The sequence below is a fragment of the Phodopus roborovskii genome, unplaced genomic scaffold (genome assembly GCF_943737965.1).
Source record: "Phodopus roborovskii unplaced genomic scaffold, PHOROB, whole genome shotgun sequence".
NCBI lineage: Eukaryota > Metazoa > Chordata > Mammalia > Rodentia > Cricetidae > Phodopus > Phodopus roborovskii.
In genome coordinates, this window is record NW_026126558.1 from 4222061 (window position 1) to 4276582 (window position 54522).

Below are 54522 nucleotides of genomic sequence, written 5' to 3' on the forward strand. Positions count from 1 at the left end.
CATCGCAAGGCCTGTATAGCGTCTGCTCAGAGCCGTGCACAAAGGCTTGGTGCCCAGTGCTAGCCACACTGCTAGCCCTCAAGCTCTGGGCTCTTTCCCAGGGCTGGGTTGACAGCTAGGCCCTCAGTGAGCTGCACCACTGGAAGGAATTGCCTCACTCAGAATCAAGTCCCAGCTCCTTCCACTAAATTCAGCACTGGTCATGGAAAAAGCCAGACTCCCTGCCCTCCATAACTTGTGCTAGAAGTCCCAGCAGCAGTCAGTTGTCTGAAACTGTTGTCACTAACCATGCCCTCGAATTCCCAGTTCAGCTGTATGTCATAACACTCTTAGGGTCTTCCAAAGCCACCCCCACTGTTGGAGAAGCAAAAGTGAACGGCCATGGATAGGGGGATTCCTTAGAGACAAGAACTGAAGGGACAGGAGGCAGAAGGCTGGATTACATCTTTTCTTGGCTTAGCAGACACCACATATAGAGAAGGTTGCAGACAGGTTTGACCTGTTCAAGGCCCTGGAAGGTGGCACTAGCCCAGGCTCTCCACTAATGGGATGTGATTGCTGCCATATGAACTGTCTGAAATGCCAGGCATCTATGTGAAAAATATTTGCCTGATCACAGGAAGCCTGGGTGGAAGACATTGTGGTTAGAGGATGTGGTAAAGTTACCCAGGTTTAAACCACTGAATGGGAGCCCTTTAGTCTGGACCTTACCAATCAGACTATTCTATGGTCCACACATAGATAGAGAGGAGGTAGGTTGGTATGACCAGTTCTGTTTTCAGGTGGGGATACCAAGGCACAAAACAAGTAGGATATTTGCCCCCTGCATGCCATGAGCCAACATCAAAGCCAATTTAAGAGGTAAGTACTGAGACATACTCTGCTGTTGTGTCTCTGCCTCAAGCTTCCTCTTTAGCTTAGCTACCCTCTTTACCTTTTACCTTAGCTGTCAGGACTCCCCTCAGTCAGGAGTCCAGACCAGACTGTCCATGACAACTGACTGTTCCTGGGGTAACAGAGTTCCCAGGACTAGTGTGGACTTTGAACATTTTCTAGAAATATGTGATGAGATTTCTTTAACACTTCAAGAGCCCAAGATCCATTAAGATGTCCCTGCTCCTTCAGGAAAGTGTGGCCAAGAAAAATGAAGGGAAGGAGCTTTTCTTTCCAAGAATGGAGGTAGTGTTGGCTTCTATCTTCAGTGAGCAGAAATGTGAGCTCCTTTTTCCTCACATGCCCCACTGAAGACCTGTGAATAGTTCTTACATTGGGGTAACATGAGGTCAGTGGCTTTGGGACCGACCTCCTATGTGACACAGGAATGTGTACCAACACTATGAATGTCAACACCCAACAAATCAATATGGCCCAGATCCAAGTCTGCCCCAAGGGGGCATCTGATATCTCTAGGTATTTGGGATTGTCACACTCACTGGGTATGCTCTTGGCATCTTGAGGATGGAGATGAGGGGTGCTTAATGCTTTCCAGCACTCAGCCACACCCCCAAATGTCAGCATTAAGCACCCCTAGGGTCACTCCCACAGTCCTGTGATGGTGTTCTTCATACTCCCATATTGAGATTCCCTCAGATGATTTTATCCACTCTCTTTGCCTCTCTGCAATGAGAAGCTATAGGGCCTGGAGACAGCCTCATGAGGGGCACAAACCCAGGCCACCTGCGCTGAATCATGTCTGCATTCAAGGAGCAAGCCTTTCACTCACAGAGTTAAGGCTGACGTGTTGCCCCGGGAAAGTAAATTCACACAGACACTGCACTCTGGCCCTGACCTGAGAGGGCCAGAGAAGGCACAGGGCAGCATGAGGAAAGGAAAGGGCTCCGTGAAGTGGGCATTCTCCATCTCTTGCAGAGCTTGCCCATGTTTCAGCACTCATCCTGGTAGCATATTGCTTCCTGGCTAGCTCCTTCGGGCTACAGGGCAGCTAAGGGCATTTTTGAAATCACAGAGCACACAAAGGACTGAAGGTGCAGCCTGGACCACATACAGTGTGAGAGTGCCAAGGCCAGGCAGTTGTCCTCTAAAACGGAAACCCTGTCTCCAGAGAGGACAGAGAAGGAAACGCCTGGGCTGTGGGTACTGCTGCCCTGCTGTGAGGAAGGAGGGGTTGTGTGTAGTGTAGGTGCCAGTGGGTACTTGTCAAGGACATTCATTTCAATCGGACTGGCATTTACTGACCCACATAGACAGCAGGCTTCAGAGTTGAATTTCTTTCTCAGTGGCCCACCAAGAGAGGCCTCACCTTGATGTTTACATACAGCAGTGTCACCTCAGTGCCAGCTGCTGAGGACTCAGTGTGGTAAGACCTCACGATCCATCTGTCACTCGAAATTCCAGGGCCTCACCACTGTGAGGAGTTAAGTTCCTCCACTTTTCTGATTGCCTCAAACCCCCAAGGGTGCACTGCTCCCCTCTTTTCTTATCCATGCATCCTCATCCCTGAAAGGTGCCCTGTGCAGAAGGCAAGGGAGATGGCTGTGCAGGGCTGCCTGGGTTGTCCCTGGCATCAGCATATTGCTTCTGGGTTCCAGTGAGCAAAGGGAGACATTTAGCTCCCCCCACTTGTGCTGCTGTGGGAGCCGGGGAGCTGGATCTTCCTTGCTCAACTCCAGGGAACCTCCTTAAAGAGGTCACCTGAGTTGGGTATGATGCTCACCTCTGTAATCTCAGTACTCAGGAGGCTGAGGCAGGAGGATTGCTGTGAGTTCAAGGCCAGCCTGAGCTAATTCCAGGCCAGCCTGGACTATAGTGTGAGACCATGTCTCAAACAAACTAAAGAAAGAAGAAGGAGGGAGAATAAGAGAGGAGGAAAGTGCCCTCTTAGAGCGCTGGGGGCTCTGTGGCTGAGCACTTTCCTAGCATGTGCAAGACCAAGGCCATGGGTTGGATTCTCCAGCACCAGGAAAAAAAAAAAAAAAAAAGTCACCTGGAATTGTGGTCATGTGGTCATTTCCTCATCTCCCCAAAGCCAGCCAGCCACAGGTCCAGGTCTGTCCAAGTGACCCCAGATCCCCAGACAGGTGCTTGAAGACTATGGGGCTCCCCCAGCCAGCCTTCCTGCTTGTTCTTACTCCAGGGTTTCTGGGTGCTTCCACGAGAGAGCCAGACACCTGGACCATCACCAACCTCGACCATGGCCACATGTGGTTTCCTGGGTTCAGGAAGGCAGAGATTCATCCATATTCTTCATGTTGAAGAACTTGCCTCTCCCTCTGCTGGGGTGTTCCAGAGCTGTGGCTGTGGGACATCAGAACCTGCTGAGCAACTGAGTACATGGCAGCCAGGGTCCTGTGGGCTGCCCTGAGGACTCCAGACAGAGTTAGAAGCCAGTAAGTCAGAGACCACTTAGTAGGAGGAGAGTCTAAAGAGTCCAAAGCTACACCTGTAGAGTGAGGGGAGCTTCAGGGCCATGAGCACGAACTCTGAGGTAGGACTGGCGGGTCTGTGCAGCCCAGTGGTGGATACTTGGGGAAAGAGAGTCTGTGGACAAAGGCTGTGAGGAAGCACAGTTGGGGACGGTGTGCAGGCAGATCTGATTTCAAAAACAAAAACAGCCCAGCTGACAGGCAAGTCATTCCTCTACATAAATTGAAACACTTGATGGCGTGAATTCTTTCCAAAGGAGAGAGCAAGGTTACTGCCAGGCAGAGTGGCATACTGTGGGAGACACAGAGGGATGACACAGGGCCTGAAGACAGGATGACTCCATGTGAACATCACCAGCAAGGACAGTGTTCCTCAGAAGGAGACCTCCCTGCACACCAGGAATCCTGGCTCACGTGGAAAGAGAAGTTGTAGGGTGTTATCGTCTAGTTTTAGCCTTTCTCCAAGGTCTCATCTGTCCCATTATGACAGAACCATCCATGTTGCCATCAGGGCCACATCTCATGTTCACGATGCTTCCAACAGGGCACAGGGTGAAGCCATAGGGGCTTGCTTTGATTAAAGGTATTCCCAGGGTCTGCTGCTTCTGCGCTCAAGGCCAGGACTGTGTAGATACATTTCCATCTGTGGAAGTGGATTGTAGAAAAAGCTACCATGTCACTGTTTTGAATTCCAATGTTTCCATTTGTAACTAAGAACTGAATGAATAAAATTTAACTAATTGTTACACATTCCCTGTGTGTGTGTGTGTGTGTGTGTGTGTGTGTGTGTGTGTGTGTGTGTGTGGTGTGGAGGGGGGCATTGACAGCTCATGGTTAATAATAAAGGCCGTAGGGAAGCCCTTCTGAAGGGTTCTAGTAATTCATTAATGATTAATGTTCCTTTCATTAGTCCTGAATTAGTCTGCAGTGTATTGAAGACTCCAGATCCCAAAGGCTCATGGTCAGTTTCTTCCAGCAGAGGTGACAAGTTGCCAGCTGGAGACTCCAGAAGGAGCAGAATCTTAGCAAAGTGTTACACGCAGGTGTGGAGTGGCGTCACAGTACTGACTTATCTTGATACCAGTTTCAAAGTTAACCTTCCTCTCTCCCTCCAGAAAAAAAAATGTAAGGGAAAATGAGACTTTTCAAAAGATGTCAGAAAATACAAGCCTGAAACCAAAGGTTTCCTTCTGGATCACTGTCTTAGGGCACCCTGGAGACCATAAGCTCTGTGGCATAAAGATAAAAGGACATTCCTGCCATAGGCAGCCACAGTGTGGGCGTGTGGCTCACAGCTCATTCATTCTCCATTCCCCACGAAAAAAAAAAAAGCATCTTCAGATGCTACTGGCTGCTGAGACCCAGGACTTCCTGTTGGCCCTTGTCCTCCGTGAGGGCCTCCATCACAGCCAGCTAGGCAGCAGGAGCCACCAGGCTAGTTGCCTGACAGCTTTGGACGTCCTAGGTTTGTTGGCACATCCAGTCCTGTGTGCAGGGTGACCTGGAAAAGAAGACGGAACAAGCAGGGGTTGGCTCAAAGGCAGAGTGCTTGCACAGTGTGCACGGGCCCTGGGTCCCATCGCTAACACAGGGGAGAGGGAGGGGAGGAAGAGGCTGGAGGCAGAGGAAATGGACAGGGAACAAAGGACAGGAGAGGCTGTTCATACCACTAAACACTGTGGCAGCACTGTGACCGCATGCTGTGTCCTGTCTCCCCTGAAGAACTTATGCTACGAACTTTGTTACTCATTTGTCCACTTCACATCGCTAAGGCCGTGTCATCTTATGCATCTTCCCTTATAATAGGAACTATATTGATGACTAGCTGAGTTCCCTGTTTGGCAAGAGCCCTTGAGCCCCGTAGCAGAGGGGCTCTGGTTTTCACAGGTGACTCTCTGCATCTGCTGCCTCTGTGCTCCTCAAATCCCCTTTTCAAGTAACCAATGCCAGACTGTCGTGGACCCAGTTGTTGGGCAGTAGACACAAGGCAGGTCCCTTGATGGCTCCAGGGACAGAGGGAATATGCTAAAAGTGAAGGATGCCCCTGTCCTCTGATGTCTCATTTGACTGGTGTCAGGAGCTCCTGGGCCATCCCATTTCCCTGGGACACTGCTCCTCCCTGGAGCTCCATGGAGCCTGTTTGCTCCAAGTGATTGAATGGCACTTAGCACCTCCTCCATGGATTCTCAGAGAGGCCAGCAGGCACACTGCTTATCTGAAGAGTGGCCAGTTTCATCACAGTGAACCTTGTTCAGGAAGCAGACAAGTTGCAGGGACTGGGCAGGCAGGTGTGGCTCTGAGGATACCTGCACATTTCTGTTGAGGCTGAGAGCAGGCATGAAGACCCCATCCACGTGGCTGAAGGCTGTGGGACCCTGCTGGTGCCCATTGATGAAGAAGGTCAGTGTGTGCTTATTCAGGTCCAGGAGCACGCCCACAGTGGCCCCCTTGCATACACCGCCTTCCGTCCTGGGAAGATAAGCCAGGAAAACCTGTCACCACACCCAGCTCAGCTCATGATGTCACAGTAACTGAGGATACCCCAAAGGATGTTGGAAACACCCTCAACCAAAATCAGCTTCTAGGAGTGTGTGTATCAGACACAAGAGAAGACAGTTCTGAGGTACCAAAGCTGCTCGGCTGCTTCTTATCCATAGTGCCGGAGAGCTACACCCTCCAGAGAATGAAAGTTTGGCTGGGTTCCTCCTGAAAGCACAGGGCACCAAGCATGAGTGCAGAGGAGGAGTGACATGTCATCTTTCCATCTTTAGTCCTGTGGTACTACTGAACCAGATGGAGATGCAGATACCAAGACCCAGAGACATTGTTCACCTGCCCAGAACCTTCCCAGGGACTGGCAGCATGTGGTGGGAGATGCATGCTGAATTGGGAAGCAAGTCCCCCACCTGAGTCATCCTCCATGGGTGACCATGTTTTTTTGGAGCATTTGACAAATATTGACAATATTTCTGGGGTGGTAAAAATCGATCTTTAGGTGGGGAGGAATTTTAAGAAATGAACCTAGAAAACTTTGCATTAACGCCTCTGTGCCCTTCAGCAGACTTTTCCTTCATTAATTAAGGGTTCCCTTAGCGTCAACCTTTCTCAGCCCTGGGAGGAAACTGTGAGTCCTCAGTTAGGATTGAGCCCGGGGCAGAGGTGAGGAGTCTTTAGAAGAAAACTTTCCGGACACAAAGTCTTAAGAAGGACCTGGTGGGCTGACCTGGAGGAGGATACTCCTTAAGAGGGTGTCCTGGAGATGCCTTAGGGCTTAGTGGGGAAGGGTCCAACAGCTGGAAAGGGAACTAGACCTGGATAATCAATGCATTTCTGAAACTAAACACCAGGTGGCAGTAGTGTCAAGTCTGACCTGTCAGCTTTCTAAACAACCACCAGTAGGATCAAGGTCAGGTCTGGGAGCAGTGTGTTGAGCTTCTGGGAGGAAGGTCACCAGCATTTGCCCCACACCTGAGACACGTCTTCCTTCTGGTCCTCCACTGGGAAGCCCAGGGGCTAGCTAGCAAGGGCTACAGAACATTTGGGGACTATGCCTGTGCCCTGGAGATTGAGGGTTCCCACCACAGGAGACTTCATTGATGTCCTCTCTAAATCCTAACAGCACCTCTTATACTCCTCAGGTCTGAGCAAAGTCCAGCCAGCCTAAACTTGCCTCATAATGTACAAAAGTGATAGGGCTTTTGTGAAGATTAAGGCGATCGTGTAGCCCCCTTGCATCCTACAGTATCAAGCAGAGTCAGCACACAATGTGTGCTTGAAGTTATTTCTGCCACCATCACAGGGGGCCTAGGTTCTGAGTTTGCTCAAGCACACAGATGTGGAACTGGGGGTCAGGGTGATCTTGGCCCCTCTGAGGGCTAGAGATGGAGGGAGGTCAACCAGTAAATCCACAGCACTTGGTCAGCCAGCATTACCTGGTCATTCTGGATCACCTGGTCATTCTGCATTTTGGTTGTGAGCCTAGCCTTTAACGGCTGAGCCATCTCTCCAGCCCTTACCTGGTCATTCTAGATCACCTGGTAATCCTAGATCACCTGGCTGGCCTGTGACGCCTTCAGCATGTAGTCAGCCACCTGCATCATCTGGTCAGCTTACATCACCTGGTCAGCCTGTATCACTTGGTTAGCTGACATCACTTAGTCTGCAGTACCTGACCAGGCTGCTTTACTTGGTCAACCTGAAGCCTGGTCTCTTCCATAGCTCAGCTAAGAGTCTACAGGGATAGCTGCCGCCCTTCCCATAAGCCTCTGGAGAGAAGGATATTACCGGTGAAAAGATAGTGGTTGGGTAGGGACCTGAGGGTCCTCAGGCAAGTTCCTGGCCAAACTAGACCTGGCTTTCCTGGGGAAGAAGCCAGGTTACTTGCTGTGAAGAGAGCACTCAGAGCTTTTCCTAAGAGCAGCAAGGGGCCAAGAACACAGTACCTCGGGGACAGACCAACCCTGCCAGGAGCCCAGTGAGGTCAGCTCCTTGAGGATGAAGTTCCTTACTTTTTCCCAGAGCAGTGGCAGGGTCATTCCAGGCAAACCACCGGCCATGGCAATGACTTCTGCTCCCCCTGTGGGAATCAAGTCTCCCATTAGCTCTGTGCAATGACTCAGGCTTAGCATGATGGTTGTAAAGGAAATTGGAGCAGGACCAGTAAGAAAACCACAAATTAAGCTCCCAGTAGAAAGCCATTGTGAGGCCAGCTGGAGGATGGAGAACCACTGGGCCAGAGCTCTTCCTGTCATCGAGTACTTTCATTTGTGGTGTAGGCAAATGGTTTACTTCTCCCAGTCATTGTCCAAGCCCCCTGGAACTAGAGTACAAATTGCCTTAAAAAAAAAAAAAAAAAAAAAAAAAAAAAAAAAGCTCCTCTTCTAACACTTGGGAACAATCAAAGGAACACCTGTCTGCAAGACACTTATCCCCAACCCCTGAATCCTTGGAGGGCAGGGTGACTGCGCACCTGTTGGTGTGGGAGTTACAGTGCATAAACCAGCTGCGGTTGTTGTCCACATACATGGCCCAGGCCTTGTCGTCCTTGCCCAGCATCATGTCCTTGACTACGCTGGCCCTGGCCACCCCGAAGGCAGGGTCTGGGTGGTTGTCATACCGGTCCACATGCAGCTCCCAGTAGTGCACACCTTTGGAGAATGCAGCTGTGCCTAGCACCACCCGGTCATCATAGCTGCTGCAGGTGGCTGTTTGGTTGTCATTAGACAAGATGATGTCCCGGTGGCCAGAGTTGGGGTCAAAAGTGAACCAGGCCACTGGAAAGGAAGAAGTCAAATGAACAAGGTCAAACTTCTCTCCCTCTTCCCTGTCCCTCTCTCTCTTCCTCTCCCTCCTTCCCTTACCCCCACCTCCATCACCACCCCCACAAATTTTTCTGTATAGCCAAGGTGATTAACAGACTCACTTGCTGTTACCAGAGTTAATTCACTGTGGCCGGTGGTCCTTGAGGGATGCACACACACACTCTCACACACTCACAGAGCAAGCCACGAGGAACAAGCCTGTAAGCAGCACACCTCCGTGGTTTCTGCATGAGCTCCTGCCTCCAGGTTCCTGCCCTGACTTCACTCAGTGATGGACCATGACCTGAGAGTTCTAAGATGAAATGAACCCTTTTCCTGCACAAGTTGATTTTGGTCAGTCTTTATCACAGCAATAGAAACCTAACACACAGTTTCTCTCTCTGTGTCTCTCTCTCTTATGCTTTCTGCTTTGTGTTCCTCCAAGTTTCCATTCCATGGATCCAGCCTTACTAAAGAGTACGGACATGCAGGCCACCTGGCCCCACATCCAGGTGCATTTCCTGGAGCCCTGAGTCCCAGCATCTCCCCAAATGATGCAGGCTCTGTTAGAAATAACAGAGGAAGTGGTTATCCATGCCCACCTCGTGGGTAGGAAATTAAAACACAAAGAGGTGACATGATGTGGCCAAGGTCACAAATCTCAGCCCTCTTAGATGGTAGTACTGTTTTCTGCTCACCCCAACCCCCCACCATGCCCAGTATGTGGACAGTAAGGCCTTGCTCTGACATCTGACCGCACAGCTGAGGATTGCTCACCATCAGAGGTCTGTAGGACCACGGTCTTGCTGTAGGGACCGACACCAGATGAGTTGAAGGCTTTGACTCTGGCATTGTAGGTGCTGTTGAAGTGAAGCCCATCAATGGTGCACAGGGTCTCCTTGCCCACATACACTTCCTGCAAGAGCCAAGGACTTTCATTACACCTCAGCGCTGCCAGAAGTTCCCTGAGGTGCACATCAATACCAGAAGTGCTCTCACACTACAGAAGTACCAGATGAGAGAAGTTCCAGCCCAGGCTAATCACCTAGGTGGAGCCAGGCTTTGTCCCTTCCTGTTAAAATGCTGGCTCCTGTCTGGGATGCTGTAAGAGGAATGGGGTCCTGGAAGGATGGAGTTGCAGGTATGAAGATAAATAGGATGTTGCCTCCACTATCAGCCCTGCCAGAAGTCTGCGAAACCCTCCTGCCCCCAAGGTCAGCATCATTTGCTCCTTGACACCATCCCTGCTGGTCTCTTGTAGTGAGATATTCATTTTGTCTGCACCTGTGGCACTGACCATGCCCATTGAAGGTGGGGACAGGGGCAGATGTTACCTGGGGGAACTAGGTCTGGAGTAGGGGCCCTGGAGTTCTCTCTCGCTTGCAGTACAGGGACAGAAGAGCATCCAGAGGCATCCCTGGAACCAGGAACCTGCTGGTGTTCATCTGTCTCTGTTGTAAGTTATTTCTCCCTGAATAAACATATATTCAGCCTATTTGTTTTTTCATAGGAAGTGCTACCTCCCAAGAGCCCAAGCCAGTAGGCTCTCTTTGTCTTGGTGGCCAAAGTGCTTGTTTCAGGGTAACAACAGGGTTAAGAGTAGTCTCACAGGCCAGTCCTGTCTGGGCTTATGCATTAGGATTCTCAAACAACAGCAGGCCTAACCTGAACTGCCTCCAGACAAGCAGGCCTCAGCTGGCCTCTGTTGTGGAATATGAGTTAAAGATGTGTTATATTCTTTTATGCTGTGGAACATTTGTTTAATGATGCAATGATGTGTTGCATTCTTTTATGTTGCATTTGTTTAACTCTGTGAAGCTGCATTACTTTGCCTGTCTAAGACACCTGATTGGTCTAATAAAGAGCTGAATGGCCAGTAGCTAGGCAGGAGAAAGGATAGACAAGGCTGGAAGGCAGAGAGAATAAATAGGAGGAAAAATCTGGGGAGAGAGGATGGAGGAGCAAGAAAAGAAGAGGAAGACCTCAGGGGTCAGCCACCCAGCTACACAGCAATCCGTGGAGTAAGAAGTAAAGAAAGGTATATAGGATAAAGATGAAAGCCCAGAAGTAAAAGGTAGATGGGATAATTTAAATTAGAAAAAAAGCCAAGCTAAGGCTAGACATTTATAAGTAATAATATGTCTCTGTGCATTTTTGGGGGGAGCTGGATGGCGGCCCCCAAAAGAGCCAAAGAATAAAAAATAACAACAGGCCTCACTGCAAACTGCCCCCTGAACAGCAGCATCTGGCTCACCCGGAACTGGCCCCCATCACCATCGTCCAACTCCAGGATGTAGCCATCAGCGGGGCTGTGGGTGAAGGGTGGTGTCCTCCAGGCCAGGGTGACGCTGTTATTGCGGGTGCAGCACTTCTCCAGCTGCAGCAGGGGTACAGGTGGCACTGTGACAGGGATTGTTCTGGTCAGCACGTAGTATCCTCCTACAGGCCCCAGTCCACCCCCAAACCATCCAACCCTTGGGACCTGTGCCCTGAGGAACAAAATCCTCTTTCCCATCTTCCCACAAAGGTTCCTGGTGCTGGCTCCTGGGCCATGAGTCACACCCAAATGACCTCTGTACCATTCACACTGCACATGCTGTAGAGTCACCTAGGTGGGCTCAGATGGCAGACGACAGGGCAGGAAACCAAGTGAAGCCAGCCTGCAGCTTACACTTGAGCTGAGGATGGAGGTGCTGTGGCTTAGATCTTAATGCCACTCAGGGGCCCCTGTGTAAAAGGCTTGTTCCCCAGGATGGCACTGTTTGAGGTGGTAAAGCCTTTAAGAGGTGAAGACGAATGGGCACATTGACAGTGTGCCCATGAAGGAGATGGTGGGACCCTAGAACTTTTTCTTTCTCCTTTCTGCTTCCTGGACACAAGGCAAAGGGGCTTAGTTCTGCCATGGCATGCTTACCGCAGGCCCAAAGCCACAGGCCAGTCATAGATTACCACTGCCAAAACCTGTGCCCAGATAAAAATCTTTCCTCTTTTATATGCTGTTCATCTCAGATGTGACAGAAAGATTACTGACATGAATGAGGGACAAAATGCACAGATGGTTGGAATCTCAAAGGAAGCTTTGCAGGGTAAGGGGACCAGAACACGGCACAGACACAACTTCAGGGAGCTACGTAGCCAACCCATGGAGCAAGGGACTGAACTGAGCATGCTCTGAGCTCACTAAAGGCAAGCAGGGGAACCTGAATATGCCCCAGCTCTGTTCAGGCTCAGGAGGTTCTGGAAGGTGACACAGGCCATTCTGGCTTGATTTGGAAGGGAAAATGGAAAGACTTGTTCTATAAGTCTGCAAGTTTCATTTTGACTCAGAGTGAGCTTATCGTCTGTCCGGGGTTGGCCAGATGGTCCAGGAAGGGGAGTCTGTGTCAACAACAAGCATTTGGCTCAGCCCATCCCTCCCTCCACTAGGATGAAGGAGACCTTTGCCATCCTCCTATTCCTTCATCTCCAACACCTTAAAATTCAGCATCTACACCCAAGCTTTTTTCCCTGGAGCCCCCACTTTCCAGGACCATCTTCCCAGCCACAGCTCCCACACCCCACACCAGGAGCCTGCTCCTTGACACTGTGTCTCATTTCCACTCGGGGCAGGTAGACTTTCCAAACCTTACCCATGCACAGTCTGTAAGGGAGTGAGCCTCAGTGATATGGCTCCCATAAAACCATACTGCCTGTCTTCCCTTCTGGATGATCCGTGGGCATCTCAGAGAAGGTGGTGCATAGGACAGGAGCCTAGCTCTGGCCATCTTTCCTAAGTTCTGGGACTAGCCAAGCTGTGCAAGTTTCACTGACTCTTGGCTCTGGGTCCCCGCTGGCTCCCTGAAGCCAGTTCCTATCACCCTCCATGTGTCTGTTCTGCTCCCTCTCTTCTTGGGGTAGAAGCTGGTTCCTGCCTTGGGGCCTTGGCACTCACCACCCTCTGCTCCTGCAAAGCTCCACCCTGTTGCTCCTCCTTCCTGCCCTCTTCCCTTCTGGATTCATTCTTGGTTCATTCCTCCTCTTCTCCTCCCCTTCCGTCTTTCCTCTCATCTCCCTCCTCCTCATTCTCTTTTTCTTCTCATCTTTTCCCTCCTTCCTCCTCCTCTTTCCCTCAGTCTCCTCCCTCCTGTTCTCCTACTTCCCTACTTCCTCTCCTTCTTTTCCTTCTTCTTTCCTCTTCTCACTTCTCTTCTTCCTCTCCTTTTCTTCCTCCTCTCCCCTTCCTCCTCTCGTTAGGATTACAGGTGTACCACCATACATGGCCCCCCCTCCTCGCTCTTTCCTCCCACCTCTTCTCCCCTTTCCTATTCTACTCCTCCTTCTCTCTCTCATCTTCCTTCTCTCCCTCACCTAAGAATATACCCTGACACCTACACCACCCCTCTGCCCTTTCTCCCTAGCTACTGCTGCTAACATTGATGGGTTCCTGAACTGATGCTTCAGGAAGTGCAGCCTGGGTGGGAATCTGCAGGCTTGCTCCCATCTGCAACCTGCGTGGCAGCCCAGGACATGATGGCACTGCCCCTGTTCATTCTGCTTTCTGTCCTCGATCTTGGTCTAGGAAAGAGAGTTCAGGTTCAGCTGCAGCTCTCCCATACTGGCTGGGCCCTGGGATCCTCACCCTTTCCTCTGCCACCCTGCACGATAGGCCCCTTTCACCTTAGCTTGTGTGCCTCTTGGGGAGGCAGTATCACTAAATGGATCCGACCACGGCTCACCCCTACATTTCATCTGGACGAAATCCAGCTGGTGGATGGCTTGCAGCAGCGGCTCGCTGTCCAGAGTCAGGTCAAATTCCGCAGATACTTTGGGTTCCAGGGCACCTTTGACCCACTGCTCCTGAGACACCTGCACACGCTTGATCAGGGCATCTGAAATCTTAAAGGGAGCCCAGAAAGAAGGTTTGGGTTTGTAGAAGAAGCGCTGACAGCCTTTGTGAGGAAGAGCTCAGCTTTGTCTTATGTTTCATTGAAGGGAAGAGATGGGCTGAGACTGAACCTGTGAGCCATGGCCAAGCTTAAGTGAGCCCAACCACCTAGACAAGCTGTGCTGTTTCAGCCACAGTGCAACCACATAATCCTGTTAATTTTATTTTTTCCATGTTTGTGATCACGTTAATGTGAAGAATCACCCAGGAGCTTTAAAAATAAAAGTGACCCAAACTCTTTTATGAAGTCATGGTGCTTTTTTTTCCCCCAGAAAGGCAAATTCATGCTGGAGCAATAGCCCTGATAAGGCTGCACCATCTCTGCAGGAAAGTAGATTCTGCCCCTCACCTCTCTCTGTGCAGTCTGCCCCACTCATGTGGCATAGACTGTGTTTTCCCATTCCTGGGAGGAATACTGGCACATGGCATTTCATCCCTAGAAATGATGCTTTTTCAGCTTCTTGTTTACTGGCTGATGCAGCATCCGGGTTCTTGCTTGACAGTCCAGGTCTTCTGGTCTCACAGAGCAAAGGAGAAGCTATTCAAGTCCCAGCCAGGGAGGGAGAGAAGCTAGAGCGAGACCTGGTTCAGGAAGAGCAGGGAGCATTGGTGGAATGGAAGGAAGCTGCCTGTGGTGGTCCTCCAGGGGCTGCTCACCTGCAGGAACCCGGAGGGGTCATCCTCCTTGATCACCTCCAGGCAGTACTCCATCAGGCCTGTGGACTGGCGCAGCTTCAGCGTGCAGTGATTGATCTGGTCCCAAACCATCTGCAATGGAGAGAGAACTATGCAAAACCCACTTGTGAGGAAAAATAGTCAGTTAAACCACAGTGTATAAGTGGGTGCCTGGGCATCTGGGAAGGGTGCTGATGATCTGCCCCACCTCTCAGCCAGCACTCTATGCTACTCCTGAGTTTTGTAGTCATCACTGGGGGATCAATGGGCCCACTTACAGCACAGCAACGCTTTCTGAGTTCTGGGCAGCCAGCCACACAAAGGGAATAATGTACAACCCACTGTGATGTGGCCAGCTCTCTGTACCCCTTTCCTAGTACATACACATTGTTCCCTACCTACACACAACCTTCTCTCTTTAAAGTAGTGTTTTTTGAGTGGCGGGTGTGGTACTCAGGAAGTCTGATAATTTGTGGCCAACAAGGACTACATAGCAAGCCCCTATCTCAAAATAAAAAAAAAAAGGTGAAAGAAAAGAAAAAAACCAGATAAACTAAAATAGTGTTTTCTGAGATAGGGATATAGCTCAGTTCTTAGAGTGATTTGTGTAGCATGCCTGAAACCCTTGGATTAATCTGCCAGGAATGGTGGTACATGCCTAAAATACCAGAATTTGAGAGGTGTAGGCAGGAGGATCAGGAATTCAAGGCCATTCTCAGCTACATAGCAAATTTGAGGCCAGTCTGGGTTACACAAGACCCTCTCTAAAGAAAAACAAATGTTTGCTAATTCACTTAGATGCCTCTGGCACAGAGCTCCTTGGAACCACTTCAGTACATTCTCAGCTTCTGCCTGAGCCAGAACTTAGTGCTAGATAAGGGACATGACTCAATGTCCCTTAGCAGAACCTGGCCACAAACATCATTGCTGATTATGGATCCATGAGGTATAAGAGTCTGAAGAAAGAAACAGACCTGGAGACCTGAGTAGAGCCTGACTATTGATAGGAAATGTGCTAAAGGCCTCAGAATTTCATTAAAAATACCAAGTCAATAGCAAAGGTTTAAAAAAGACTTTCCCATCACTTGGCAACAAGCCAAGGAAATTATAAAGAAATGTTCTTTATACAACCAAACCCCACTACCTGCAGGAAGTAATGCAAAGGGTACTCAAAGCAATGAAATCTGGCAGATGAATGTGTTCCACTTTGTAGAATTTGGAAAGTTAAAATATGTACAACACATCATTGGTATCTATTCAGATTTTCAATGGGCAACTGCTTAGAGTTCGAAAAAGGCTGATCCAGTAATTACACATTTACTAGAAGTTTTGGCCATCATAGGCATACTGCTCCAATAAAGACAGACAATTCTCCAGCATATGTCTCTAAGAAAATGAAACAGTTTTTTGCTTATTATAATATAAAATTGTGTATATCACACAATCCTGGAGGGCAAGCGGTTATAGAAAGATCAAATTGAACTCTTAAGGATATGGTAAATACACAGAAAAGGATGGTAAGAATTCCAAAAATAGATTTTATAATGCTTTATTAACTTTGAATTTTCTAAATGATAAAGAGAAAGGAACAACAGCTTCAGAGGAACACTGGATAATAGAAACAATTATGGGATTAAACCAACCAGTATATTTCCAAGATGTCTTGACCTCTGAATGGAAACCAGGAAATGTGTTACATTGGGGAAGAGGTTTTGCTTTTGTTTCCATGGGTGAAGAAAATTATGGATACCATCAAAATCCATGAGGATTTGGTTTGAACAAGATATATCTTAATTAAAAGAGATGACTTATCAAGCAGTATGGCTGTTTAATCTAAACTAACATATAAAACTAACAAATGTTTCTTATTTGATCAGATATAACTTGATGGGTGATGTCATTCTGTAAATATGTTTCTTTTATTGGTTAATGAATAAAGCACTGTTGGCCAATAGGAAAGCAAGATGGGTGGGACTAGAAGAGGTAGAGGATTCTGGGAAATGTAGTAGAGTTGTGATGTGATCTCAGGAGGAGAGGACTCAAGTCTAGCGTTCTCAGTAAGATAAGACCATGTAGAAATACATATATTAGTAATTATGGGTTAATAATTTATACAGAGCTAGCCAATAAGAAGCTTTAGCCATTGGCCAACAACATTTATATTAATACAGTGTCTCTGTGTGTTATTTGGGGCTGATGCATCTATGGGACCAGGCTGCCGGGAAAATGATCATAACAAGAAGTGCTCATAACAATAACTTGCCAAGGAAAACTTCCCCAAAATTTAGGATTGGGGAAAGGATTTATTTTTTGTCTTTTTGGGAGAATAAAAGGTATCTGGCTAATGAATCCAGAGAATACTGGACAAATGAGACATCTGAAGAAAAAGGACAAATCATCTAGAAAATTGTCCCAAGAAAAACAGTAAATTGGCCTATTGGTATATCACATTTACAACAGGGTAAAATTTCATAAATCTTCCCAAATGTTTGTTTCTTGTTTCTATATAGAAATATAATACAAATGGTCTTTTTGTAGTCTCAATCCAATTAAAGATTAAAAGCTGACTTCGGAGTTGGAATGTGACTCTCTCCTTCTCTAAACCCAAGCATGCTTGTTAAAGTAAAATTCAATATCTCTTTTTTATGTCACAAGAGCCATCTGATATTGAACAGAGAAAAAACAAACAAATATTTAGGACTATTATATCATTACTAATTTCATAATTTCCTCATGATATTAATGGTCATATAGAGTACTAACCAATTCTAGAAAAAGGTTTTGTATCTACCTTCATGTACACGATTTCTGGTTTGAGTAACAGTTTTCTACAGTAAATCGTGACCATGACGAACAGTGACCTTTGAAGTCTCCAAAAGGAGGACGGGGCTCCACAATGACAATTTTACCAGGACTATGACAAAACCATTATGCTGAACAACAACAGCTAAAGATCAGTTTTGGAGTACAAACTGCTCATTACAATTTCAAGGTGACTTGCTGAGATGATCCAGCCTCACAGACTACTTCAGTCAGGATTTGAAACAAGCCCTGTACTTCTTCAGTCAAGATTTGAAACAAGCCTTGTACATGCCCATTACACAGAGACTGGACAACAAATGATACAGCTTGACATTAACCCAAATGTTCTTTTCAGGATCCCCTAAAGATATCATTATCTCCAGACAGTTGGAAATAACTTTAAGAACATGATGCTCACATTTCCAAGAGGTAGGGTGGATGGTTTTTGGTCACTCGTTGGGTTGTGGATATTTGTCATTGTTTCAGGGGATTGGTTACAAAATGTTGCTTATGATCAGGAAGAAAATTGTACAAAGGGGATTATATTCAAGGTTTTTGTTCTGAAAAAAAGAGGAATCCAGATATGATAGGAGAAAAAGGGGTAGATTATTGAATCTATCTGAAAAGAATAAAAAGAGGATATAGACATGATAAGATGAAAAAGTAGATTATTGAATCTACCCTTAAAAAACAACTACTGGTTTTAAATGTTTTACATTGGATTGGACTTCTGTATATTATATAGAAATGTTGTACATTGATACAAGTTTGAGATTAATTTTGCTAAAACATATGGTACATATATTTCTAATATTGTTTAAGGTATTGTACCTATACAGTTCATTTAATAATGTAATACAAATCTCTAGTCCTTGAAAGTTGTTATTATTATCAACTATATGGGATAATAAGGAAATGTAGTTTAGTAATTAGTCAACTATTACAATCAAACTTCTAGTCACATTAAGTATGTTACAAGGTCAAACAGATATTTTAGAAAGACAGGTTGTCTTCAAACACTTCAGAGATCTACAGAATATGGCATTTAACATGTTTTAATAACATTGTTTTTTTTAATGAAAAAGAGACACATCTGCTCTTGCCAGCATCAATCTATGTTGAAGAAGATGATGGGCATCAAAGAAACTCCATATTGGGCTTATTTTCTTTGTGGCAAAATAAGCCACTGGGCAAGAAAGTGCTCTTGTCTCAACTGCTGACAATATGCTGTCCAAATTGGACAAACAGGGCACCAAAAAGAGTAACTGCAAACCTTGCCAAGACAAGATGGTCCAGTCCTTCAGTCTATCCTGCTTTGCAGAAAATGTCTGTCAGATATTCTAGGTCAATAGGCTGAAGACAGATGCCCCAATGTTGCAGAGCAACCTTGGATAAATATCCAGGCAGCCAGCTGTTTCTGTCATCTCTCAAATTTTTTTGGAAGTTGTTTGCATGCAATTCTGTTTACTCAGTTAATATTATTTCCTTCTTGGGTCTCTGAGGGAGTTGAAGACTAAATAGTATAATTACAGTTTTCCTCCTTTGCCAGACTCAGTAAAGAAACTCACTAAAGATGTGTTAAGTGTAATAGGTTTGAAAGACATTAAAAGATAATTCATTAGTACAAATTAGAATAGAAAGTAAAGTAGGTACAAGACTTTGGATTCATCAAGAAAGAATAGATATAGAGTATTTTCTGTGAATTTGTCAAATACTAATGGGATAGACATTGTTGATATACTTATTGCCTATATGTATTGTATATAGTTATTATGTTTATTGTTTTTCTTATATTAGTTATAACCTATTAAATTTTAGGTAATAAGGGGGGGATATGTAGTGATGTCTTGCTTGTGCAAATAAAGCCTGTCTGAAGGTCAGAGGATGTAGCTTGCCACTAACTAACCATAGCGGTATGAAGGTCTGTACAGATAGACAAGAAGTGAGGTAGGTGGGTGGAAACAGGATATGAGCAGGGAGAAACAGGAACTTGCTCCTTTGAGGAGATACGAAGGAGGTAAGGTGTGGCAGTGGTTTGCTCCTTCTCTGATCTCTCAGCATTTTCCTCTGTGTCTGATTCCAGGATTTTTTACTTAGACCAGTTAAGAACTCCATTTACATTTTTTTTTACCCAGAGTCTGTTTAATTATTTGTATTTTTTAGTTTATATTTTCTTTATTATTATTATTATTAATTTATTTTTTTACATTCCAATCCCAGTTCCCCCTCCCTCCTCTCCTCCCACTTCCTCCATTGCCCCCTCTCACCTCCCATCTGCTCCTTAGAGAGGGTAAGGCCTCCCCTAGGAAGTCTACTAAGTCTGTCCCATCATCTCGTTGAAGCAGGCCAAGGTACCTCTCCATCTCTACATCCCCATGTCTAGGCTGGGCAAGGTATCTCTCCTCACAGAATGAAAGAACTCCATTTACATTTTAAGAACTCCATTGACAACTGTCCAACCCTGCTAGGCAAAATGAGAGTAGACTCCACCAACCCAATAGACACAGGGGTCCAGAGCCAGTGGGAGAGGGGAGACTGACTTAAAGACTGCAGGATGCTGCAGGCCACCTGGCTTTGGAGACTGCTTGAGAGTACCCCTGACTCCTGAGTGTACCTGGACCAGCCAGCTCAGAACCTCCCAGCCATATCTCACCCAGCTAAGGCCATCTTGCACTTAAGGCAGTGCCACCCTACGTTAGGTGCAGAAGATGTAGTAGGGACAGAGGAATGGGTCACTCAGTTCTTACCTTCAGTTTGTGCTCCCTCTCTTTCGTCACCTTGGTGAGCAGCTTGGCTTTCTGCCGAGTCAGTGCATCCACCAGGGCATCACATTGTGCCACCAGGCACGCTTCATAGTCCAATCCATTTTCCTGGGGAAGCAGAGAACTGTGATGAGGAGGTGCTGGCATCTATGGACCAGAGGTAACACCTCCTCCCAGAGCTCTTTGTGCTCTAAGTTGGAGGCAGCACGAATCATGAATGTGCATCAAGGAAGGGTTCCACAAACCATGACACAACTACATGATGAAACAGTCTATAGTCTGTTCATAGAACATTTTTAATGTCATGGAAAAGTGATTATGAAAGATGGTTAAAGGGATAACTCCTAGGTGAGGTGGGGCATGCCTGTCATCCCAGCACCTGAGAGGCCGAGGGAGGAGTTTCTTGACCTGAAGTTTAGTCCAGAGACCTTGTCTTTAGAAAGGAAGAGGGAGGGGAGGAATAAAACAAGACACAAGATTTTCCCATACATGATAAGTGTATGTGTATATGTGTTCATATATGTGTATATGTGTGTGTATGGTTGTATGTATATGTGTGTAGAGATATGTGCATGTGGCAAACGTGGTCACCTCGGATGAGGGATTTGGTGAGCTTTTTCTATCTTCCATACTCTCTAAAATCTCTGTAGCACACACTTTGCAGAAAAAGTAAAGCAAACAAGAGTGTGAGTCTGTCTGCCTCAGTTCCCGGGTCTCTAGGATCTGGGTAGATTCTGACTTCTGGCTATGAGCTCAGTTGTTCCCCCTTGATCATATTCTGAATCACAAGCCCCAGGACCACAGAGTATGGCTGAGTTTGAAGCCGGAAGTTAAAATGAGGCCATCAGGGTGGCCCCAGTCCAATCCAAACGGTGTCCTTATAAGAAGAAATCAGGACACAGGCACTCAGAGGGACAACCACACGAGGGCACGGGGAGGGCTGCCATCTGCAAGCCAGGCAGAGAGGCCTCAGGAAGAGCTAGGTGACCTTGTGCTTGCAGCCTCTGAGCTAAATCCACTTCTGTTGCTGCCTCTGCTCCATTGCTGACCTCTTATGGTGACATTTAGAGAAAACAAATACATCTTGTGCTCACGAAACATCAGAGTGTGTGACTTAAGATGCCCGGTGGGAATCAGGCAGGGTGGGCATCCCATGCTTACCATCTTAGTACTTTCGAGACTAAGGCCAGCTTGGGATTTGTAATGAGACCCTGTCTAGATGATGATGATGATGATGATGATGATGATATTATTATTATTATTATTATTATTATTATTATCATCATCATCAAGTAGGAGGAAAGGTAGGGGAGAAAGAGGAAGATAAAGAAGAATGGTTCAGGGCCCTTACTCCTTTCTCCGGCCAGGCATGAGAATGCTCCGGGTCTTCCTCTGTGCACATGGACCCTCTGCATGTGCACATGGGTGAACTCTCTCTTCTTTGCACATGGCTCATTGAAGCGAGACTCACTAATTTCTGTATGTTTTTCAGATTCAGTATGGGACATAGCATAGACACTCAGGTAACACATTTGTTTAGGGAATGAGGTGTTTATATTTTGGTGCACTGATGATCACACAGGCACTTCTCAGTATAAGAGCCGTTAGCCTGCATGTGAATAGGCTGAGAGAGGTGCTTTCAGCACCCAGAATTATACAACCAGACATGTTAACCCTTTAAAAATCATTGCTGCAATCACTTGTCCCCAGAGCAGCCCTCCTTTTGCTCTGTTTGGCAAACAGCCCACATTGTCCAGCACCACAGTCTGCTCACCTGGATCTGCTGCAGTATGTTCTTGAGCTGAACCAGAAACTCCTTCGCCTCTTTGGCTTTATCTGAAACCCCATTTAAGGCCTGAGACAGCTGGGCCTGGAAAAGACATTATATGATGGAGAAGACAGTTAGTGTTGAAGGCACGCAGTAGCATCCACCCTGCATTTGTAAGCGAGGCTAAACCGGTCCCACTGGTAAGTTGTCCTCACTTCAAAAGAGGCTACAGCTGACTCATGGACCATACAATACATGCCTGTTTTCCATTTGTTGTTGATGTTGTTTACATGAGGGGCTGAGAGGGAAACTCTGGACTTTGTGCATGCTAAGTAGGCACTCTATCACTGAGCTACATCCCTGAACAAACATGTGTCTATTTCCCAGCAGGGCTTGGTGAGTTCTAGTTTCATTTCTATTGCTGAGATAAAATAACCTAACAAAGAGCAATGTAGGAAGGGGAAAGCATGTATTTGGCTTGCAGTTCCGGGTTACAGTCCATTATTGTGGGGAGGTCAAGGCAGGAACATAGAGTACTACGTCCACAGTTAAGAACACAGGGAATAAATGCATGGATCTGTGCTTGCCTGCTTTCAGCTAGCTTCTTCCTCTTAAAGTTCGGGACTCCTTGCCTAGGAAATGGTGCTGCCCACAGTGGATTAAATCTTCCCACATTCTTTAGCTTAATTAAGACACCACCACTACCACCACACACGGAGAGATGCCTACAAGCCAGCCCAATGTAGGTGAGCCTCATCGAGACACTTTCTTCCCAGGCGATACTATCTGTGTCAGGTTGACACTTAAAACTACCTAGCACCTGAGTGTCCACAGTCTGCCAGCTAGCCCCAAAGATGCATTCAAGACTAGTGAGCTAATGGGTTGAAACTAATAGCCTGCTCCTGATGGCTGCAGTGGTGTTCTGGACAAATGGGCCTTTGCCTGGCCAGTCCCCTCTCTTCCTGCCAAAGACAGATCTGTCTTCCATCAATAGTAATGTAAATATTTCATACTCCAGTCAGGCTCCTCTACCTACCTACCTACATCTCCACACAGTTTCCTTTTCTGTCATCGAGAACAGGGTGAGCCCCCAAGCCAGGCCCAGATCTATGATTTAACCTGAACTATATTTTTAAGAGTAAAAATGTTGAGCATGGAACAAAACTGAACCAGAAAGGCCAGGACCTTCCCTTCCTCATACTCCTTTCCGTCCTGTGTCACCTCGGATGCCACCCTGCTTATCAAGTCCCAGTGAATCAACCCCAACCCTCCCATTCCTCAATTCTTTATAATCTTCTTTTGTAACTGTCCAATCTAGTAGTCTCACCATCCCTGATTCCCTCTGAGGACAGCACCACCTCAGATAGGGTTCCTAGGATTCACAGTTGAGCTCCTAGGCAGAACTGAAGAGTGTCTGCTAAGTAAGTACCACTGCTGGAACCAGCCAATGAATGTGATGCTAGATAGCCCCACGGTTCTCTGGTGAGGCCCTGAACAGAGCATCAGCATCCAGGAACTTCCTTAGAAATACAGCCTGCTCTTCCACCCGAGATGCTTGAGGGAAGCCCAGAATTCTGTGCCTAACACTCCAAGAGTTTTGGCTGCAGTCTGAGACCCATCAGCCTGTGCAGAGGTGGTCTCAAGAAACCTCTTACATATAAAGTGACACTTTGTACACCTCTAAAGACCCAGGGTAATTCATGGAAAGAGGAAGCACCTAGTCCCAAAAGCACCAAGCATACAAGCCAAGGGAATGTGTGGGCTGTGACCTCAGAAAATGCTGAAAGGTGCCTTCAAGATAGAAACCAAGCTGGGCATGGTGACCCATGCCTGTAATCCTAATACTCAGTAGGACGAAGCTAGAGGATGACAAGTTCAAGGCTAGCCTGGACCGTATGGTGACACTCTATCTCAGTAACAACATAAGTCCATTAAAAAAAAAAAAAAAACAAAAAAACAAACAAAACAAAAACTGACCAGAGCTCCAAGCTGAACAACTTTGGGCAAACATCCTAAACTGACTATCAATCAAGAAGATGAATGGATGTTCAGTTTTGTACCTGAAACCAGCTGCTTCTGGCCTGGAAACTATGCTTTTTGTCCTACTTATGGTCTTCATGAGCAGCTAGCTATCTCATGTCCAGCAGCACCTACGACTAGTCACCCACTGGGTCACTGGATGGGCTAAGTAGGCAGGGCAGCTGCAGATCAGGCTTTGAGGAGGGCCAATTCTGAGGTTTGAGTGAAGGTGGGTTTTTTTTGGGGAGGGGGCAACCATAGGAGCCAAGACCGAAGAAAGAGCTGAGTCTGGTCATGTACACCTGTAAAGCCAGCACTCAGGAAGCTGAGACAGGAGGATAGCTGTGAGTTCAATGCTAGCCTGAATTAGATAATGAGTTTCAGGCAGCCTGGGCTATAGAATGAGACAGTGTCGACCAGCCAACCAAGTAAACAAACAGATAGAGACAGTCAGCTTTGCATCCCTCTGTCTGATATGCCATGTGTTGCAACGGTCGGGAGGCACCTGAAATGTCCTTTTTCTGTCTTGTCTGTCTTGCTTGCTCCAACCTGGTTGAGGAAGACCCCGTTCGAAGCAGCCCTTGCCTTCACTAGACTATCCTCCTGCACTGACTTTTCCCCTGACTAAATTGTTTGGTCTTGAGAGATAGAAACCTTGCTTGCCTCATCTAATAAACATTTGTGGAACAAACCGTTTATTTTTGCTTGGACAACATGTCAGGGAAGTTTCTGAATTGTACAGAGATCAGCAGTGGAGAGCTGAGATCGTCTGGCTTTGTACCCAGCATGAGTATTAAGTTCTACTTTTGATTTTTGACACACAAGGGCCCTTATTTTTTACCATCAGGCTGCTGAAAACAGTACCAGGTAGAGATGCCCTGACATTATCTTAAACTAGTGGTTCTCAACCTTCCTAATGTTGCATCATGTTGTGCCGACCCAACCATAAAACCACTTTCACTGCTACTTCATAACTGTAATTTTGCTGCTGTTATGAATCCTAATGTAAATATCTGATATACAGGTTATCTGATATGTGACCCCCAAAGGAGTCTTGACCCACAGGTTGAGAACTACTGTTAAAACCATCAGCTTTAATCCCAGCACTAGGGAGGCAGAGTTCGAAGCCAGCCTGGTATATAGAGCTAGTTCTAGGACAGACAGGACTACACAAAGAAACCCTATCTCAAACAAATAAATAAAACAAAACAATACAAAAAACAAAACAAACAAACAAAACAATAACATTCATCTCCAAAGGTCTTTGCCTCACTTTACTGAAGCAGAAGAAACAGAATTCAAGCAAAATCCAACTATCTAGAAAAATACCCAGGATGCAGCTGCATGTGGCCATGCTTGGGTTTTATTTGGGTGCTAAAATTGTGAGCGCAAGTCCTCGTGCTTGCACAGTAAGTGCTTCACCCACTGAGTCGTCTCCCTAGTCACAGTCCTTGTCTTTTTGTTGTTCTTTCAGTTATTTGTCACAGTGACAAGAGTTCTGACCTATTCACATGGGGGACCCTCATAAAGACTGGACTTAACACTACTACCTTCCATGGAATTACTGGACCAGATACTTTCCAGATCCTCAGGGCACAGCCCCACGGAAACCATGGTCTCAGCCTCCAGTCCCATCAGCATGGAGGATGGATCTGTTTTAAGCCACCCGTTTGCAGAGATTTACCTGGTAACTCCAGCCGATGAACCCAGTAGGTGCAGTCTTTTCTTCTAGCACCAGTCCTTCACGAAGGTCCATCCAGTACCTTCAGGATGAGTCAGAACCACAGAAAACCAAGTGCTCTGCGAGTGTGGTGGCACCCTGCCAACTCTTCCTGATTAATACACACCCAGCCTTTCCTGAGACAGACAGAGGCTAAGAAGCTTGAAGACAGTTCCAAATGAACCAGTCCTTTTGGGTTGAACTTGTGTCCATTATGGTTCAGTGGCAGACCCTGAGGTCGGAACAGCTTTCTCTAGGCATTCACTGAATGTTGCATGGCCCAGAGCCAGCCAGGGGAACAGGACAATCAGGGTAAACCAGCAATGCTTCTAATTCTCTCAAGAGAGCAGTTATGACAGATGTCCAGTCTAAGCCCCACCACAAGAGGGTGCAGAAGCTAGGCTATGTTCTCCTGCACCACCTGGAGAGGAAGGCAGTCTCCACTGCTCTCAGCCTCTTGTAATAATCACGACAATGACAGCAACAGTGCCTTTCCTTATGTGAAATGTGACATACAGTGTGTTAAGTCATCCAAGTGCATAGTCTCTGGGCTGGGGAGATGGCTCTGGGCAGGGAAGAGTAAAGTTCGTGCTATGCAAGCCTGGGAACCTGAGTTTGGATGCCCAGCATCTTTGTAAAAGCCAAGTATCTGTAACTCCAGTTTGGGGGTGGGGGTGGTGAAAGGCAGACCCTTGACGTTCACTAGTCGGCCAGTCTAGCACAATCAACAGAGCTACAGACTCAGTGGTTTCAAAAGACAAAGTGGAGAGCCATTGAGGAAGACACTGAATGTAGACCTCTCACCTCCACAATCACCCCAGTACAAGTGCACTCAAATGCACAAGTACACACACCATCACAGTCATGTACACACACCAGAAAAAAAAGTGCACACAAGAAAAGTGCATTGTCCTGTTTAATACAAATGGCAAGTGACTGAATTCTACAATCATCATCTCTGCAACCAGCTTCCTCTGCCTGCCCGCATCTCCTTTGTCTGTGAGGCATTCCAGTAAGTTGGTCCAGCAAATTTATGCCCAGTGTATTCTCTGGGTAAGAAGAAGCATGCCATGTCTAGGAGAGTCACATCAGCATTTCCCAGCTGGCTCCTGTCATCTTTTGAGGTCAGCTGATTGCTTTTGACACAGAAAAAAGAAATGAGGCAGGCAGGCAGGGATAGAGGGAGGGAGAGATGGAGGGAGAGGGAGGGGGAAGCAGAGAGGAGATGAAGAAGGAGAGAGAGCAAATGAGGAAGGGGGAAAGGGAGAGAGAGAAAGGGGTGACAGAAAGACAGACAGGCAGGAAGGAAGGAAGGATGAGCCAGCAGTGAGCTTAGGGTACACTGAAATGTGCACCCAGAAAGACGCTTGACTGTTCTTCTTGTCTTTTCACACACAGTCGCCTAAAATGACCCTTTCTTTGTGAGTCTCTCTACTCCACGAGTCAATGAGCAGTTAATAGTGTCTCCTCTGAAATAATAATCTATGGTATTGACATTAGCATACATTCCAGGGTTACAGCTTATTCATTACTCAACAAAGGTTCTTTCGGCCTCCTGAGTGCCGCCTGCTCTGCTGGGTGTTGGGAGTACAAAGACACAATAAGGCACACTCCTTGCTCTCGGGATCCTTGAATCATGTGCTGTTATTTATGTGTGTGGTATATAAAGACGGCCCAGAAATGAAGAGATCATGTCAGGCTCTGTCAGCCGCATGGCATCATTGACAAGTGTGAATAACAAGAGTCTAATCGAGATGGAATTCTATTTTTAAGGCAGGATCTAGTATTAGGATAATATTAGACTAGGCCTTGAGACTATCCAACTGGTAGAAATGCAAAGAGAAAATGAGCACAAGTCACACTGCTGAACAAATCATACCCCACCAGCTCAGGTCACACCCTATCAGCTTAGGTCACACCCTACCAGCAACAAGAGCAAGCTTAGTTGGGGAAGTCTAGGGCACAAACCCTGCACCAGAATCTTGACCTTAGCCATGAAGCTAGACCACATGCCAAGCAGAGCCATACAAGGTCCTCATCACCAGTGAACCAAAACAAGCTCCTTTAGGAACAGGTAGGTTATCGGTTTTTAGTATCCTAAAATCAAGATGACCTCTCTATGATCAGGCTAGCTCAAATATTGATATCTCAAAACCAAATACCCTCTCTAGGATCAGATCTTGGAAACTATAATGGAATTGCTTCTGTGACAATAATGACTAGTAGAATTTATCTCAGTTCATCTCTGTGGTCAAATCACTCAAATGCATAAATAAATTTTCTTGCAGCTTAGACCCCATCTTTATCATCCACATTCCTCTGCTCCATTGAAACCTGAGTTACCTCCCCCATACCCCCCACTCCTCTCTTCTGTTTTACATTGAGAACTGTTCCATGCATGTTCAGTGGGCTGTGCACTGCTGCTCTTCTCTCTCTCTCTCTCTCTCTCTCTCTCTCTCTCTCTCTCTCTCTCTCTCTCTCTCTCTCTTTCTCTCTCTCCTTCCCTACCTCCCTTTTTTCCTTTCTTTCTCTGTCTCTTTCTTCATCCTCTTTCTTCTTGGTTTTCTGAGACAGAGTTTCTCTGTGTAGCTCTGGCTGTCCTGGAACTTGCTCTGTAGACCAGGCTGGCCTTGAACTCAGAGACCTGACTGCCTCTGCCTCCCAAGTACTTGTTTTAAAGGTGTGGGCCACCCTGGTTGGTATTACTGCTGTTGTTGGTTTCTTGTTGATAATGTGACTTGTCCACTTAATCAACCAGAGCTAACAGCCATTCAAAATCAACCTCTCCATCAACTTCTTAGATCCCTCTCTGCCATTTCCTCATGGAGACCTTTTTCTTGCTTTTCTGTCCCTACTTCCATTCCAGTAGTGTGGAAAGTAAATTGAGATGTTCATAAGGACCCTGGATTCCTGTTGTAAATGTCTCCTGCTAGCAGCAGTAGGTTTTGTGATGGTTGCTGGGACACTTCTAGGAAGCAGGGGACCCTTGATGTTGATTTTTCAGAGTACTCATTCCCTCTGGTTTCATGCTTATGGCTTCTTTGCTTGTTGGTTCATCTGTTTACTTCAAAGGGAGTTTAAGGCAGATGGTAAGAATCTATACACTTCAGGAGAACGTTATTCTTCAGGAGCAGAGTGAAGACCTCTCTATAGCTGAGGGAAAAGAGAAGACAGCCCCTCTCTTCCTGGGTAAGAAGCAGTGGGCTGTCCTGGGAGCACACCCTAAGAGGCTTCTTGCTGTGAGAAAGTGGGCAGAACAACTGAGATTCTGAGGCTAACCAAAAGGCTTGGCACACCCTGGGAAAGAGCTAGTGATCTTCGAGACATATCCAGACCATGACAAAAGACAAGGAAGAACAGAACAGTGAATCTGGGAAACACAAGGCAATACCTGACAATCTAATATGCCATTGGAATCCAAGAAGGATGAGAGAGAGGCATGGGAAAGGACCTATAAGAATGGAGATGAGTGATCTGAAGACATAGTAGACAACAGTTCTATAATAAAGGCTATCAAGCCACAAGTCCAAGATTAGGAGAGGATTCCCAGCAGGGACCAAGGCAAAAGCATAAGTCCCCCCCCCCTTTCTGTGCCCTTTCTGCTGATGCAATCCCCCATTTACAGCTCCATCTATTGCAAAAGCCTCTACTTAGACTTCCTGCCTCCCTATTGTTCTCAGAGATCAGAATGACCTTCTTGGAAATAAACATCCCAGTACTGGAGAAGTGGCTCAGCAGTTAAGAGCACTTACTGCTCTTTCAGAGGACCTCAGTTCTGTTCCCAGCACCCTTGTCTGGTGGCTCACAATTATCTATAACTCCTGATCTAGGGAACCTGACATAGTTAAAAATAAAATAAATCTTATAAATAAATAAATAAATGAACATCACTACCCTGCCTAAATCCCTCCAGTGGCTACCATGGAGCCCATTACTCTAGTCCTCCACCTGCCAGACCGTCACCCTTACATCTTTGGGTTCCCACCTGTCTCTCTCTCTCCTGCCATCTGTTCACACACACTTGCATACACCTCCCACAAACACTGCAGACATCTTCCCACCTCCAGGATGGTTCAGGAGTCCCATTGCCTTACAATGGGCAAAACTGGTCCTTTCTCCTCCATTCTCAAGTCCCACATCCTAGCTGAAATTCAGCATCCTCAGGGTTAGTCTTTTTGATTTCTTCACCAAGAAAGTCTACTGAGGTATTTGTACATTACTTTTATTCACACTTTAGTACATATCACTTATCCAAAATTGCTCAGCTTGTTTACTCGCTCAATTATCTGCTCATTTTGTTTTTGCTGTGATGGGTGGCTGATAGTATGTGTATGTGTGTGTGTGTGTGTGTGTGTGTGTGTGTGTGTGTGAGAGAGAGAGAGAGAGAGAGAGAGAGAGAGAGAGAGAGAGAGAGAGAGAGAATGTGTGTTCATTTGCATGCAAAGAACAAATTTAGGTGTCATCCCTCTGGCACCTTCTTTCAACTTTTTTTGTTTGAGACAAAGTCTCCTATTGACTCAGAACTTTGTTGAGACTAAGCTGGCTAACTAGTGAGCTAAGAAGCCCTGCCTATCTCAGCCTCCCATCTCACAGTTGGTATGAATACAAATGTGAGCCACTATACCAGCTTTTAATGTATTTAATGTATTTCTACAGATTTGGGTTCTTACCCTTGAAAAGTGAGCATGTTACTGACTGAGCCATCTCCCAGCCCGTGATCAGATTTTTGCCCTTTGAGAGAAGATAAGAATTCCTCCGGAGCCTTGGTCTTAGGATACTGATGGTCACGACTCTCTAGTGCGCAGATTGTAGTAGCATAGACTGTCCTGAGGCATAACTCAGTAAAGGATGTGATGGTGAAGAGCTATAGTCAGCTCTGCTTAAAACAGGCAGTGCCAGCAGCGGCTGATAGCTGTGCAGACACACAGCTCAGTGCGTAAGCAATCATCCAGATGGCTGTGGAGTGACAGCACGGCTTCATTCTCCCTCTAGGAAACCTTTCTGGCTAATCACATTTCATTAATCCCCTGGTTTTGTACACATCACCTAACAAACTAGAATCAAAGATTACTGGATTGGGTTCAGGCCATGTATTTCTCTAGCACAGCCTAGACCTAATTTTTCAAAGTATTAATATTATTAATGTATATTGTATCTAAATGTGTGTGTGTGAGTGTGCATGTGAGTGTGCCCAAGGAGGCCATTAGAAAGTGTCAGATGTCCTGGATCTGGAGTTACAGATGTTTGTAAGCCACTGGATGGAAATGCTACCATGGCCTGGCTGTAAGAGTATTTTTTTTTTTTCATACAAGAGGAGAGATGGCCACCACTGCAAAGACAGCAAATAAATCACAAGCCCAGGCTGATTTTTCAAACTTGTGCCAATCCTCCTGCCTCAGCCTCTTGAGCACTGAGATTACAGGAGACTGCCACTATACCCACCTGAACATTCTCTTACTTAAATCTTTGCTAACATCTTGATTATTCCCTTAGGTTTAAATAATAAGCACAAGGCCACATGCTGTGTGTAACCCCAGTACTCCTTTAACCTAGAGTGTAGAGCGTAGTGACAGGAAGGGGACAACCTATGAAAAAGCAGTAGTTTGGAGACCACCCCGTATTGCGGTAAATAAGGATCAGGATAAACAAATAGGCCGAATAGATGTTTATTCAGGGAGAAATAACTTACAACCTAGACAGATGAACACCAGGAAATTCAACCCGATCCTCTCCTGTCCGAGTCACGCCAGAAAGAGAGCGCCTTCCTGGCCCCCTCCGACCTCCTTCCTCAGGTCACCTCCGCCCATCGCTCCACCCCCCAATGGGCGTGGTCAGTGCTACAGAAGGACTACCTCACTACAATTCCCCTTTTAGTCTAAAGAAAAGATCTAGGCTTAATACAAAACTATATACAAAACAGTGAATAACAAGTGTGCTCTAAGAAAAGGAAAATCGAGAACAAAATGACCTACATATCTAGTCCTAGGGTGAGGGCATAACGGAGTTTACAATAGAGTTGTCCTAAGCTGGAAAACGTAAGTCTAGTACCTAATATATCTAACTAGGAAGAGAGAATAATAGTTGTGATAGTTTAATCTTTAACCTCATCAAGACCTGAGAAGGAAAATAACAATACTAGAGTAGACAGGAAATGTGGATGGACAACTTCCAAAAGGTGTAGCAAGGACAGAAACAGCAAGCCACCTGAACAGTCACCCTAGGTCTCACAGCGACGTTGGTACACCCAGATTTGGCTAAGGCCAAGAGAACTTGACAGACCATAACAACAGCAGGGAAATAGAATGGCTGTCTTACCCTGACTTGGCAAGGTCAAGCAGTCTTTTATATTTGTTTCCTGTAAGCACATAGGACTGCATGTCCAAATCAGTGGTCAAGGTGGGGGCAATTTTATGTCCAACAGGCCATTAGCTGAGGCGAGATTGAACTCCAGCAGGAGCAACAACAGTGTCCAACATATTTTCGGGAAAGTGCACGATGCTGTCAGGAGTAACAGTGTCTCATGTCAAAGGAGTACTAATATTAAAACATTTAAATGCCATGTTTTGCATGTCTATGAAGTGATTGAAGATTAAGCATCTATATCTGACTAATCTCATAGGTACAGGAAATGTGAGTGAAGATAATCTGTAATACTCGGGAACTTAGTTAAAAGACTGATTAAAACTTTCCTGAGTAAAGCAGGAACAAATACTTAAACAATATAACTATTTACATATACCTACATGTAAATCCCTAAAATAGAGGTAGAGTATAAGTGTCAAAACAAGAGGTAGAACTATAAAGGGCAGCAAGATAAATATCCCAAATTGTATCAATATACAAAATGTCTTGAATATAGGAAAAGTATACATACATAGAATATGGTAAAAAATAATGTGCATAAATATTATAAGTGGAAACATTTAACACAATATAACAAAATATAAACTTAATTTTACATAGCTTACCACATAGGAATACATAACAATGTAAGCTGTAAAATACTATCTCATTCATACTCAAATTCTCAAGGAAATAGGCTAATCTACTTATATCCCATCTAAACCATACCTTTACCCACCATTTCCTATTTCTGTCTAAAAGATAAACCCGAGTGTAAGCATTTCAGGGTGGGGAATCTGACTTCTTTGGAACAGCTACTCTTGTTGACCTTGAGCTGTGATCACTGGTGGCTGCTTTTGGAAGGACTGGGTGGGTGCAGTAGATGCCAGGTAGTGAAACTGAAACTAGTCAATGTGCCCTTTTCAGAAGAACACTTCCTGACCTGGCTATTGGTAGTACAGCCTGCAGCTCTGTACAGTTGCCTCTCCTGGGAACTTGTTGGGCATGCAGAGCTCCACACAAGCCAGGTCCACTCAGGATCTGTTTCAGAAACCCTAATAGGTCTGCATTTGGCACTCCAAAGTGCTGGGTCTGTGGTTGTCACACAGGTCATATGAGAAGTAGATATGTCCCTTAGAAATGGACTCCTGGGCTTCTGGGAGTTTTGATCCCATGTTGGGCTGGCTTTGGGTGCTGGGAAACAGCAGGGAGTTTAGGGCCTCCTGGCCTGCAGAGGGTATAATGTTGCTGCAAGGCTAAGGGAGGACACAGGGGAAGGACTAACAGCCAGTGACTTTTGCTGCTTTCCTGGGATAGAAAAGAAATTGGTACTTGGGTTTCTTTTCACTTATATCTCAGTTATCCTAGGAAGCAGAGAAGATGCCTCATCCACAGTGAGAAGGCGGTCAAATGCTGGGAGAAGTCATAAAGGTACAGCCACAATGGGAATGTCAGAAAATCCCAACAGTATAAAAGGCCAACTTGCCCTTCCCCACTTGGAATTCCCACCTGCCAAGTCTTCTACCTCACAAACTGTGGAAAGACAGCGTCTCATGTGTCCCTGGCTGACCTCAAACTCAGTATGTAGCTGAAGATGAGCTTGAACTCCTGATCCTCTTGCCTCCATTCTGAGTGCTGGAATGACAGGTACTGAACTTCTGGTTTGGGGGGAGCTGAGGCTTGAACCCAGGTTTTGTTTATGCTAAACAAATACTCTACCAACTGAGCTACACCTCTTTATTCTCATTTTCTCATCAGCTATGTCCAAACCTATGAATTGCAGGCTCTTCACTTTCAGATGAGGAAGCTTGAGGGGTTTAGCAAACTTGAGTAGCAAGGCATAAAATAAGTTTGTTAGCCCATCAAGAAGCTGGACAGAGGTGGCACACACCTTTAATCCTAGTACTGGGGAGGCAGAGGCAGGTGGATCTTTGAGTTTTAGGCCAGCCTGATCTACAAAGCAAGTTCCAGGACAGCCAGGATGGTAACATAGAGAAACCTTGTCCCAAAACAACAAACAAACAAAACCCTAAAAATGCTCTTTTACAAAATTGATCAGACTAGCTGCTGAGGACCCCCATTCCGTTGGAAGAGCCTTGGGGCCAGAGAGGATAGAATCCATTCTTTCCTCTCTGTGTGTGTGTGTGTGTGTGTGTGTGTGTGTGTGTGTGTGTTTTAGATCACACTGTCCCCTGCTCTGTGGGACCAGCTCACTGGGCCTCAGTGATGTGCTCTCTAAAGCTATTGTCTGTGACTATCCAAGAACTCTTGACCAGACCCTTACAACCTCAGCTCCAGAATCGACATCTACCTTTTTCTCCCGATTTGAGACAGGTCTCACATACCAGGAAGACCTTAAAGTTCTGATCTTTCTGCAGCCATCTCCTATATGCTGGGATTACAGGCTTGCATCGCTGTGCCCAATTATGTGGCACTCAGGATGCTTGTTTACCACACAACACACCTTGGGCTTTGTGTGTGGTGGACAAGCATTCTACCAACTGAGGTATAGATCCAGTGTGCCTGTCTTCTCTCCCCCCACCACCACTTTCTCTCTTTCTTGACAGGGTCTCTATGTAGCCCAGGCTGGCTTGAATTCTGGAAAGACCTGTACCACTGCCCCTGTCACATTTAATGTATTCAGGTAGGACTGACCACCTTCATTCTGTCCTCTCTGAAGCAGGAATTTCAGAAATGGCTAGGAAGCACTGCAGCCCATAACAACTTTCACCCCTTGCTAAAGTGGGATGGTGGTGCAGGATAAAGCTATGTTACCAGTAAACTGAAGGGCAATCCTCCCTATTATGACTCACATCAGAAGTCCTTTGAAAGGGTTAATCTACTCCCAGGAGAACTATATAAAAAGGTGTTTAGACAAGACCTATGGGTCTCCACACTGTTTTAAAAGGTGATAATCAGCAGATCTCAGTGTCATCTAATGTCTCCTTACTTGAGAACCACTAATCAGATAACAAGCTTCAGTCATGCCATAGAAAAATTAGCACAGCTGTGTGGAAGTTTTCTCCAGCCTCAGAGCCCACCTAGGCTGTGATGTGGACCCTGCCATGTTGAGACAAGGACAACAGGAAAGAGCCTAAGTCTTTAAGGTTCACTGGGAGACTTACACCTCCACAGAGGAGTCTGAAATGTGGGTTCTGCTTCATCTTTTAGAAGCAGCCTTCTCATAGCTCACCCAATGCCAAAGCTAGACATTGTGCTCAGCTATGGTCTCTCTTCATTCCCCCTCCAGCCCCAAGTAAGATTCTTGTTTTGCTTTGCTTTGCACTTGGAAGTGTGTGTGTTTTCATATGGGTGTGTACACATGTATATATGGATGAGTACAAAGATGTGTATGAGGTCAGAGGTCAACACTGGGTTTCTTAACTATGCTCCACATTATTTTTTGAGATAGAGTCTGGAATTAACTAATTTTACTAGGCTAACAGCCCTAGGATCCTCCCATCTCTACTTCCCTAGTGCAGAGGTTACAGGCTGCTACACACCTTTTTTTTTTTTTTAACCCAGATTCTGGGAATCTGAACTCAAGTCCTCAGGCTTTCACTGAGCTATGTCTCTAGCCCTTTGTTTGGTTTTGGAGTTTTGTGTGTGTTTGTGTATTGTGTATGCAGATATTTGGAGAGGTATCTATGCATATGTGTGTGCATGCAGGTGAAGGCCAGAGGACAACCTCAGGTATTCTCAGGAGCCTTACATCCTGTTTTTAACCCCAAGTTCTTTCACTGACCTAGAACTCTCTAAGTAGGCTAGGCTGTCTGGCCAAGGAGGCCCAATGATTTTCCTATCTCTACCTTCCCTTTTCCCCAGCATTCAGATTACAGGTATAGACCACTGTGCCTGGCATTTTACATGGGATGCTGGCTATCAAACACAGGTCTTCATAGTCACAAGGCAAGTAGTTTGTCCACTAAGCCATCTTTCACTGAGCCTTCTTCCCAGCTGCTCTTGCTCTTCCCCAGTGATATGCTCCACACCCTGTAGTTCCCCTTGAAGCTGGGGCAGGAGAAGAGGGCCTGCTTTCTTCTGCTCTAGTTGTGTCTCTTATGGAATTAGGGAAATGACCTAGTTCTCAGAGGCTGGAGCACTAGACACACGCTTCAAACTTGAGATCTGCACAGTCATATTCGCACATGTGACATTCCCAGGGTGCAGGGCAGAGACCCATGTGTTTCCCATTACTAAGCAGAATAATTAAGGTTGAGGAAGGAAACATTTATTAAACTGCTATTGCCACCAAGCCAGGGATGGCCATTGATTTTCCCCTGCACAACCTTGGATCCTGAAACCCTCACTTATTATCAAGTTCACTTTTCTACACAAGATACTCTCTTTCTCTCATGAATTCAAATTCTCACCCCAGTTCTCTGGTTTGCAATCTTTAACATTATAAATGTTTGGGTTAACAGAACCCAGATTAGCCTTGGTCCCTAGTCCATGAATCTGAATGGAAGATTTCAAACCTAAACTTCTTTTTTAAAATTGTGTATGTGTGTGTGTGCATGTCTCACACATGCATGTGGATATATGCATGTGAGTGCTGGTGACTGAGAAGGCCAGAAAAGGTGACTGGATTCCCTGGAGCTGAAATGACAGGAGATTGTGGACTGACTGCTGTGGTTTCCGGGAACCAAACTTTGATTCTCTGCAAGAACAATATGTTCTTAACCACTGAGACATCTTCAGGTCCTCTGCAAGAGCAGCAGTTGATCCTAACTGCTGACATCTCTCCTCACCAGATTTCTTAATTTATAAAATGATGTCTACACACCTAAGAGATGAAACAAGAAAGGCAGCCACACTGACTATGACTACCAAGCAAAATGCAACAGAATGCAGTATGAGGGACAGTCATCCTCAGTTATTAATGTATAAACAATAACTAAAAGAGATGAGGAGATGAGCTTAGAACCCCAGAACCTATATAGGCTGAGTGTAGCAACACATGTCTGTGATCCCAGTGCTAGGGAGGCAGAGATAGGAGGATCCCAGGGACTCACTGACCAGCGCATCGGTGAACTCCAGATTCAGTGAGAGACTTTGTCTTAGAATGCAAGGTGTAGATCGATGGAGGCAGACAGTGGACATCAATCTTTGCCCTCTACAAGAGCATACACAGGTGTGTACTCATGCACACATGCACACACAAACACATAAATACAATAAAATTAATAAAACAAAAAATGAAAAGAAGCATATGGAGGCTGGCAAGATGGGAAATGGCTCGAAGAGTAAAGGCACTTGCCGACAAGCTTGATGACCTAACTAAGCTGCTTCCAAGGAACCCAGATGGTGGAAGGAGAGAACTCTTAACCATTGTCCTCATACCAATAGAATCTAACCACAGCATGCACAAGTGCACACACACAAAGAATAACAAATGTAGCTGAGCAGTGGTGGCACATGGCTTTAATCCCAGCACTAGAGAAGCAGAGGCAGGAGAATCTCTGTGAGTTTGAGACCAGCCTGGTCTACAGAGTAAGTTCTAGGACAGCCAGGGCTACACACAGAGAAACACTGTCTTGAAAAAACAAAACAACAACAACAAAGTAAGTTTTAAAAAAATATACCAATTAAAGAAAACTGAAATAAATAAATAAAAAAAATACCCACAGTCACCAGTTGCTGCTTTTTCCAAGTCGATGAGGCTAAAAGAACAGGGTGCTGCTGCCTTGTGGCATTCTGCAAGTTTATGGGCTAAGCATAAGTACACTAAAATAACAAATGACACTTAATAGTTTGAGTACCATGCTGGAGGCTATGCACAGGGAGTTATATTTACCCCTTCCCACAAGAATCCAAACCAGATCTTATTCAAGAAGTTAAGCCCACACAGCTAGTAGCTCACAAGGCTGAGCTGTGGAACCAAGGTGTGGAACCCTAGAGCAGGACTTTGCTCCAGGAGTACATAGCAGGGGCTGGACCACGGAGAGACTTCTCATTTCTACCTCACGATCACTAGATGTGGTGGAAGCCGGATCGCCGGCCCTTTCAGTGTCAGGAGAAGCTGAGGTGGAAATGCACACTGGCCCTGCTGAGAATCCCTGCTCTAGGAGAAGGATCTGACCCCGCATCTATTAAACACATGTTCTTCTCCAAGGCAGATTTTCAAAAGGTTCTCTGCTTACTTTTTTCCTACATTTTTCCATTTTAAAAGAATATAGCTGTGTGTTATGGTTTCCATCTGTAATCCCAGCACTCAGGAGGACAAAAAGAGGATTTTTATGAGTTCAATGTCGGCCTGAACTACATAAGTAAAAGCAAACCTTAAAAACAAAACAAAACTCCTCAGCGGGGGGGGGGGGGGGGGGGGGGGGGTTGCGGTAGAGAATGGCCCATGCTTTTAGTTCCAGCCCTTGGGAGGCAGGGACAAGTGGATCTCTGAGAGTTCAAGTCCAGCATGATGCACAGGGTTCCAGGACAGCCAGAGCTGTTACACAGAGAAACCCTGTCTTGGAAAACAAAACAAAACAACCAAACAAACAAAAACCCAAATTTTTCTAAATATTAAATTATCATAACAATATATGCTTATTATAGCAGATGAAAGTATAAAAGTATCTATGTGTTTTACATAAATAAGCCACATCTCTCTCTATCTAGTGATTCTAATCTGCCAGCCTAAGAAGGCATTGAGGCCTGTCATATAGGCTGCTGCATGGAAGGTCAGGTGAGGGACTGACATACCCTGATCTTGCCTGGATGGCAAGTGAATGGTCCAGGCAAACTGTCATGGCTTTTTCTCTCACCCTGTATCAGAGAAGATAGCATGTTGCTGGGCATAAGTGACTAACAGTGGCACTCCCAGAAGCAAGTTCCCAGTGGGGGAAGGCTGTGTTTGGTCTCTTAGTAAGAATTTGGTCTGCCATTCCTCCACAGCTTCAATATTAGAGCCTCAGGCAAGAGCAGGACTCTAGGAAAAACCACACTCCCTTCTTGGAAGGACACACCCAAAATCTCTTGCAAGGCACAAGAGGCATTACCTCTCTACAAGCTGAAAGAAATTATGGGCACAGAACAAGCTGGAAACTAACTGAAGAAAGAGACATTTTTTTCTCTGGTAGCTGAAAAGGAAAAAGCATATCCACTCAGTAAGGTGAAGCTGACTGAGGGCGTGTGGCAGCAAGGCAAGGTAAATACTGGCTGCTCCAGAGTGTTTGAGTTGGATGCTGCCTCCCTGCCCAGGCAGTAGATTCAAGGAAAATGGATTCCTACAGCCAGATGGTGACCCTTTCACTTTAAAACTCATTTCTCCCTTAGAAGGAGTGTGCCTTACACTTTAAGAGTAAGAGCCTGCTTCTGTGCTTTGGCAACTCTTTGCCAAGAATAAGAAAGTCTCAGAGAGGAAACTTAACAAATCATTTCCATAACCTCCCATCCAACACTCAATGCAGGGTACCTAATCCACTGACCATTGGCCAGATAGTGACTGCTGGAATCCTTGGATGGATGGATGGATGGATGGATGGATGGATGGATGGATAATTGCATATGTGCATGCATGTATTTATGAACACATGGATAGATGGATCTGTGAACATGCTGATGGATAGACAGATGCATATGCGGATACATGCATATGTGGATAGAAGGATGGATGGAAGCATTCATGGATGAACAGATGAATGAATGGATAGATGGATGAATGCATAGGTGAATAGAGGGATGAATGGAAGCATGCATGAAGAGGCAAAATGCATGGGTAAATGGATGCATGCACATATGGATGGAAGGATGAATACGTGGGTGGATGGGTGAAGTGATTCCTGTTTGACCCTCAGGCCCACCGTCCCGCAATTTCCCAAGAAGAGGCCAGGAGACTCTTGACTTCCGCCCTGGCTGACATCCCTGCACAGCCAGTGCTTACCTTGTGCTGCTTCCACGTTGCTCCCAGTGGCTTCACCTCGTGTTTGCCATGCCTGCCTTCCTCCAGGCACAGGTAGCACACGGGGCTCCGACAGCTCACGCAGTACATGCTGTAGTTCTCCATTTCGTGCTCGGGGCACGTGGGGAACTTTCGCGGCGCGCTGGCCCCCGCACCCCCTGGGCTCCGGCATCCTCCTGCGCTAGGAGCGGTGGATGTGCTGGCTGAAGCAGGGGTAGCCTCTGGTGGTGCGGGAGGCGGCGGTGGCTGAACTAGCCTATGCTTAGCGAAGGGGCCCCGGGACGGGTGACACTTGAGCTGGCAGGTGGCGCAGTAGAGCACGTCGCATTGCTCGCAGAGAGTGGCTGCCGGCTCCGGTGGGGTGCGGTCGCACAGCTGGCAGATGGCCACCGCCGGGGCTGCAGATGCCCCCACAGCTATCCCACGGCCCTGCTGGTACCGCTGCACTATGCCTTCCAGCAGCCGGTTGCGCTGGAAGCCTCGCAGACCGCGATGATCCAAGGAGGCGCTGCGGTGGCACTGCGGGCAGGTGATGGAGCTGGAGGATGAACAGAGTGAGGAGCAGGCAGCGCCCCGGGCCGCAGCGGCAGAAGAGCCCGGGGGCGCAGGCACCATGGGCAGCACGCGGACTCCGTTGGGGGACTTGAGGCTGGGGGTGTAGGAGCCATAGCCGCTGTCAGTCTCACTGTACAAGCTCAGCTTGTCCGCGTGGTCTCCGCCACCGACCGCCCCGCCGCCCAGGCCTCCAGCTGTGCTAGCTCCCGCGCCTCCGCAGGTAGCACCCGCAGCAACGTCCTGATCCGGAGCGGGCGCGGCCGCGGCAGCAGCGGCACCCCGAGAAAGCAGGAGCGGCGGGGGCAGGTGCTGCTCGCCGTCAGGGGTCTGAACCGCGATGGTGCGGGCACAAGGCAGGCAGACATTGTGAGAGCAGGGCAGGATGATGGGCTCCCGGAACAGGGAGCCGCACACGGGGCACTTCAGCTCCTCCTCCATCGCCGCGTCCGCGTCCCGAGCCGCTCGGGACCAGCGAAGAATGGTCAAGCCCCGAAAGACAAACGCAGCGGGGCGGGCGAGGTCAGAGCCGCTGAGACGGGAGGCGGGAGCATTACACAGGCATGCTGTCTTCACCCGCGGGGGGCACGCCCCTCTCTGTCCTCAGGCCACCGCCCTAAGTCGTTTGGCCACCAGAGAAGGGAGGGTTCCTCACCTCCTGCGGGCGAGGCTCCCGCACCAGAGGCGGCCGTCTAAAGGTGGCGGGCAGCCCTCACGGTGGTCTCCGAGGTTGTCCGGGTGATGAATCAGCAGCAGCAGCAGCAGCGCCGTCCCGATACCTCGTGCCTCCCCTCCAGGCAGGACCAGTGACCCGATGCTGTCAGCCAGCTAGGCTACTGAGCTGGGCTCCGCATCCTGGTTGCCCAGAGTCGTCTTCTCCGAGCGCCCCGCCCCTACCCAGCTCTTGCCAGAAGCACGAGCAGCTGGGCCAGGACTGGTTCAGCACCACCAGACGGCGGACAGCGCCCGCGAGCGGGCGGAGACGGAGTCGGCGCGGACTCCCGGTGCGCACCGCAGCCTAGCTGCTGAGCTGCCGCCGCCACCTCGGCATTCCCCGGCATGGAGGCCGTCGCCGTCTCGCTCCACGGCCGCTGCTCTCGGAGCTGCCTCCTCGCAGGCCGGTATTGACCCGCGTCCCCGACCCGTCTCGCCAGTTCCGATTCCTGCGGCGCCCCTGACCTTGGCCGCACCACGCTGCAGCGGCGGGCGGGGGGCGAGCACCCGCTGGCTCGGGAATCCCCTCCCGGCCCCGCCGCCTCCCGCGCCCGCCGCGCCAAGCGCCCAGGAGTTGTAATTTCCAGAGCGAGAGTAACGGGGCGGGGGGCGGGGAGCCAGGCGTCAGCTCAGCGAATGAGGGCTCGCCTCTCGCTGCTGGCAGTCAGGGGCCGATCCGAGGACTTCGCAGGGAGGATCATTGTGGAGAGCAGCTCGCGATTCGGATGGAGACTGCATGGTGAATTAGCACGGCGCCCCGCCCCGCCTGCCAAAGCGCCCCTGGCCGGCTCCCGCCCTGCCCACTCCCGGCCACCAAGAACGCGTAAACAGCGGCGGCTAAAAGGCCAGTCGCTTGGAAAAAGGCCCCGCAGAACAGCGAGACAGTCGCTTCCTAAATCTGTTTCCCCCCCGCAAAAGCTTTCAAGGCACAAAATGTCGGACAGCCTCGCGCCAAAGGGTGAGGTTTAATTTATGCCGACACAAGCCTTTTTGTCTCCTCCATTCTACCGAGGCTGGTCGTGGACGACGAGGCCGGGAGCGGCGAGGACTTGGCGGGGACACCGTGAAGATTGCCAGACACAACCTCCCCAGGCTGATCGCGGGTGCGGAGTGGCAGGAGGCGGCGAGCAGGTGTTCGCTTTATGAATGGGAGCCTCCAGCTACGCCGCCTCCCGCGCGCCTGGTGGCCGGGCTCCTCCCGCCATCCTCCCGGCTGTTCGTCTCCGCCACCGCGCCGGGTATTGACAACTGCCCAGAGAAGGGAAAGGCGTGCTCCGCGGGACTTGGAGCCAAGGGCGGGCCGGAGAAGGGAAGAGTGTGTTGGGGTGGAAAAAGCGCGTGTAGATAAAGGCGCGCCACGAGGCCCTCTCTTCCTGGGGGATTCACGTTGGCTGGAGACAGGGAAATTGTCGGATTGAAAAGGATGTGTCAGCCAGCGAGGTGGCTTGTGCTTGTAATTCTAGCACTTGAGAGGATGAGGCAGACGGATTGCTATGTGTTCAAGGCCAGCTTGTGCTGCATAGTAATTTCCAAGCTAGCGTGGGTTACATAGTAAGATTCTGCCGGATAAAAACAAACAAAAACATCAACCGTGGTGCAGACCTGCACTGAAGCGATGCAGGGCCCCAGCCACTGCCAGTGTTTAGAGAATCAGCATTAGGGACTAATGAAGCCACAGAAGAATGAGGCAGCTGCCTTGGCCTGGCTCAGTGCCTGAGGTATAAAACCTCTGACAGAAGCAAAGTCTTTGAAAGACCATGGTGAAGCACCCCAATAAAGCCCGGACCTTCGTAGGATTCCCGGGTTCTGCAGCTTGCTTCCATGGTTGCCTAGTCTGGAAAATACTATAATAGCACTTATGAGTGTGCACCAAATTTGTTACTGTAAATACAGATGTTGTGGCCTAGTTTATACGCATCTCACTTCAGCTAACCTATTGAATAGCTTACAGGAGCCTGGCTCTGTGTTGAAGAGTAGACCCTTGCTAAATAGTAGACATCATATGAACCCTGCCTCTTGCTCCTCGGGAAACAATGCTGTTCCCAGGTTGGAGATGGGGGTCGACCCTGTCCTAATCTGCTCCCTGTAGATGAAGCCTACAACATATTTAAAATCCTCTTCAGAAATGACTTTGAACCCAAAGTCTAGGACACAGTCAGCTTAAGTTATTGAATGCTCTTCAAGAGGCCTTTCTGCTGAACCCAGTGGTTCAGCTCAGCCCTGCCCCTGGTGACCACAATGGAAGCCAGAACCTCTTAAAAGCCTCATGATTCCATAGTAAGCAGGAGGGATCCTGACCTCTCCCAGCATCCCATACTTGACCCCTATTTCACTTTGTCATGTTCAGACCATGGCAGCCTGCTTAGGTTTGGGCAGGGTGGCCCTTCTAACCCTGACTCCCTCCCCAAACAAACACAAAGAAGCAAGCAAAGTTTCTCCTTTGCTTTTTGTACATCAAACTGAACACTCAGGCATCTCCCCATGCTCTCAGACCCCAACATTGTGTTCAACAGCCCAAGTCAACTCAGCTGTGTGCAAGATTGGGACCCAGGCTCTGCCTACATAGAGGACTGGCTTCCTGCCATGTCTGCATGTGAATCACAGTTCCAGCCAGCTCTGGTACTTCTCACACATAACTACAGTCACTAATGATTGTCACTGTTGTCTATTAAAAATCCTGTCTACAGCAATTGTGCTGTGAGGCATATATACACAAAGATTGTCACTTCGGAGCCTGTGAAATTGCATAGTGAGTGAAGTGCTTGCTGAGCCTTAGAACCCAAGTAAATGTGGACAGAGGGAACCAACTCCACAGATTGTCTTCTGAACTACACCACACACACACACACACACACACACACACACACACACACACACCAGGTTTTTTTCAGGTTACAAAATTAAGAACATAATTCATTAATTTTCTTCTGATTCTAGAACCTCTATTTTTTTTTTCTTCTAAGAATGATTAATCCAGGGGCTGGAGAACTGGCTCAGCAGTTAAGAACACTTGCTGCTTTTGCAGAGGACCTGAGTTCAGTTCCCAGCACCCAGGCTGAATTCTACAACTCCATTGGGCTCAAGGAGATCTGATACCTCCACTTTCTACAGGCACCCATATTCATTCACACAATTTTTAAAAAGGGATTTATCTCATTTTAAAAAGTATTTCCAAGTCAGAGTTAGAGGCTCACGCCTGTAATACCAGCATTCAAAAGGCTGAGGGTATAAGATTGGTGGGAATTTGAAGCCAGCCTGGTCTACATAATGAAGTCCAATCTAATTTTGTCTATACTATAAGATTCTATCTCAAATAACATTCACAACAATAACAGTTACTTTCACACACACACACACACACACACACAATGACCCAGTATTAGTATTACAATAAATTTTCCCCAAGTCACCATTAGCATATTTAAAAAAGATTTTATTTTTATTTTATGTACATGAGTGATTTTCCTGCACACCTATAAGTATACCACATGCATGCAGTGCCTGAGGAGACTAGAAGAGAGCACCATATCCCCTGGAACTGAAGTTAGAGATGGTTGTGAGCCACGTTCTGGGAACTGGGAACGGATCCTGGCTCCACTGCAAAAACCGCCAGTGCTCTTAACCACTGAGCCATCTCTCCAGCCCTCTTCTAGTGTTGTTTGTTCTGTTTTCATTTTTTGTTTTTGATTTTTAAGAGAGGGCCTCCATGTGTAGCTTTGGCTGTCCTGAACTCACTCTTTAGATCAGGCTTGTCTTGAACTCAAAGATCCGCCTGCCTCAGCCTCCTGAGTTCCACCACAGACTGGCTCCAATGTGTTTTTAAAGTCTGGGCTTTGGAGAAGTCGAGACAAGTAACAATATTCACATGGCCAATATTCAACAGTATGAAAATATAACCCTATTTAGTTCTTTCGACCTGGGAAGCAGGTTCAAATATACATATTTTACATATTGATGTTGGCCACAAAAAATATTCAACAAATGACCCACACTTCTCTTCCCACCTTTGCCGGAGCCTTTCTTGGTTAATGGTGGTGCAAAGCACATTAGTAATTAACACTCCACAAACCAAGGCCCCCAAAGCAGAGAAAAAGCAGACTCTTTCTATGGTTACTTGAGTTAACATGGTTTTTACTCTCAATTGTCCCAGTAACCATCAAGAGACAAGTTTGTATCACCTCCCCAATAAAAGTAGCACAGGTGACTTAAATAATTTAACCCAGCTAACACAGCAAGGTAAAGATAAAGTGGTCCTACTGTATTGCCTTTAGAACCTTTACAAACTCAAGTTGCAGCTGAATTTAATTGAATTAAATTTAAGACTTTCTCAGTAGAAATTGATGTTGTGGTCTCAAGTATAAACTCTAAATTCTAAAAGGAATTTTAAGTGAAAATTCATGGTATCACTCTTTTGAGTTCAGTTTTTTCGTGTGTGTGTGCATGTTTGTATTGCTCTGGAGCCTGTTCCGGAACTAGCTCTGTAGACCAGGCTGGCCTCAAACTCACAGACACCCACCTGCCTTTGTCTCCTGTCTCCTGAGTGCTGGAACTAAAGGCATGCACCACCAATGCCAGGCTTAAGTTCAGTTTTTATAGTTATTGTTTGGTTCTGTTGCAGAGTGGACAGAGTCAGGGAAATTAGAAACTTATAGCCCAGGAATCAGTGGCTTGCTGTGGTTGCCTTAGCTCTTTAAGAGTATCTGTCTCCTTGTGCCATCAGTAGTCCTACAACGAGCAGCTGACTTCTTTTCCAGACAACAGACTATGGTAAATAACCTTAAAGTCTAACCTTCCCTGTCTACACATCTGTCTACACATCATTGACAAGTGCATGAGAATCATATTTTAAGATTTTAAAATTCTCAATTTTGTGTAAGCATGTGTGTCTGTGCCTGCCTGCATGAGTGCAGTTGCTTGTGGATGCCAGAAAAGAGCATTGGGCTTCCTGGAGTTGGAGTTACAGGCAGTTGTGAGCTGCCTGATGTGGGTGCTGGGAACCAAACTCAAGTCTTCTAGAAGAGCAGAAATGCTCTTAATTGCTGGGTCATCTCTCCGGTACCAAGAATCATATTTTAATTTTGTGTGTGTACATATGCATGTGAGCTGGTGCATAATGTGCACTTGGGGTTAGAGGTTAACCTTGGTTATCTTTCTCAGTTATTCTTCACCTTGAATTTTTTTTTCTTTTTCTTTTTTTTTTAGACAGGGTCTTTCACTGGCCCCAAGATCATAAATTCAGCTAGGCCAGTTGACCAGTGATCCCCAAAGATCTTTCTGTCTCTACCTCCCAGAGCTGGGATTACAAGCATGTCACTATGCTTAGGGTTTTTTTTGGGGGGGGGGAGTGAGGGCAGGGGGAGAGTCCTGGTGATCAAACTGAGACCCTCATGCTTTTGTGGAAAATATTTTACTGGTACGATCTGATGGGAGATGTCATTCAGTAAATATGTTTCTCTTATTAGTTAATGAATAAAACCCTATTGACCAATAGGAAAGCAAGATAGGCGGGACTAGGAGACAAGGATGATTCTGGGAGATGTAGTAGAGGAGATTCAAGATGTAGATACTAGAGAGAAGAGGTCTGGATCCTCTCTCTGGTAAGATAAGACCAAGTGGAAACACTTAGATTAATAGAAATGGGTTAGTATTTAAGACAGAGCTAGCCAATAAGAAATGCTAGTAACAGGCCAACAGCTTTATATCTAATATAGCATCTCTGTGCTATTTGGGACTGACATGGCAGTGGGACCAGGCTGGCAGGAAAACTGATCATAACAACAATCACCTCCCCAGACCATGCTTTATTATTGTTTTTTGTTTGTTTGTTTCTGTTTTTGTTTTTATTACTAAGTCATGACCCAGTCTGGGAGCCATATTCTTTGTGAACCTGATGATCCAGCCTTAGATGGTACCCTTTCATTTCTGTTATTTGTTTTAGTTTCATGCAACACAACCTGGTCTGGGCAATGTGAGACTGAAGGATGGGCCTTGACCCTCCAGGTAAATCCTTGCTAGACAACCTAAATGTAACCTGACACCCAACCTAGGTTGCATTCAAGGTTAGGTTGGGGACCTGATCTCAAGCAGGCCAGTTAGAATTCTTTCTTACACAGGGTAAGAAATTATTCTGTGTGTGTGTAGTGGGGAGTGGGGGGTGGGGGAAATCCAGATGTGGTGGTGCATGCCTGTAATCCCAGTACTTGGATGGCTGAGACAGGAAAAATGCCAGAAGTCCTAGGCTAGGCTTGGGCTGCAGTGTAAAGTCTTGTCTCAAAAGATAAAGCAGAGGGGTTATGGAGGTAGCTTAGTTGGAAGTGCAAGCATGAGGTTCTGTGTTTAGATCCCCAGCACCCACGTGAAAAAAAGAGGTGGCAGAGTATGCCTGTAATCCAAGTGTTGGGGAAGCAAAAGGAGGGGGATTCCTGGGGCTCACTGGCCAGTCAAGTCTAGCTAAATCAGGCAGAGAAAAGAGGGACCTCATTTCCCTCATGTCTCTGAAACTATCAAGGGTTCTGTGAATCATTTTCATGGTATCTCTCCTCACTTGTGCTCACATTGGCTCCCCCTGTCTCCCTTCCTCTCCTCCTCTCTCCCTTTTGATTCCTTTTCCTCCCTTGCTTTCCTAAAATTACCCCAGGGTGAGGGCTTCTGAAGGGTTATGTGGTGGACATGACTGTTCAGGCAGTCGAGGGGTCCCCTTCCTCTTCCTCAGATTCTTCAGCGCCTGGGTCTGAATGTCAGGGTTTCTGTTCAACCTCTCTCTGTTGTTTTTTGACCTTGACTCTTCCATGGTTTGCCCTGTTTCTTTTAGAGTGCTATTTCCTGCTCACAGTTGCCTGGCTCCACTTTGCTCCCATGACCACTCATTTTAATGGACCATTTGCTCTGCTAGGCTTGGCTTCTGGCTTCCTCTTCGTGACCACACTGGGTGCCTGACTTCACCATATCCTTGTCTCCACTCAGTGTCCCCTTTGACAGGAAATCAATGGGATGTTAGGATGTACTTGGGAGTGCCTGTGGGTATAGCAGCATCTTTATTAAAACAGAACAAACCCTGAGATTGTGAGCTGTAGGGGGTCTATACTAAAGGGTGCAAGTTATTCAGTCCCTTGTGGGAATGACAGTAATAAGACTACAATGTAAAGTGACCACTTATCTGGCCATCTCCTCTACAAGGCTTAACCACAAGGACACATCTATTATGCTATCTACCAGAGTGTTGAAGACAACAAAGAATTCTGTCACCATACAATCTAATAACCAACAGCATATCTTCATGTCTTATTTTGGATTTCTGTTGCTGTGAAGAAGCACCATGACCATGGCAACTCTTACAATGAAAACATTTAATTGTGGTTGCTCCATTACAGTTCAGAGGTTCAGGCCATTATCATGGACCTGGTGGCATGCAGGCAGACATGGTGCTGGAGAGGTAGCTGGGATTCCTTCATCTTGCTTGCAACAGGAAGTAGTCTGTGACACTGGGTAGTATCATGAGCATAGGAATAGTCAAAGCCCACCACTACAGTGATACACTACCTCCAACAAGGCCATACCCATTCCAACAAAGCCACACCTCCTAATAGTGCCATACCCTATGAGTTTACGGGGCCAATTACATTCAAACTACCACGCTTCATGACAGGAAAGTGACCACACACTCCAGCATAGGAATAATAGGTTCTTAATGTCAACCACATTTGCCTGATTTCTGCCCAAGGAGCCTCAGGTTTGCTGAGAGCCTGGTAGCCATCATCCCCCATCCCAGGTCTGGAAGCAACATGCAAATGGGGAGAGTGGACTTGGGAGCTGACCACTGGAACTCTGGCCCTATTGCTCACTAGCCAGGAACAATTTAGCAGGATGCTGAGCCTCTAAAAGACTTGGCTTCCTCAGCTATAAAATGGAGATAATAACAAGCATATATGTCAAGAGTAGGATGGTTCGGCAAAATGATTTAGAAACTGGAGACTTGAGTGCTCTGTAGAGGCAAGGAATTACCTTTTTATTCTCCACCCAGATCTGTCACCTTTGTGATAGGAACTGCAGAATGGCTTAATTTCAATAGTATTTGTGAATAAAGTGTTATGTAGACTTTTGACTGGAGCATCAGTTGCAGTCCAGCTCAGGGAGAAGTGAACCACCTACCCTGAGGGAATGAGAAGGAAAGGCCAACCTGTCAGGACGTGGAGAAAAGACAGTTTAGCTCAGGAAATGTTCAGTGTCTCTTGCAGGTGTCCTACTAAGAGACAAAAACAGCTGAAATGATGGACTTCCTGAGAACAGAGATCACGATCTTATTAGTATTGTTACATTTTGTTTACTTTGCATGTGTGAGAGGGGATGCACACATGTAGAGGTCACAGTCTGAGAGAGATGGTTCTCTCTTTTACCATGTGAGTCCCAGGGATTGAACTCAAGACCTCAGGCTCAGTTATAGGCTTTTCCTGCCTGAGCAATTTGGTCAGCTGAATGGCTCCAGAGGAAGATTTAAAAAGAAAGAAAAGAACCATGGCCAGTACGGTAGCACATATCTGTAATCCCAGCACCTGGAAAGTGGAGACAGAGGTTCAGAAGTTTAAGGTCATCCCTAGCTGCACAGTGAGTTCTAAGCCAGCTTAAGCTACATGAAATCCTTTCTCAAAAGTAATGAATTAAAAATAAAACAGAACCAAAACATAACTACAAAGAAGACATCCCTTTAAGTAAGTGTTATGTCTATAGATCAAGGGCTATGTGCATTAATTCATAAAGCATTTGGTGGAGACCTGTAGATGGAGTTTCTGTCCCACCTGGTCCCACAGCCATTCTGTCCCAAATAAACACAGAGGTTTGTATTAATTATAAAGTGTTTGGTCAATGGCTCAGGCTTCTTATTGGCTGTCCCTCTCTTAACTATTAACATATTTCTATTGATCTGTGTATCTCCTTGTGATTTTGGCTCCGAGTCCTATCTTCCTGGTAGCTACATGACATCTGCCTGGCAACTCACTTTCGGTGTCCTCTTTCCAGCATTCCAAGTCTGATGGCCCCACCTATTCTTCCTGCCTTGGCACTGGCCAATCAGCATCTATTTACCAACCAATAAGAGAAACATATATTCACAGCATACGGAAGGACATCCCCCATCAGAGGACTGCTACATAAAGAATTATGACCAACTAATACTTGTTTATGTTTTATATATGTTAAAGTAGCCTTGATAATTTTCAATTCTCAACCATTACCCTTTACCCTTCCTCTATTTACATTCAGTGTCTATTAGAAAGGAGTACTTCTCAATGGAATCGGAGAGGAAGAAGGAAGTGAGCCTTGCTTTCTGACTCCCCAATGTGGTCTTTGAATGTATTAATATAGACAATATTTTAGAACAAATACTCTTCATAAAACCTGAATTTTGAGTAAGTCAACATTCTGGGTTCAAAATAGCACCATCCCTGCAGCCTGCATCATGAACAATAGCTTGGGGAGGCTGAGACCCATCAGAGTCTGTTCTTCGTGTACAACAGCAACAAAAACAAAACCCAACCAAACAACACTTCCTTGGCAGAAGAGGAAGAGGACTAGACAGCTAAGACATGGATGTGTCACCAGGAGAGCATCCTCACATGAGCCCTGGGAAGGGACATGAGATGGATGTGCCTTTAAAACTGGAATTCAGTTGGTGCCGCCTGTCTCTTCAGAAGCCAATGAGCAAAGACAGGAACTGAATCTCATTCAGCTTTATGCAGAGCACTACAATCTGGGAAGACAAAGAATCATATGCTAACTGTCTTAAATCTCATCTCCAGGCAGCAGATTATACAAGAAGAGGATATTAGGCACACAAAAGCATCGGTCACTCCAGAACTCAGTCTTGACCCTTTGGTCAGCCATGTTTCTGAGACTTAAGATGTCCATGCTTCTTTAATTATCTCTTCCCTCTTCTCTCATTGTGGGTGTTTGAACACAGGCATTACTACTTGAAATGTGGGGTCAAGTTAATTTCTGCTGGAGTCAACTTTGTACTCTAGGAGCACCTGAGCTGGAAGGGGTTAACTGAGAACAAAGAAAGCATTAATAACATTGTGCACCAATTCCTTTTACAATATGAAGTATATTATAATACAAAATATGAAAATAGCCCTATCCCTGGTTCCTGTGCCCTGTCGACTCCACATAGACAGATCAAGAAGCCTAGGCTTCCATGTCAGGGTGGAACCTGCCGAGTCACAAGCTCCATCAGGGCTCTGAGGCTATTCAGTTCAAATGCTACAAACCCAATCCACGCAGGCAGGCAGGCAGGCCAAGGTGTCCAGCTGGGTCCATAGGCTCCCAACACATACCCCAGAAAACCCAGAATGTCTTTTGTGCAGCTCTGACAGAACCCAGAAAGTTGACAAGCCAAAAGTGGCTTTCTACTTGGAATCTATGAGAATCACATGACAAGAAGCCAAGCTGGAAAGCAGCTGTCTCAGCAGATGCTGTGTGTGAAGGGTGACAGTAGCAGGAGCCTGGGTGCTGAGCCCACCCACACAGACACACACTGTTACAAAGGAAAACCCCACAGACGGGAAACTGGCCCAGGAGGAAGGGGGAGGGGAGGATTTGCCTAGCAAAGACCCAGGGATCACTTAGAGGACCACCACCCAGTATAGCAGCACCTGGTAAGAGCTAAATTCATTTAAACACAGCAAAAGGTTCTATGGGGCTGGAGATGTGGGGAGAAAGGCTAAGCCCTTTCTTCACAGGCATGAGGACCTGAGTTAGATTCCTGGTACCCAGGGAGGATGGTCATATGTGCTTATAATACAAGTGCTGGGGAGGTGGAGACAGAGAAGGTGTATTCCTGGGGCTTGCCAGCCAGCCAGTCTATCCAAGTCAGTGAGCTCCAGATTCAAAGAGACCTTGCCTCAAAACATAAGGTGTACAGAGATAGAAAACACCTGCTATTGACACCTGAACCCCACATGCACAGACACCTGCACACATACTTACACACACACACACACACAGAGAGAGAGAGAGAGAGAGAGAGAGAGAGAGAGAGAGAGTTCTTTTCCCAAGTGCGTGGTGTGTGGGTCATGTCTAGCCTAGATCTCCCGCTATTTATCATAACCACACATTGATTTTGACCATTCCACTTCACAGACAGGAATGAAAGGGAAGAGGGGGTGAGCAAGTGTCTGCTCATCTATGAGCAATCCTAAGCACACTGACTTTGGAATTGAGTGTGTGCCTGCTATAAATTAAATGTGTTTGTGAAGGAGGCTGTCATGATTCCTGTCTTTACAGAACTCTCAGATTAAGAAGAGGAGGAGGGAGGGCTAGGAATGGCATTCATCTTGTGGAGCACCACTAGCATGGAGAAGCCTGAGGACTGAGTCACAGAACTACATAAACCGGAGTTGGTGGTGCACACCTGTAATCCCTGTGCTCTGGGAAGTGGAGGCAGGAGACTCAAGAGTTCAAGGTCATTCTCAGTTACCTGGTGAAGTCAAGAACAGCCTGTGCTATAATAGCCCCTTCTCAAAAATAATGAAAGAACAATTTTATGCCAAAGGGAAATACTCCTTAAAAGACACAGATAAATAAAGCAAACTCAAGAGGAACAGGAGTTTAAAAACAGTTTTAAAAACTGAAGTGGTAGTTTAACATAAAAACCCTATAGTCCCATATGGCCTCACTGTTGAAGGCCAACAATAGTTCAAGAAATGATACCAGTTTTACATAAATGTGTCCCCAACGTAGAAGTGAGGGCATACATATCCAGTTTGGTTTTGTCTTAAGATCCGTTTTATTTTTCATCATGTGTCTATGTGTGAGTATATGCAAGTGAGTTCAGATACCCATGGAAGCCCGGAGTTAGAGTTATAGGCAGTTGGGAGCCACCAGCTGTGGGTGCTAGGATCTGAATTCAGGTCCTCTGCAATAGCAGTATGAACTCCTAACCACTGAGTATCACTCTAGCCTCCAACTCAGTTTGTGTTTTGTTAGCACAGGATCTCTCTATGTAGCTCTGGCAGGCCTAAAACTCACTATATAGACCAGACTGGCCTCTGACTCACAGAGTTCTAGTTGCCTCTGCCTCCTAAGTGCTAAGATTAAAGCCATCATACTTGGCCCTATCTTAATTAGAGCCACTATTGCTATGATAAACCACCATGACCAAAGAAACCTGCAGAGGGAAGGGTTTATCTGGCTTATGCTTCCACAGCACTGTGCATCTCTAAGGAAGTTGGGACAGGAACTGAAGCAGGGCAGAACTTAGAGACAGGAGCTAATGCAGAGGCCATGGAGGAGTGCTGTTCGCTGGCTTGATCCCCATACTTTTCTCAGCCTGCTTTCTTATAGAACCCAGGGTTCCCAGCCCTGGGATAGCACTACCTATAATCGGCTGGGCCCTCCCCTTCAATCACTAATTAAGAAAATGCCCTAAGGCCTGCCTACAGCTGGATCTTATGGAGGCATTTTCTCAATTGAGGCTCCCTCCTCTCTGTTGACTCTAGCTTATGTCAAATTGACATAAAACCAGACAGCACAACTATCTTTACCCCTATGCCCAAGCAAGATGAAAGATCTTACAATAGAAGAAAACTGCGACCAATTTTTCTTCTGCACACAGGAAAATTCTAACAGCTCAAATCATCATATATGTAAAGTATAGCACTGCATAAATAAGTTTTGTGAAAATGTAATTTTATTTCAATGACAGGAAATTGATCAATATACTTCATGTCCTGATCAATGCAATTATATGGCTGCTCTATTAAAAGAAGCAAAAAGAAGAAATAGCATTTGGCAAAAACCTAAAATGTCCTTTAATGTCCACAGGACATTAAAATCTCTTGGCAAACCAAGAGCAGAAGTGAGTACCTTCAGTCTAATAAAATGCATTTTGTGGAACCCCCTAAAGTAAATGACACACTTAATGTGAAAAACTGACTTCTCACCCCAGGGCATGTTTTCGGCAGAGGTGGGGTGGGGGTTGATGGGAGATGTCATTCTGTAAATATGTTTCTTCTACTGGTTAATGAATAAAGAACTGTTGGCCAATAGGAAAGGAAGAGAGGGAGGGACTAGGAGACAAGGAGGAAAGAGGAAGGAGTAAGGAGGTGTCAACATGGAGAGGCTGGGGAGACCAGACGCAAGCCCCATTCCCTGATAAGATGAAAGCACGTGGAAATCATAGATCAACAGAAATGGGTTAATACTTAAGACAGAGCTAGCCAATAAGAAACAAGTAACGGGCCAACAGCATTATATCAAATACAGAGTCTCGGTGTATTAATTGGGGCTGGCCCAGTGGCGGGACAAGACCAGTGGCGGGCAGAAACCTTACTCTTTATAGGGGGTGGGTCAAAGGATAAACTTTCTGTTCTTGACTCCCATCATGTGGTTTCCAAGGACCAAACTTAGGATATCAAGCTGGATAGCAAGTAACTCTTTTTTTTCCTTTTCCTAGAGACAGGTTTCTTTGTGTAGCTCTGGCTGTCCTAGAACTCATGCTGTAGACTAGGCTGGTCTCAAATTCACAGAGATCCACCTGCCTCTGCCTCCTGAGTAACAGAATTAAAGGCATCTACCACCATCATCCAGCACAAATATCCTTCTATGATGAACCATGTGGCTGGACCCACTTCATTTTTTTAAAATAAGGAACAAAGGCAATTCAATGGGAA

The 54522-nt window shown here is 46.6% G+C and overlaps 1 protein-coding gene across 2 annotated transcripts; it reads right to left on the bottom strand.

Moving 5' to 3' along the window:
* Positions 1-4756: 4756 nt before the first annotated feature.
* Trim67 (tripartite motif containing 67) lies at positions 4757-40904 on the bottom strand. Of its 2 annotated transcripts, none has more exons than XM_051201674.1 (10): positions 39578-40904; positions 21621-21716; positions 19832-19954; positions 14265-14375; positions 13405-13558; positions 10938-11083; positions 9461-9599; positions 8353-8656; positions 5690-5852; positions 4757-4884 (listed from the first exon to the last, which is right to left on the bottom strand). In XM_051201674.1, the coding sequence occupies exons 1-10, from the start codon at positions 40586-40588 to the stop codon at positions 4819-4821; spliced, it is 2313 nt and encodes a 770-aa protein (XP_051057631.1). In that variant the 5' UTR covers positions 40589-40904; the 3' UTR covers positions 4757-4818. The 2 variants fall into 2 exon arrangements, with proteins under 2 accessions (XP_051057631.1, XP_051057630.1); XM_051201673.1 differs by having other exon boundaries at positions 13399-13558.
* Positions 40905-54522: the final 13618 nt, after the last annotated feature.

Coding starts and splice junctions, on each gene's coding strand:
- Trim67 (XM_051201673.1), bottom strand. CDS start 40,588: ATGGAGGAGGAGCTGAAGTGCCCCGTGTGCGGCTCCCTGTTCCGGGAG. Junction 14,376..19,831: donor AGAGGGAGCACAAACTGAAG/GTAAGAACTGAG, acceptor TCTCCATTGCAG/ATGGTTTGGGACCAGATCAA. Junction 11,084..13,398: donor CGTCCAGATGAAATGTAGGG/GTGAGCCGTGGT, acceptor TCCCTGTCACAG/TGCCACCTGTACCCCTGCTG.